The 72,089-nt window shown below is 35.6% G+C and overlaps 3 long non-coding RNA genes across 9 annotated transcripts; 1 reads left to right on the forward strand and 2 right to left on the reverse strand.

The window, feature by feature from the left end:
- Positions 1-17,544: 17,544 nt before the first annotated feature.
- LOC145118488 (uncharacterized) lies at positions 17,545-20,289 on the forward strand. 7 transcript variants are annotated; one of them, XR_013713315.1, is made up of 4 exons: positions 17,545-17,745; positions 17,864-18,135; positions 18,377-19,593; positions 19,712-20,289. It is a non-coding gene; the product is annotated as an uncharacterized LOC145118488 (long non-coding RNA). The 7 variants fall into 7 exon arrangements; XR_013713317.1 differs by having other exon boundaries at positions 17,547-17,745; positions 18,377-19,315; positions 19,494-20,289; XR_013713320.1 differs by having other exon boundaries at positions 17,547-17,745; positions 18,377-19,315.
- Positions 20,290-33,512: 13,223 nt separating this feature from the next.
- On the reverse strand, positions 33,513-34,852 carry LOC145118907 (uncharacterized). The gene is made up of 2 exons (XR_013713542.1): positions 33,987-34,852; positions 33,513-33,877 (listed from the first exon to the last, which is right to left on the reverse strand). It is a non-coding gene; the product is annotated as an uncharacterized LOC145118907 (long non-coding RNA).
- Positions 34,853-54,814: 19,962 nt separating this feature from the next.
- Positions 54,815-55,691, reverse strand: LOC145119069 (uncharacterized). The gene is made up of 3 exons (XR_013713646.1): positions 55,572-55,691; positions 55,211-55,429; positions 54,815-55,126 (listed from the first exon to the last, which is right to left on the reverse strand). It is a non-coding gene; the product is annotated as an uncharacterized LOC145119069 (long non-coding RNA).
- Positions 55,692-72,089: the final 16,398 nt, after the last annotated feature.

The following is a 72,089-nucleotide window of genomic DNA, read 5'->3' on the forward strand; positions in this document are numbered from 1 at the left end:
ACACAAATTTGTTGGTTACTATTCCTTCTTTTTAGTTCCACCTTAGTTGGTATCTTTAACTGGAAACTTCACATATTCCCTTATATTATCGTAACCCTAATTGTGTACTACATTTTTAATCAGTCAAGTGAAACTCCAAGCTATAAATTTTTCTTGTGGAAATATGATGAAATGGAGGAGGGGTATTACAAAGACCAACTTGGTAAGATGAGATATGAGATTGTGAAGGCTTAGAAGAAAGTGGTTCAACTGGAGCAAGCTAAGGATGAACTGTAGGAGTAGAGGGAAGCTGAGAAGGAAGTTCGTGAGATAGAGTTCATGGAGCTGCATAAGAAAAATGCAATCATGAAGACTAACCTGGGATATGATAATTGTTTTATTCTTATTTTGTTCACTGCAATCAGTGGAATGTGGTTAAAGTGTGCCTTATCATCATATCCTAGTATTGATGGTAGATATACAAATTCCAACCACTCTTTTGGATAGTGTATGGATATATGATCATTGCATTAGAAAGTTTTTTTGGTTATTAGATATATGGGTACATGATCAGGGTAGGTTAATGTATGGTTGTTTGATCAGGGTGGGTACATGAATGGTATGGTAGATATATGTTTTGGAAATATGGGAACATTTGTAATTGATGACAGTGTTGTTAGCAACTTTTGTATCTAAGTTATATGAATGAATGATCCCATGAATGAATGGCAATGTTTATTCACTTTTGTAATGGTTGACAATCTTGATTCCTTTTTTTTTGTACTTTTGTCTACTTAATGATATGCATGTTGTAAAAGTATGTAACATTGTCGGGCATATGGACGACATTGTGTCCTATTTATGCAATTAAAAATTGCCACTATGTTCATTTTATAAGTTGAAAATACCAATATATGCATGGAACCATATAAGTCCTTCTCATGCGTGCAACACAACAAATAACTAACAATAACAACCAAATTAATAACAAACAACCATGTTCACATTAGTAGCAGATTAGCATTTAACATAAAGTACATAGATTTAAAAAAATACCAAGTACATAGTTTCATACTAAATACCAAGTACACAATAATAAAGAAAGTGCATTTTCACTTAATCTAAAACAAGTTCTTTAGATTTTGAATTGCGAGGTGCATCTTCATCACCAACTCTCTTGGCCATCTTCATCTTCATAATCCTTTATGATTTTTCCTTCTGATGTTATTCAAAATGGTTGCAATGGTCTTAGCCTCACCTACTGTTGCACATACACCTCACCAATATTGACATTGTCATTTAGTTGTCCAACCACTTCACCACCTCCTTGTAGACCAACAACTCCATTTCCTGATGCATCAAACTCCATAGGAGTGAGTTCCATTTTATTATGTTCTTGTCCATCATCTTTACCTCTTCATCACCACCCTCATTCACTTCATCACCATCCTCATTCACTTTATCTTGACCTTCTTCTTCTTGTCCATCATCTTGACCTCCTTCTTCATGTCCACCAACATGATCGTGATCACCTTCATTGATATTGACTTATATTATACAATATTAGCAAAAGAAAAAACACAATGTAAATTAACAATCTAATGAATTATTAACCATTATTGTTTTTTCTTCTGACATTAATTTTAGGGGGCCTTCCAACAGTACAATCTCTTTTTGTTGTGTCATTCAACCTTACAAATGCTACATTTTTGCTTCTTTCCATCCTTGAATACTTTATCACTGTCATTGTTTTGTGTTTGTGCACTCTTCTTTTGTTTGTTCCTTGACTGGTTTTCTATTGCATCCCTTTTCATTTTAGTTGTAGGCATCCCAAGCATAATTCTATGAACAGGAGGTAAAGGTGGTGTGTACATAGTTGTTGGCCACAAGTTACTCCCATTCATAGTTGCTAACCTAAGCTTGTATGCCTTCATGTACATAACGCTACTAAATATTTTGTCCACATGTGACTCCACATCCATATTAAGAAAACTAATGCATGCAACAAAATGTACACAACCAATTCCATTAAGTTGCCATAAACTGCATGAGCAAGTTTTCCTCACAAGATCTACCTCATAAGCATCTCTAGTTCCTCTTACTTCAAACCTATTTAACCCACTAGGTAATACTTGGTACTGTCTTTGGTGTTTCTTAACCTCATTCAGTAACTCTGTAATTGTTGGACAAATTTGATTGCCCCATCCTTGCCCCTTCGCTTTCATGTTGAACACCTTCTCCATCATATACAACCTCAACTCCTCCAACAACATAGTGATAATTGGCTTCTTCCTAGCATCCACTATTACAATGGTGAAGCTCTCTAATATTCCATTCTCTATGGCATCATAACATCTTCCTGGTTGGAAAATGGCTCTTGGCCATGTTTTGGGGTCTTTGTCCATCAGATATTTATGAGCACTTGGGTTTATAACTTCAATTTCTTTCATGGCAACTTTAAAATCTTCCTTAGTTGATGCTTTAAAATCCTTCCAGAATATAGTTTCATATTGGGCACCACTATACAATTTTTTTCAAGTTTTAGCTAATATTCTTAGCATATTGTTTGTGCTCTACATATGGAATGAGTTCTTTGACAGTCTCATTTAGACCCTGTTAAAAAAATGGAAATTGTATTAAATGAGTATGCAAATATAATGGGAAATAGAGTACAAAGAAGTAAATTACCTTATGTTGATAAAATATTAGATTGTATCCATATCCTAAATTAAGTCCCAGGTCATCAATGAGTAGATCCAAAAACCACTTCCAATTTTCCTTATTCTCCATACAAACTACTAACCATATAATGGGATGAATCCCATTATTTACATCCCTTCCAACATCACATAACAACTCCCCTTTACAGATACCTTTAAGGAAACAACCATCTAGTCCTATTATCTTCATTCACCCATCCTTCCATCCTTTCTTCAATCCATAAAAGCAAACATAGAACTTACTAAAGTAGTTCTTCCCATCTTGTATACAATTCACATCAAGATTAACAATGGAAATTGGATTTGATCTCCTAATCTCTTATGCATATGAACACAACTTTACATAGTGGTCAACAAGGGTACCATCTATTATTTGCAATGCATATATCTTCGCTCTCATGCTTTGATCAATACTCACATGAATTCCAAACTTCTTTGACACTAATAATCTTATCTTTCTAACACTCATCTTTTGTCTAAGTAAGAACTCTCTAGTATAATGACTCTTTATCCTAGCATAAGTGACCATTAAGCCTAACTTGTAGTTCCTTGCACAGGCGTCATCTGGCTTTAAATACTTGATTTGGAAACTTTCTTCATCACTCATCCAAGATGCCCACAACCTGAATGTGGAATCACCCTTACAACACTTAACCAACAATCTTTTTTATCATTTTTCTCAAAGAAAAGTTGGTACCCATTGGCAGCAACATAGTTGCATAACATAGATTTTAATTGAGCTGGATCTTGGAATCTCATGGCAAGTATTGTGTATTGTATTTTCAATGGTATCAACTCATTAAAAATTGAATGTTCTTGATTCATGGCAACTGCTTCCACCTTATCATCTTCATCATCTATGTTGTTATCATTTGCCTCCTCTTCAACACGTAATTTACTCAAAAACTCATCACCATAATGACTATATCCTCATTAAAGTCCACCTCCACATATATAAGGTTATCAATTTCCTCTACATTATCCCACCATCAATGCATGAATTGTCACCATATTCTTATACTATCCCATAAACAAGCCAATACTCTATTCCTTCACCAACATGGTCCACATAGAGGGAAATTATACCGCCAATTCAATAAGCATAAAAAATGAAACCAACATAATCTCCATAATTAGAAATATCAATTATCCAAGACAATAAGGGCTTTCCTGGCTCACAATAGTATAACTTCTTTATACTTTTTTGCATGAACTGTTCGATAAAGGTGACACACTCAGAGTATGTCATTCCAGAAAAATCAAACCATGAATTATTCTTGATGAGCCATGGTATCCCACTAATTAGAACCTGCTCGTCGCCTATAAGAGACTTTATGGTGGGTTTGCTCCTAACTTTTCCACCAGCTGCTTCTAGCTTTGCCAGTTGCCTTGCTATCTCTTGGTTTGTTTTCGCCAAATCTACTTAACGCGTCTTGATTGTTGCTAAGTCATTTATATTTGCTGTATGCCTGCTTCAGCCTTCATTTATTCTTATGTCATTGTGACGCCTAAGATACGGAAAACAACATCGTTTAACTGCTGAGAGCTAGAAGCCTGCTTGCTACTGGTCATCTTGACCTCATGTTAAGGCGGGAGACTTACTTGTCGGTTTGCCTTGTTAGAGGCGACATTTGCATCAAACCTGCTTAACACCTTATTGCCTCTTCTTTTACTGCCATGGCTGGTTGAATGCGGCCGAGTCACCCTCTCCGACTTCCTCTTCACGTGATGGTGACTCCATCTTTATACTATACTTAAGGTCCGTATAGTTTCATATGTTTATATAAGCTAGGTTTTTATTGTTTAGTTTTCATTTCAATTTTGAAATATAGGTTATGTGGTTTGCCATCAAAGCCAACTTAAGGTAATTTGTTAATGATATTTTGCAGGGGAGTGGGAAAACCTCTCTAATTTGTGAGCTTTGTGTTTACTTTGTCCCTCCCTCTCTCTCTAAGACGTAAACCCATCCTCCTCGCATTCAATCACCCAACGACATGGGTGAAACTCAAACTTCTACAAAGAAAGATAGAGAGAAATTGAAGACGGTTGCAAGACCTTCTTCTGAATATCGAGGGTGTCCATGTCAATGGCCTACCTGCTTACCGACCATACTTATAGAGTTGTTTTCTTTCGGTCATCCTGTCACACCCCCAAACCGGAACAGCGGAAATGTTCGGGGGCAGAGGACGTCATGCTTAGTATCACAACACATGCATCATAGTAATCAAAGTAACAACAACCATTACATTAATATTAAAGGTTTACATTGTATTCGATTCACAAAAGATTGACTACAAAAGTAAATAAGAAAACAAGGACGTGAAGCTACTATACTCCATCTTCTAAATCCCAGTGCGCGTACCTGTCTACTAGTTTCCTGAGAATACAAGTTGTTTCGAAAGAGTTGATCAGCATTTAAGCTGGTGAGTTCATAAGTATTTTTGTTATAAAAAGTATACTCTTAGTTCTTTAGAAAAGTTCGCCTGTTCCTCCAGAAAATCCTATATTTTCTGATTTGATGCATGATAAGTAAAAACGACTCTTACAATTCCTTCTATGAGTACTTAATGAATACCAGTTATATACAATCCAGATCAAACAGACAATCGATTGTGTGAATCCGCCTTAAACCTACAACCAAACAAGGAACAGGAAATGAAGCGGAAGTCACGCATCCCATTGTTTGTAAGATGCTCATTGTATATAACCCTGACGTATTCACTATGTGCTTACGGAGTTAACTGTAATAGTTCTTTGAGTTATGATGAAAATATTTCTTAAGAAAATCTTATATTTTCTTTAGTAAAATGGTAACCACAATGGTTCCTTTATGTTATACTAGTTTAATAATAAGTATTAAACCTTTCATAAATAAGTTTCTAGTTTCACTTACTCTGTTATGAAACATTGTTTTCAGAAAGTTCTATCGAAAATTGTTTACCTTAAAAGAACGATGTTTACCATAGAAAATCCTATATTTTCTATAAAACCGACTGGTAGTCTATGTTGTTCCATGATCGAAAAGCACAAGTATAAATACTATACTTACTATAATGTTATCTAGTTTTGTTGATAAGTTAAACTGGTTGAAGACTGGTTTGTTCTGGAAATCTGATACAGCGATACTATCCTCCGATGATCACTTAATACATACGAGTTGTATATAACCAAAATCGAACAGACAGTTGAATGGGTGAATCTGCCCTAAGCCCACAACCAATTAAGGAACATGAAGTAAGGCGGAAGTCATACATTCCACTGTCTACCGGACTTCAGTTTTATCTAACCCTATTGTATTTATTAAGTAATCCCATAGTTAATATCCCTTGAGATTGTTTATGAAAAGTATATTACTACGTAAATATATCGTTGATATCTACTTGTGAGTTTTATGACCATACTAACTGATACGACATGAATCGGACGCCAATATACTTTATGACTTTGTCACCCGTAGACCTGTCGGTCCTACTGTAGCTAACAGCAAGGTGCGGGATTGTCAGTACCGTATAGATCTATACACAAACTCACGTTCTCCCTCAAGGAGACTCTGGCTCATAAGGGTAGTCTTCCACTAGTACATATGTAAGTACCCAAAGACATGTCTCACAAACTAGATTAACGACTTTACAAGTAATAATGAGAAAACCCTTTTTATAAATAACAGATAAGTTTATAAAAATATTCTTTTGTTCATAAACTATACTTACTATAGTTTATAAGCTTATTTTACATGCTTTAATAAGTTTCATGTTCTAAATACAATTCAACGGTAAGAAAGACATAATAAGCAATTTATATTTTAAACCACGATATTTCTTGTGTTTTACTTATATCCTCCCCGCTAAAACAATTAAAAAGTTTGGAAAGATATGGGGGTATGAACTCACCTTATGTGGGTGATTCAATTGAAGACTGGAATAAGGATGTTATACTCACGAACGAATTCCCGGAGCACAAATGAGTCCTAAATAGCATGTAATGATACATATAGGCATGAAATTAGTGAATCTAACTACAAATGTGATTAGGAAATAACCTAGAATGCGAGAATAACTCACCAAAGGATGTGTTAGAAGCAAATTAGGAGGCTGAAAGGGAGTTCCCGGCCCTATGGAGTGATCACGGCCCAAGAACACTTGAGTGTTCACGGCCCAAACATGAAGGGTTCACGACCCTGATGAAGGTTCACGGCCCTTGAAGATGTGAAGAACACTTAACGGTCTTGTTGTTTGGCAAGTGTTTTAAGGCCTTTCGTGGTATACCAAAGAGATGTAAAAGAAAAGGAGTGTTTAAGGGAAGAAAACGGTGTTCTTGAGTATGATACTTGAGAGAGAAAGGGGGTGGTTCACGGCTAGAAGTGGAGAAATGAAGTGAAAATCAGTCTAAACATATATATATATATATATATATATATATATATATATATATATATATATATATATATATATATAGGGAGGATTTCACGGCCAAGGAAGGGTTCACGGCCGTGAACATGGTTTGCGGCCGTGAACCTCACTTGATGAGGTTCATGGCCTGAATGCAATACTCTTAGTTCGTTTCCTTAGTGGTTCACTTCCTAACACACAACCCTGACTTATACTAGGCTTAGAAACCTATAAATTTTGACCTTTGGTTGATGTGTTTGACTTTACAGGATGAAAATTTCGGGTTGTGACATCATCCCCCTCGATAGAGGGAATTTCGTCTCAAAATTCGAATTTCCAAGTGGTTGGTTAAGGATAAGGAAAAGAGGTGGGTACTTTGGTTCTATTTAATCCTTGCGTTCTTTCAGTGAATTCAGATCCTCGCTGAGAGTTTCAGCGGATCTTCACTGTTGGATCTGCTGTTCTGATCTGTGGAGGGTGTGTGTGGGTTTGACTTGCTTGTCTAAGTTCATCCAACTGGTAGGTCGTCCATTCATAGTCCTGAGCAGATTTGTCCTGAAGTTCATGGTAGGACTCATACTTGGTTCATCTATCGTCGCCTTGTGTCCACAAGTCGTATATAATTAAGATTGATAAGACGATCGGATGGGTGGCTCTGCATCAGGTCCACAACCAGACAAGGAGCAGGAGATAGGGCGGAAACACACATCCTAAGTCCGTAGAATCTTAATTATATACCACCTTCGCGTATGCACTTAACATTGATAGGCTAACTGTATTCGTCCCCAGCCTCTGTGCTTGAACTTGGCTTGTTGTGCGAGTGATATTTCCAAAAGGTATGCTGGGAATACTTAGGGAAAGTTACGGAAGGATATCAGACTTCTTCACATGAGTACTTTAGAGGTTTGAAGCAAGAGACAATTCTGAGGTTCGTATCCAGTTTGTCGTTGTGAGTGACGAGAGTTTTGTTATTTGGTCGGTTTAAGGCGAAGGGTCTCCTTGGTGACACATAGGTTTGGTATAGCGTGGACTCAGTTAGACTAGGCAGAATGACATAGTCGAAACACATGTTAAGTTAGTTCGGAATGAGTGTTTTGTTAGAACATTAGTGCATCTATGTGTATATATTTCTAGTGCTTTCTGCTTTAACCTTGTTATTACTACTAAGAATGTTTTGGTACTGCATTAAGTGTGTACTAACTGAAAGATTGTTGTGGTGAATGATACTTGATATTATGATCCTTCTTTGTACCTCTATGATCGCTTGGCACATACAAGTTATGTATAATTAAGATGAATAAGACGGTCGACTGAGTGACTCTGCCTTAAATCCACAACCAGACAAGGAACAGGAAATAAGGTGTAACCACTCACTCTAAATCTGTAAAATCTTAGTTATGCATAACCTTGATGTACGTACTAATCCATCACAGCTCACCTATACGGATCTTTAGTTCTCATATGAATGATGTGACTTGTTCGGACGAGTAAGTTATTTATAATTACTTTTTAATTTTCCCGAATTTTAATATTAATATAAATTAAATCTTTAAAGTAATTTTATTTAGAAGACGTACCAAAAATCTCAAAAGGGGGTTTCTCGTTGCTCCTTGATGTCATGTCATTAAATTCCTCATTCTCCTCCGTCATTTCTCTCTTTCGGACAGTCTCTCTTGAAATGTCTAATTTCACCACATGCATGACATACTTGAATTATACTAGCATCGGTGGTTGAAGTGATGTGTTGATTCGGAGTCCTACAGAAGCGATCTTCTTCTTCATTTCTCGTCTTTGGATAATCTCTTTTGAAATGTCCAGATTTTCCGCACCTATAACAGACCTAACTTAAGCCAACCCCGAGGACTTGGGTGGTTGGTGGTGCCGGTATCCTATAGAAACGAGTGGTGTGTCCTTGTCTGTTGCAGTTCTTACAATACATTTTGTGGCATTTTCCTTGGTGATGGAAATTGCATTTCTTGCAATCCGGTAGGTTTCCAGCATATTGACGTACTGGCATTGGTACTGCAGTGGCAGATGTTGTGGCTGTAGGGGCTGCCACAGGTTGTTGTCTCTTGGCAAGCCTTTGAGATAACTTGCGCTCCTTTTTGTTCCAGAACTTTCGTTTATTATTCTTAGGTTTGTGAGCTGGAGTATTATTATGGCTAGGCTCTTGTCGGTTGCCTTGTGTGTTACTACGGTTTGAATTGTCGAAACTGTTTCCATTCTTGTTTGGGTTGTTAGCATTGAATTACGTCATGACAGCTGTCACGTCGGCTGTTACTGCGGCCTGAAATGTAGCGGAGTCTATCTGTAGAATTGGTGTCTCGTCAGTTGGTTGGTTACCTCCTTGTGAAGACATGGTTCTGTGGCATGACGAGAAAAGATCTTGTGAGTAACGATGGTCATTGGTAGTTGTATTTCACCAATTTATATGAACTTATAAATTCCATGCCTTGATGGACTATCCTGAATGTTTCTGACAACATTCCTGAAGTGTACTATATGGATGTGGGATTTGCATGAGTGTTATTTAAGCTAAGTTATACCGGTTTCTGAGAGTATCATGATCCGACTTCTATAGTGTTCTGATAACCAACCATAAAGGAAGTCTATATGAAATAGACTTTTGAATTTGTAGCGACTACTCTTGAATGAATTTCTGTGACCTGGTTTACTGATACTAGTTGCAAGAAAAGAGGCGATAAGCCTAACACATAGTGCGAGTAGTGTAATCACTAACTCACTAGGTTATTTTTAGTATATTAGTTATTTGTGTGACGCATAGAACGTTTGATTTCTTCGGCCGATCCCTTCTCGGAATCCTCCTCATGAATCTGTCCTTGTTCCTCCTTGACTCCTCTACTGACTGCTATGATGGAGTGGTTACATTTATCTAGGTTCGTCGTGCGAGAATGGGAGTATCTAAAGAATCTATGAGATTAAGTGAAACATTATGGGGTGATCCTTATCGGGTCCTCCTATAATTGCGTAGTGGACACAAGTTGTATATAATTTAAGATTAAATAGACCTTCGAATAAGTGATCTTACTCTAAAACCACAACCAAACAAGGAACAGAAAGTAGAGCATAGATCACCAATTCTAAGTCTATAAAATCTCAATTATATAAAACTTTGGGAGTATACACTCCACAATTATAGACCTACCAGTAAGGGTCTTTTAAATTTTCACATAAGTTATTTATAGTGCCTAAAATGCTCCTATAGTATGATCTTGGTAATGTTTTAAACTTGTTGTTATCTTATAGTATTATAAAATACTTCTATAGTATTTTAACTTTATGTTCGGCTCTAGAAATCCTTTGTGTATAGGGTTAGGTTAGTTTTAAATCTGTTGCAACACCTCATCACTCCCAAACACATGTTGGTCATATCTCAAATAAATATAGTTGATCAGACTATATTGATCGCAGATATGATTACATAACTGTCCAGATTTTTCTGTAGTGTCCAACCTTTAAATACTTTTGTTTTGTTCTTCTTGTGATACTTGTTCTACTATATATATATATATATATATATATATATATATATATATATATATACTTTTATAAAAATATTATTATATTTTAAATGTATACTTTTAGTCAGAGCACTTCGACCCCATTGTATTTATAGTTGTATATGTTAGGAACCGGACCGGGTACACGCAGCGGAAACACACTATCACACACACACAAACTCACGAAAATAAAGCAAGAAGAACACAAGGATTTTACGTGGTTCGGATTCGGTGCAAATCCTACATCCACGGGCTGCAACTAGAGAATTTTATTAAAACTCACAAGATTACAATTGGCTTGACACTCTACACTTGATGTTCTCTCAAGTTTTTGCACACAAAATATGCAAAACATACATGCATATATATAGGTATATTTGTGAGCTGCAATATGCACAGGATTGCCGCAAAGATTGACTTTGAAAATTTTGCCATTCACATTAGCCGTCCAACAAATATTAAATAATTGTCCACCGACCATTTGAATATTTAATTCAAACGTTTGCCGACAACAATTGAATAATTCAATTGTTAAATGTAATGTTACATTTATGGCCCTTGAACTCTTAGGAACTTGTCAATTTGTTCAAGACTCCATAAATCTTAACAATCTCCCACTTGGAGGCTTGAACAACATGGTCCGTCTCTGTCATCCAACTCCAGTAATCTTAAAACAACCAAGTCCTTCAAGCTTCCAGTTCCAAAGAACAAGCTAAAACTTAGTCTGATTTCTCTAATTGCAGCCGCCCCTCATCTTCAAGTATTAGAAGGGCCAGTTGAAGCTCCCACTAGCTCCAACTCAGTCGTGGCTAATCCCACCACCGACTCATCCTCTGTCTCAACCGGTTTGGACACTCCACCAGATCCAGAGATACACCGAGGACCACTAACACTCTCCAATCTTTGCAAACTTCCAACAGGAGAGAATTTTTCAGTCTTAGTCTTCAAAACCCAACGGCTCTTTGTAACTTTACCCGAAACACCCCACGTGCTCCCACTGTCACAGAATCCCCTGAATGGTTTAGAATTTCCGACTCGTTCAGCTAACATCCCCTTGGCTCCAGAATTCATGTTTGCAAAATGAACTCTCTTAGCAGTAGATTTAGAGAACCAGATTTTTTTTTGCTTAATCGGGATGGTCATACTTCCCTCAGCAGGTACCTCAACCATATACAATGACCTACGCTTCATACCTTGAGCAATCACCGAATTACCATTGACCACCATCCATTTACCACCACCAAACCTTACTTCCAGTCCTTGTTTATCCAGCTGACCAACAGAAATCAATTTTTTCTTCAGCTCCGGAATAACCCTGACATTCTTCAGGCTCCATGTAGTTCCCAATGAAGTAACTAGATCAATATCTCCTATGCCCGTTACCTGGAGCATCTCGTCATTTGCTAACCGTACCTTTCCAAAATCTCTTTTTTTTAGATTCACCATCGTTTCCCCGTTGTCCATGGCGTGAAACGAAGCCCCTGAATCCATGACCCAAGAGTCTACAGAACTTTCCATACTGAGTATCAATGCATCATCCTCAGACACACTCTCAGCACCGGCAATGTTCAATTCTTTCTTTGGACATTGACTCTTAACATGTCCCACCTCCTGGCAGTTCCAGCACTTCACATTCTTCTTAGTTCTAGATGAACTTTTTCCCCGACTCCCACTGCTCCTGCTATTCCCTCTACCTCTTCCGACATTTAATAAATCAGAAGAAGAAGATCCACCTTGATTCTTGCGTCTGATATCTTCGCCAATAACCAAATCTCTAACCCCTTCAAAAGTCATACCACTGGTCCCCACGGAACTCGTAACAGCAGTAACTGTTCCGGACCAGCTATCAGGTAGAGAAGCTAGTAGCAGTGATGCTTGAGTCTCGTTATCAAATTTAATTCCCACAGATGATAATCTGGACAGAATTGAATTTAGATTATTAATGTGAACCGTAACTGAGCCTTCCTCATTCATCCTTGTAGTGAACAACTCCTTCATCAAGAACACCTTGTTAGCCGCCGATGGTTTCTCATACATATTTGACAGAGCCTCCATCATACCACGCGCCGTGGTTTCATTCATGATGTTGAAAGCAACGCTCTTCGTCAATAACAATGTAATAACCGCCTTGGCTTTCTTGTCCTTTGAGTTCCACGCATCTTCAAAAGCTTTTTCCATTTTCTCCGGTTTGTCTCCGAGTACCATGTCCAAGTCTTTCTGACATAGCAATGCTTCTAATTGCATTTTCCACCAGTTAAAATCAGAACCGTTGAACTTTTCGATTACAACCTTGTCTTCAGCCATTACGACAAACAAGATACAAATCAGGTACACTCGTGCGTGAAAAAAAATGATTGTACCCTCCAAACCTCGCTAATCTGGCTCTGATACCAGTTGTTAGGAACCGGACCGGGTACACGCAGCGGAAACACACTATCACACACACACAAACTCACGAAAATAAAGCAAGAAGAACACAAGGATTTTACGTGGTTCGGATTCGGTGCAAATCCTACATCCACGGGCTGCAACTAGAGAATTTTATTAAAACTCACAAGATTACAATTGGCTTGACACTCTACACTTGATGTTCTCTCAAGTTTTTGCACACAAAATATGCAAAACATACATGCATATATATAGGTATATTTGTGAGCCGCAATATGCACAGGATTGCCGCAAAGATTGACTTTGAAAATTTTGCCATTCACATTAGCCGTCCAACAAATATTAAATAATTGTCCACCGACCATTTGAATATTTAATTCAAACGTTTGCCGACAACAATTGAATAATTCAATTGTTAAATGTAATGTTACATTTATGGCCCTTGAACTCTTAGGAACTTGTCAATTTGTTCAAGACTCCATAAATCTTAACAGTATATATTTTATAGGTTGATATACTTAGTTCACTATAAACAATGCTCTGATACCAATCTGTGAAACCCCCAAACCGGAACGACGAAAACGTTCGGGGGCGGAGGACGTCATGCTTAGTATCACAACACATGCATCATAGTAATCAAAGTAACAACAACCATTACATTAATATTAAAGTTTTACATTGTATTCGATTCACAAAAGATTGACTACAAAAGTAAATAACAAAACAAGGACGTGAAGCTACTGTACTCCATCTTCTGAATCCTAGTGCGCGTACCTGTCTACTAGTTTCCTGAGAATACAAGTTGCCTTGAAAGTGTTGATCAACATTTAAGCTGGTGAGTTCATAAGTATTTTTGTTATAAAAAGTATACTCTTAGTTCTTTAGAAAAGTTCGCCTGTTCCTCTAGAAAATCCTATATATTCTGATGTGATGCATGATAAGTAAAAACAACTCTTACAATTCCTTCTATGAGTACTTAATGAATACCAGTTATATACAATCCAGATCAAACAGACAATCGACTGTGTGAATCCGCCTTAAACCTACAACCAAACAAGGAACAGGAAATGAAGCGGAAGTCACGCATCCCATTGTTTGTAAGATGCTCATTGTATATAACCCTGACGTATTCACTATGTGCTTACGGAGTTAACTGTAATAGTTCTTTGAGTTATGATGAAAATATTTCTTAAGAAAATCTTATATTTTCTTTAGTAAAATGGTAACCACAATGGTTCCTTTATGTTATACTAGTTTAATAATAAGTATTAAACCTTTCATAAATAAGTTTCTAGTTTCACTTACTCTGTTATGAAACATTGTTTTCAGAAAGTTCTATCGAAAACTGTTTACCTGAAAAGAACGATGTTTACCATAGAAAATCCTATATTTTCTATAAAACCGACTGGTAGTCTATGTTGTTCCATGATCGAAAAGCACAAGTATAAATACTATACTTACTATAATGTTATCTAGTTTTGTTGATAAGTTAAACTGGTTGAAGACTGGTTTGTTCTGGAAATCTGATACAGCGATACTATCCTCCGATGATCACTTAATACATACGAGTTGTATATAACCAAAATCGAACAGACAGTTGAATGGGTGAATCTGCCCTAAGCCCACAACCAATTAAGGAACATGAAGTAAGGCGGAAGTCATACATTCCACTGTCTACCGGACTTCAGTTTTATCTAACCCTATTGTATTTATTAAGTAATCCCATAGTTAATATCCCTTGAGATTGTTTATGAAAAGTATATTACTACGTAAATATATCGTTGATATCTACTTGTGAGTTTTATGACCATACTAACTGATACGACATGAATCGGACGCCAATATACTTTATGACTTTGTCACCCGTAGACCTGTCGGTCCTACTGTAGCTAACAGCAAGGTGCGGGATTGTCAGTACCGTATAGATCTATACACAAACTCACGTTCTCCCTCAAGGAGACTCTGGCTCATAAGGGTAGTCTTCCACTAGTACATATGTAAGTACCCAAAGACATGTCTCACAAACTAGATTAACGACTTTACAAGTAATAATGAGAAAACCCTTTTTATAAATAACAGATAAGTTTATAAAAAGATTCTTTTGTTCCATAAACTGTACTTACTATAGTTTATAAGCTTATTTTCCATGTTTTAATAAGTTTCATGTTCTAAATACAATTCAACGGTAAGAAAGACATAATAAGCACTTTATATTTTAAATCGCGATATTTCTTGTGTTTTACTCATCCTGACCTCATGCTGAGGCAGGAGACTTCACGGTGGGTTTTCCTTGGCAGCATGGGTGAAGAGGAAGTTGGAGAGGTTTAGTTGGTCGCATTCAACCAAACATGACGGTAAAAGAAGAGGCAATAAGTGGTAAGCAGTTTTGATGAAAATGCCTCCTCTAATAAGGAAAACCGATAAGGAAGTCTCCCGCCTCAACATGAGGTGCTGGTAGCAAGCAGGTTGCCGGCTCTCAACTGTTAAACGACATCGTTTTCCGTATCGTAGGCGTCATGATGAGGTAAGGATAAATGAAGGTTGAGGCAGGCAGGCAACAAATATGATTGACTCAACCACAATCAAGAGGTGGCAAACAGCTTTGGGGAAAACAAACCAAGAGACGACAAGGCAACATGTAAAGCTAGAAGCAGCTGGTGGAAAAGCTAGGAGCAAACCCACCATGAAGTCTCTTATAGGCGGAGAGCAGGTTCTAATTGGTTAATGGAAAGCTGCTAAATGACATGTATAGGCTTATCATTCAAAAGAAACTCTTGCATATAGGTAAATGATATATATATATATATATATATATATATATATATTGTTACCTCCTACCTAAAATTTCCCTCTTATTTGATCTGGATTATATATATATATATATATATATATATATATATACACACACACACACACATAACAAAGCATATCTATATATGTAAGACATTTACAATATGTTTTCTCGCATGTTTAATAAATTATTCAGACTCTTATCGCGACTAGGCACACCCACTCGAATGTTATAAGAGATGTTCAAAGAAGTTTATTTTGATTCCTAATGAGACCGATTTTTAAAAGCTCATTGCTTACTTGCTTACTGAACGCACCACCTCTTTATGTTTTGAATAGAGTTATCGATAGGGTTTGATAAGATGATGTTCAATTTAAAAGTATTAATTTAAAGGATTAAAACAAAATCTCGTTTTATATAATTAAAACATGAGTCATATGCTACACATGAGAAACTAATGTGAATTTTTAATGCACTAGTTTTACATTTATAATTCTTAGTCTATCGGATCTAAAGCAACATCCTACATGCAATGAACCTGATCGAGTATTGTATAGTTTTGATAAGCAAGTGTGTCGAACTCAAGGGATATGTGTATTAATTAATATTATATTGGTTGATTATAGGTTATATTAAATAAACGAAAATGATAAAAGGGGGGTTTGATTATAAGTAATTATTCAATAACTAAACAACAGTTTAAAGTAATTGGCAATGATTCACTTCAGGTACTTTGGTTTAAACTCGATTACATGAAAATCATGGTTGATTATTAAAGTCCAATGGTTATTTATTTATTATTTACCGATTCCTATTGTAGTTAGGTATCTTGGTGGGATAAACTAATTTGTATAATCATAAATACAATTAAACTAAACAATTATAATTATATTCAGATTATGAGAGATTTGATATGAGAATTAATTTCAATAATTATCAAAGTCAATAATAAGCTTGAGTTGGATAACAAAAGCTTCTCCAACACATTAAAGTTCCGAATCTACTACCTAACCCTAGGTTTTGTCAAACACTAGTCATAATCACTAATGGTCATAAAAAATTATGATTCAAACTAATAAAACTAGATTGATATGCTAGTTCTACTAACTTAGTAATAGATAATAAAAATTAGATCTTTAACACATAAAGTATTTGATCAAATAGACATAATTTCTTAATAACTCAAAATATCCAAATAAAAATTAACCAATAGTTTATGAATTCATATAATCTAAAGACAAAGAAAAAGGGTTTTTAATCCCTAAATCAGAAAACTAATAAATAAAGACAAACAATTTGGAATATTAAACATGATTTAAACAACAAATCGAATGAGTCTCTTTACGAATCAGCTTCTAATCATTTAGATCTTCGCTCCTTCCAACTTAACTGTCTTCCAGCCGCCTTATACACCCTCAAACCCGTAGGTTTTTAGTTTCTTGGAGCCCTAAAGCAAATATAGAATTAATTTAGTTCTTATAACAAGCTCGTAGACTCAATAAAAAGGAAAAGAAAAAAGAAATAAAAATTACGACTTTGACTACAAACGTTTTGACAAACTTTGGCTTTTTTATATTTGCTTATTTATATATATATTAATTTAGAACTACGTGAAGAACAATACATTGCTCCCATTGGCTGATTTTTTTTTCTGTTTATTTTTTTTCTTTGTTTATTTATCTATTTTTAATCTCTATAATGGATTACATGTGTCACAGCTACGTCTAATGCTACTGCCTACTCAGCTTCTTATTCTTCCACGTTTCTTTCTCAGTTCCTCACCGCCTTCCCTTTTATCTCTTTCTTTCTCTTTCATTCTGGATGGTTCCCACCGGTATAATACTCCCCGGTTTTTGCCCCGTTTTGGAGCTTGCCATTTCTTTCTCCCATCTGGATAATCACCGCCTCACCTATCAGTCCTCGCATTCTGTATGTCACCGGGCGGATGGATTTGTAAGGTACGACGAAGTGATCGACAAAGAAGTGAATCAAGTTCACTCTGCGGTAGTCGTTCCTCCACCTTTTATTTGCTTCTCTCACCCCGCCTAATGCTTCTTCTTCTCAATCGGTTAACAGGAAAACCATCGCTACCAAAGAAAGCCCTAAACTCATCGACAGTGGAAGGAATGGCGACGTCTTACTGTTTCTCATTTTATTTTCCCGTCAGGAGAGATTGGAGGAAGAACGGTGGATCCAAATTGACGTCGGTTGCCGATTCCTTTTGTAGAGAACACCCAATTTTTCTCATTTTCTTCATTTCTTTTCCTCTCTCAAATCAAACCGACGAATCGCGACGCCGATTGAGCAAACAGCTCATTCTCATAAACCCTAGCAGCAACGCATCTACGGTTCGATCTATCTCTATCACTTTGATTCAAGTCCAAGACCTCTTTCACGTTTCAGTTTTGAGGTTTCATCTATGTTTCCGTGAATTAAACCCAAAACCTTTTTAAAGAATCTTTATTCTGTTTCAGATTGAGGAAGAATAAGAAAAAATCTGATTTCTTGGAAGTAAAGACGAATACCATTTATAGAATTTTTCTCATTATATGCTTTTCTATTGTTTTTTTTCTCACTCTTTCATTTTAGGTCTTTTTGAAGAAATTTATTTGGGTTTAATGGATCTGGTGGAATAGTCATATACTCATATGTATAGATATTCTTGAATGAGCTTGACGAAAGCTTACTTTCTTATAGCCTCAAGTAAGTTGAAGTTTTCTTTTATCAGCTCATGTTTACTCATAGTTAACTGCATTTTCTGTGGTCCATTATTATGTTGACCAGTGATTGGACTTGAATTTATGTCTTAAATTTGAAACACTCTAATTGAAGGATTGTTGAGAATCAAAAGGTTTTCATATGAGTGTGGAGCACTAATAGAATAGAAACGAATCTTAATGTTTTTATTAAAACTGTGATTCTGTCAATTAGGCTTTATTTTTTGAAACAAGATTAGTGTTTCTGTTATGATTTGCTACTTCTGTATTAGACATTTAACAGGTAATACATTTATGTCATGCAAGCTTCTTTATTGTTGTTATTTTTTTCTCCATTGAAAATGATTTCTCTTTCTAATTTTTTTTCCAGGTGTGTTCATTAAATAACAACATATCGTTAGTCTCAGATGATTACTTACATGTATTGTAAGTTGCAACCTAATGTTGAAACCTTGAGCCTTTGGTACCTATTCACTGGGCAGCAGTAAAAAAAACATCTTTTATAGCATTCTATTTTTTAGAAATTAGGTTCAGTTGCATAAAATTTATATAGGTTGATGATTGTTATTACTTTGATGTGGGTTTTGTCAATAAAAGCCATGCTTCTTCTGTTGGAACTTTAAGTCATGTTTGTAGGTTCCTGCTGTACTTGTGCTATGTTGAACATGCTTTAGTTGTTTTTATGAATTTTTCTACTTTCGTTTTTATTGTTTTCTAATTTTGTTTTGAGCAGAGTGGGTTACACATGTATCCTGCATTGGCTACGTCACTAAGAAAGATAAACTGTCAAATTTTGGCAGTCCCGACAGTAGTAAGCTCTCTGTTTTCAAAATCTATATTTATAATTATGTTTTAATCTTATTGCTTTTTAGAATAAAAACTGATTAAACCGTTTTTTTAGTGTTGTAAATTTGTGGATTATTCGATTTTATTAAGCTGAATGGCTAAATTTTGAGTATTTGATTCTAAGCTGGTAGTTTATGTGCCAGTCTTTGCCCTTTGGCTTGGGAAATCAAATGGACAAATTTGCCCCTGTATTTTGGTTTTTAGTTTTTTTTTTCCACAGACTACAAATCAAAATCTTTTGAGGTAAATTCTATGTTTTGTTTTTTAGTGATTATTTCTTACTTTTCCAATAAGCGGGAATTTGATCAATGGGTTTTCCTATATTATTTTTCTAATGGATTTGTATGTTGTTGAATCGCAGATACATATAAAAAGAGATTCAATGGATTTTTCATAAGAAGATTGGGTAAAGCCTTTACAACAAACGTAACAGGATGATGATATCCGGGGAGTTTCATTGGATTATTGTTTGTATTAACTTTATAATTCCGTCCAATTTTATCATTCTAATTAACTTTTACAAGATTCATGTGTTATAAATTTTTAGGAATGGTCTTTATACATGTTTTACTTCTTACATTTGCAGCAACAAAACAATGGCTTTTTGTGATCCAGGGATTACAAGATGCCTGATAATGATGTTGAGTAACTCCATTCCATTCGTTTCGTTTCAATTCCATTCCATTCTTTACTTTCCTTTTGTGAAACCAATTGACATTCATTTTTGTACCTTCTACAATTACCAACATTTAACATTACTTTTTTCTATAGGAACATAGGAAAAATTAGAGCCGCTATATGTAAATCATTGTATAGTTTGTTGCTATTTCCTCTTTTTTAATAAGAGGCTAAAAAAATACCTTCCAACACCCGCAACGCGGGATTCTTCCCTAGTTTTAACTAATTATAAGATTTTCATTATTTGAAAATATTTATAGACTCAACACTTGAACTTTTATTATTATTGGCAATTTTGCTTTATTGACTTTTTACTTCATTTTTTAAACAATTCTTTTTGTTTTGTACCTATTTTTAAAAACGTTATATATATTTTTTTTCTTATTTGATGATTGACCTTTTTTTCATATTTCAACAAATAATAATAATAATAATAATAATAATAATAAACTAACGCTTAGAAACTTATTATTTTTTTAAAAAAGATGATCGAAATTTATCTAGTATGTTTTTTTCTTTATTCGACCTCATACCCTACAATTATTTCATAAAATACTCTCATTGTATGCATAAAACAATTAAATCACAACAGGAAGGAAAATGAACAAATTCCCCTTGCAATGACAAGTTCGAATGTGATTGTAGTGGATTGCTTCAAAATCATTGCTTTTGGATTTACTGGAAACTAAAAACTGAATTTTTATCTCATTTTTGCTCTTTAAAGGATTCGTGCGAAACCTTTGATTGGCGAAAACATCGTACAACAGTAAATTTTATACTTCCGGGAATAAGTATCTTTGCGTCGTGAATTAGTACTTCTTGCGTCGTGATTTTCAAAAATAGGGAACTTTAATCGCGAGTAAATATATGTTCGCGACGTGAGTTATCTATACTCGCATCATGAGTTTCGAAAAGTAAACTCTTTCGCAAATAAAAATCTATTCGAGTCGTGTTGGCAAAGCATTCTTCTTATCTCTCATATATGCTCGTCCATCTTCTCAGTAATAGCTTTGACACCTCGGTTCCTCTTATGTGTGGGTTTTTAAATATCACATGTGCGTGATGCTATATCTCTCGTAACATATCTCTATATGACTAAATCAAACACGCTCCTATGTGGTGAACTTACTGCCCGGTTTTCTAAAGACAAAATTTCTGCAAAGATCTAAAAACATTAGAAAGCATGATCGTGGAAAAAAAAACTAAAAACAAACCACACAAAAATATACAAACCATAATATATAAGTTTTTAAGAACACCAAAATAAAAATATTAAATTAATAAGTCTATTAAACCAAAAGATAGACACAAAAGGATAAACATAATCACTATTCGTCACGCTGCTACGTCCTAGATGGACTTGCTTCATCTCTAGACTGTGGGAAGGGTGGGAAATCGAACCAGTGGACTTTAAAAAACTCTTTCATAGCACTACCCATCCATTCTATCTGACCTCTCATCTCATGTAGCTCACTTCTCTTCTCGCATATCTTTCCCCTTAAATCATTTAACTCGGCTCGCAACTCGGCAACCTACTGTGATACATATCTCAGATCTATCTCGGTCTCAGGTTCATACTGTGCTAATCATGGCCTCTGTCGTCTCTGTCTTCTCTATGGTACCCCTCTACATCGGGTACTAGCTCATTAACTGGTGCGGGAACTGGCTGTATAAGGTCATCAACTCGTATATATCCTCCATGTCTCATCCAACCCTCTCTCTATCACACTCATTCTCTCAAGATATATCTCATCCAAAGCCCTTGGGAGATACTACTGCATACAACTAGTCTCAACCCCAATAGAATGTGCTAATCTAGAAATAAAGTAGCCACCGTAAATCCAACTATCTTTCCCAGCTTTGACTACTCCTTTCGCTAAAAACGCTGCCATAATGTAAGGAAGGTTCACGTGTAACTCCTGTGATATCAAGCACCACATATAAAAGAAATCTCCTCCAGGCACCTTCTTCGGCACACTCCTATGACAAACTGTAATTGCGATAAATCTGGGCACTAACGGGATAATAGGAGATCGGAACATACTGTCCCTAACCTCTCTAGCTGAATAAACTCCCTGTGATAGCTACCAAATATCTAATGATCTATAATCATTTGGATGAGTAATGATGCAAATCTATAAGAATGCCTGAAAGTGTGGGTTTTCAACCTCCTCTCAAGTGTATATACCCAGTCGGATTGCAAGATCAATAATACTGCACGACCTCGCCTCACCCCCAAGACGAAATCGGAAACTAGTGGAACCGATCCAATCTCGTAAAGTGGTATGAAACTCTATAGTAGAATAGAATTTAATGCATAACTCTCTTCATATGATCTCATGAGCTGCTACTATCCTCTCCCAACCATGGCAAATGAAAAGTGGTACACCGACCTCGTCTCAATATATATACACATAAGATATAGTGCTAGTCTCTCAGCCAAACCTAATCTCTCTGCCATCTCTGTTTGTAAGATATGTGGAACATTGATCTTTTTTTAAATAGCTTTATTGCCCTTGCAAATCATCTGCAAACTAGAAATAATGGTGTGTGGGCCAGTTATCAGGTAATTGTATAGGCTGCTGAGTTTCAACTCTTGGTGCCATGATCCTGGTTGTTTGGATATTTAAAATTCGTATCGTGATGTCTGAATAATAGTGTCGTGAACTTAGGACTGAGCACTTTCCGGATCGTTTTAATCCAGATATTCGCGTCGTGAAATACAAAATGTAGCCATATGAAAACTAGGCTTTCGGGTTTTTTTGTTTACTTATTTTCTTTTGATTTAAATGGGACAGCTAGTTAATTTCCTATAAAATGACCACAACCTTTTCGACAAGTGACATGTTATCAACGAAAATATAAATAAAACTATATATTATAAAATAACTAAAAATACTAAATACAAATAACAAATAATCAAATAAGCTAATATCAATTGAAAACTGTTCCCGACAACGGCGCCAAAAACTTGATATGAATTTTTAATGCAATAGTATTACATTATATCTAGTTTATCATATCTAAACCAACATCTTACAGACAATGAACGTGATCGAATATAATATAGTTTTGATAAACAATAGTGTCGAATTCAAGGTGAACGAATATGAATTAATATTAGAATGTTTGATTATAGGTTATATTGAATTAACAAAAATGATAAAATGGGTTTTTGATTATAAGTACTTATTCAATAACTAAACAACCAGATTAACTGACTGAAAACGATTCACTCCGGGTACTTTGGTTTAAACTCAATTACATCAAAATCATGGTTAATTACTAAAGTTCAATGGTTATTTATTCGTTATTTACCGATTCCTATTGTAATTACCTATCTTGGTGGGATAAACTAATTTTTATAATCATAAAAATAATTAATCTAAACAATTATAGTTATATTCAGATTATGAGAGATTTGATCGGACAATTAACTTCAATAATCATCAAATAATAAGCATGAGTTGGAAAACAAATGCCTCTCTTACAAATTAAAGTTCCGAGTCTACTACCTAACCCTAGGTTTTGTCAAACACTAGTCATAATCATTAATGGTCATAAACAATTATGATTCAAGCTAATAAAACTAGATTGATCGGCTAATTCTACTAACTCAGTAACAAATAATAAAAATAAGATCTTTAACAAATAAGGTATTTGATCAAACAAACATAATTTATTAATAACTCAAAATATCCCCATAACAATTAACAAATAGTTCATGAATTCATCTGATCTAAACACAAAGTAAAAGAGTTTTTAATCCCTAAATCAGAAAACTAATACATAAAGACAAACAATTTGGAATATTAAACATGATTTGAACAGTAAACCAATTGATTCCTTTGACGAATCGACTTCTAATTCTTCAGATCTTCGCTCCTTGCAGCTTAACGACTTTCCGACCGCCTTCTAGACTCTCAAACCCACATGTTTTTGGTTTCTTTTCGCCCAAGGTTGTGTAAAAACCAAAATTATTGCTTTAGGGTGAATTTTCGTGTCTATTTATAGCATTTTAGGTCGGTGTATTTTAGCGTCACGACTTCTTTACTTTAGCGGTGTGATAATTTAAATCAGTCATTATCCTTATCTAGACTCAACAAATTCACGACGTTATATCTCGATATTCATGGCGTGATTTGTGATGTTCAACACTCTTCTATAATTTTTTCGATTTAGCTCCATTTTCCAGTCCTTTTTCCTTTCTTTTGTTCCAACAATGTATAAATCTTACAATATCTCAATATGAAGCATTTCAACTATGTTTTTCTCTTAATATTATTAATTTAGCTTTAAATATTAAGATAATTATCGTAAAACACATGACTAATTTAAGCAATATCAAAAATACACATTTTCTTTATAATCTGTTCATGAAGCATGTGTGGTTTGCTAACACATTAATTCGAGACTATAATTGAGAATGATGTGCCACTCGCGAATCTCAAGCGTAACTTGAGCCGGTGATCATACAGTTTTTGCATGGTTGATTCGAAATCTAATAAATGATCCACGACATCCCTTGCATAGACCAAGATGAGCATAATCGAGATTAGTATGTCATTGACCTAATCAGTGAATCTCAAAGATCTAGGAATTTTATAGTGATTGAAATTTGTGAATAGTGTTGCCTACCTAAATAGCTTCGTGATATGATTACAACATCCATGTTCACATCATGGAGTGAAATATGGATCCTAGCCTTATTTAAATAATTTTGGTGAATTGGGTAATTATAATCTAAGGATTAATAAAACAAACTAGAACGAAAATTAACATTAAATGATGTCTATAGTTTTATATACTAAAATTTACTATTGTAAAACCTCTGAAAGGATAAGCTGAAAGGACTGATCAATCTTGTCCAAATTTGTAGTTTAAGAATATTTCTCATAAATGACAAGAAAGATCATGCCTTAGACAAAGATCTTCTTGAGGTTACTCTGTCCACTGCCTTTTAATATGTAAGAAATAGATACCAAATGTATGTTATACATTGATATATTGAAGTGAAATGGAATTTCAATAAGTTAGGAGTTGAATGTGGTTATCATAATCAACTAGATAATGTGTACATATAATCAGATCATTCTGATTTGAGGTGAACAACTTTGAAATACCCATGAAGGAGTTGCATGGCATGTTAAAGGCCTTCTAGGACTAACATGACCAATCATACAAAACTCCAGCTTCAAATGCTTATATATTTGCTATTATGAATAGAAGTGTAGTGAAGAAGAATGTTAGTTTGCCTATGGGTAAATGGTCGTTAGAGTTGGTATACCTAATCCAACCCCAAACACTAAAGACAATAGGAAGGCTTATTCTGAGACATGTTCTAATAGACTATTCATTTACATAACAATAAAAGGACCAAGCAAGCATACATGCCCAATATACATGAGGGAAGTAAAAGACTAAAACATTGAGAAGATAATCTATTTTACTATGGATAAACACTGACATTTTCAAGAATGTGCAGTGACTAAATAGAAGTAAGAATACTAAAACATAAAGAAGATTATTTAATCATAAATATTAAGCCCTTTCTGCTATTCATAGGATCAAAAGACAACTCGTTCTCCCTAAATGTTTAGTCTATAGTCTTATGAGTTGAATCGTTTATACAATGTTTCATGAGATTGTTCTGACTAATTTAAGTAGTAGAATGTTTTAACATGTTTAAAAGAAAGTCATTAAATTTATGAAACCAATATACTAACAATTGATCAAAGCTGATTCAAATATTTAAATGAGATGTAGGTATTTGTGGAATCATCTTCTTGGATATGTAAATGAGAATTACATTACCAAATATCCATTTGGATATGATTTTGGAATACATTTGTCGACAAGTCTTATGATAAATGCAAGTCTTATTTTTCAAGATGGATGACAAAAGCACTATGTTATAGTGCAAATATCTGTTGGAATTACTTTAACTAATTAATGTGTAATTGATAGTCTACAAACCTGAGATAACTTGAAAACCATTCCATCTGATAATAGAACCAAAAACTTATGACATAAAACATATAGACATAAAATATACAAATCTACTTTTACATTTATAATTCATAACAAACCAAACTGATTATCTTCACCAGGCAGTGGATATGATCAATGACAACATAACTTAGGTAAGTAAGGGTGTCTAACACATGGGGAACAAAAGTGTACTATAAACATCAATATTTTCTTATGACCCAATCTTAAAAGAAAACATAATAAAGGGATTATAAATGTCACTGAAAACCATTAAATAAAATTAAGAAAACTAATCATAACTATCAACCATGACTAACTGTATGGAAAACATAATCCAAAGGTACTCATACTTATACTTAATCCATCCTAGTTCAATTAATTAATATCCTTTAAATGATATTGGTAATTTATCCACTGATTCCTAAATTGATAATATCAAATAGTTGAGTCACTAATGCTATGATTCTATACTGTCTACCAGCAAGGATAGCCCCCCTAGACTCAATATATTTGTTCATATTATGAAAGTCTCAATTGTTATGATCAGTCCCAGAGTTAGTGGCAACTTCTTAATTTTTCTGAGTAATCAAATCAATCACGAATATTAACTTATCTTTATTATCTTTAACCTGGGGATGTCTCCAATAGTTAGATATGTCTACACCTCAACTGGTCAAGTTTCGACCCCCTAGTTGTTAACTAAATAATTGATTCAAGATACATAATTCGAACATAATCTTAGATCATGCACTCGGTTACATAAACATAACAAAATCAACATTAATTCACATTGTTCTTCAATTGAGGATACATAATAAATTCAATAATTTCTCAATACCAAATATATATTAATCAAACAAGCTAGGGTTTGATAAATAACAAATAATCATAAATGGTTTAATGCCAAATCTTAAAAAGAACATATAGGAGATCAAAAAGTTGACTAATTATAGACAAAAAAAGTAAACAAATTGTAACCACTTGATTTCTTCTCTCGGTCTTCAGATTTTTGCATATATATATCAGCCCGCTCACTGATATAGCCTTCCATACCCTATAAATAGCCTCATCTCAAAATTTCCTTGTATTATGTTATGTTGTGATACATTGTTGTGGATGGATTTGGGGTTCTATTTATAGTTTTTCAGAACTAACTTAAATCGCGATCAGATTTGAAATCTTTGTGAGAAATAATAAATCCAGAAAGATTTCCTGCCATGCTTAACTCCAACTATCTTGCTTGTTCAATACTTCATGAAATTATGTCCAAAATGACCCTTTTCAGCTACCATTTCAGCAACATGCCTTTTTAGTTGCAAAATATAAATATAATGGAATTAAGCACCTTTTTCTCCTATTTTAATTATAAAAATTCCCATAAAATGTCCCTTAAAATATGTATAATTTTGGACATATCAAATACTCCACACTTAGCTTTTTCTTATCTCCAAGCAAAATATAGAATAACTTATGTCAAATTTATATTTTTCATTACATAAGATAACCGTGTTCTAAACCCATCAGTTTTATTTTGCTTCAATGTGCATTTTTGTATAAAACTTAATAACTTTCCCATTTTTATATACTCACAATCTTCATAAATGCTCTCCACTTAGTATGAACAATATGAACTTTTGCATCCTTTCGAATATACCCTTATTAAAAATTCCTTAACCTCAAGGTATTTTTATCAAGTTCCCATACTTTAGATACTATCCCACAATGGTGTTTCTATATAAGATACCACTTGCAACATTCATTGGTACATAATTTTCTCCTTGAGACAACTTTATTTCATATAGTACCAAATTTACTAGCTTTAGCTCGTGACTTTCTATGAGAGATTTTTGGAAACATGTTATTGCTCCCACCATAGGCCACTAAAAGAAGTCCATGACTTTCGATACAATCCATGTAACGGGAATTCTACCCGATGATCGTTTACCAAATGGATCATGGACACCAGCCATTAAATTTCTTTGAGGGTTTACTATCTCAAATTATAAAGGTCGCATATTGACTTCTCCTCTTGAGCTCAACTAGATTTTTTTATCCGTATTTCACATCTTTCGTATTTGGAACATTTCTTTCCTTCCTTTTTATCCTAATTGGAAACTTTACATCAACGCTTATTAGTTAAAATATATTTTTAGGTGGGGGTACATTTCACCAAACAATGCAAAATACATAGTATCCCTCATACCATATAATTTTACATTTTTGTTTCATGATTTTATTAAAACTAGAAAGCCACATGTATACTATAACATATCCAATAAATAAAACCTTAGAATTTATTTCTCGTTATCTTACATAATTTTATTAACTTAATATAATTAATTTTTTTAGTTTGACTTAAATTTCACCTATATAGCTTTTTGACATTTTTAATCATTTATTTCACACGTAACCTCCTACCCCACACTTAAATCATACAATTCCCTTGTTGTATACTTAATAAATTAAAGAACAAATAAGGGAGAAAAAAAGGAACAAACTCCCTTGGGATAGTAGTTACGAGATCGATATTTACCTTGAGGACATCATATCGTTGATGAAAACTTCATCTTTAATTTTGGAACTTCTTTGATTTGCTAGAATTTGTATTATTTTTCGGAAGGTGCGAAAAGTTGAGTAATTCGGACGTCTTCTTTGGTTGAACTGTGGTGTCTCATATGTTTACATGAGAAGTGACACCTTCTTCATTTAATTATCGTGGAATGCAGTAAGCTGCACATTTTTCCTTTGTGAAAAGATGGTAGACTTGACTCGAGTTGTCAAAAAGCGAGTTGTGTCTTCTTCTTTGAGCTTTATCTTCCTCTCCAATTAGTGGCAAGCACATTTATTGCATGAATAATAAGGATTCAACTCGTTTTCACACTAAACATTTGTTCCTTCTCCTTCGTTTAAGCTTCGTTCTTCATCATAGCTCCTCCTTATGTATTATTACTCTTTGAGGGGTATTATCGACATGATGAACCATAGATTTGTACGTGAAAGTCATGCGTTCCAACATCAGTGAAGAATTGCGATAAAATAGCAGTAGTCTGGAGAGATTTAATGTTCGCGGCGCGTAGTAAATAGTCGCGACATGATTTGTACATTGCCTTTAATTTTTCTTCAAAAAAAATTTCGGATCAACTTGTGTTTTTTAGGCAATCGTCTTCCTTTCTTTGTAAGGTATGTCTTCTGCTCCTTGGAAGATAACCCCACACTTATGTGATGTCAACTCCTTCATTTTTCCTAAAAAACCAATTTGCCATAAGATTCGTGCTTTTCTGAGTTTTTCCTAATGTGTCCAAATCATCGAACTTCACATTAGCTTGCGAAGGCTAATATGTCTGCAAAAATCTAAACATGCAAGAGAATTATAGTGCAAACTATATTTAAACAAACATCAAACAATACAAATAAATTAAAAAAAACACCAAAATAATAAACAAGTTCAAATAGCAAATAAATTAAAAAGATTACAAAAGTAGATAACAATATCACTCATCATCGGCGGCGTCCCGCTAATGCGCCCTAGATTCTTGCAGATATTTCTAAAATTGGCGGTCATTAGAATCGTCTAAATCTCTCATTTGTTATTCCCTTTGATGGTTTTTTTTTCGGGTTATAATATGTAAAAATAACTACCAAAACAGAACAACATTTTCCAGTATTCAGTCGCAAAAAATTTAAAAAAGTCTGACCCTACACGTCGCATAAAAGAAGCGATTTTGGGGTTTCATTCTGCTATGATTTAGACTTTGATTTTACTAATGGTTACACTCAATTGGGCCAATTGAACCTATTGATTATTCAACAGAAACCTTTTTCAAAAAGTGACTCATTAACAAAACAAACATATAAATTAAAATAACAAAAGATAAGAAAAATAAAAATTAAAATAAATAAACAAATTAAAATAAATTCAACTATACTCATTATAGCCGGGATGAGGAACCAAATATTTATATTCGAATAGTAGACGCTCCACCATCAATATTAGTTAGTGTTATGTTCCGACGTCACTTATATGATTTGTTGATTCAATTTTTCGCATGTAAGAAGTGGTTTGTTAACAACAAACATTCGGGACCCATCAGACTATTTCTTTTGATTTATTATACCATTAATTAGAAAGCAGACCAAAAGTGACCAAGTTAGTCAAGATTAGCAAGAATCCGCTCTTCCGCTTAACCACCACAAAACAATACCTCGTTGTATTACACTTCGTGGATCGAGTCGGACAAGTCACCAAATTGGTAGAGTAAGTGGGTCAAGAAATGCCCAATAGATTGCAATTGCCAAACCCATGAAAAAAGTGAAATAGAAAAAAATTCATTGCTCGTGTTTGAAATTCGCGGCGCGAAGGAGTGGTCGCGTCGTCACCTGTGATTAAAAAAGTTAATTTGAGTCACGATAAATGTATTCGCGGCACGCTTTTTTGTCTAAAAAAAATTCTTCACTTTTTCGATTGGATCTCTTCGGTTACCACCCCACATTTGAATTACTTCCAATTTCTGCACATCACAACAACTAAATACCATTTACGATAATGCAAATCTCCATCAACGAAAAGTAAATTTTACGAATGAAACAAAAAATAACTTTTTTTCGAAAAGGATCTATTGATCGATAATTAGATATAACAATATTAGGTTAAATCTATATCCAAACAGTGGCACAAAAAATTATGGCATAAAAGATATATACTTGAAAATAAAATATACTTTTACATTTATAATTCCTATAACCTGATCAATCTAACATAATTACCTTGTAAAATACCCAAAATTCGTGTCCAATGCCAATGATTCATTTCTAGTTTGTAGGATTCCTCTTTATGCCCTTTTATAATACATATACTTAATTAAAGTCATAAGTATAGCGAAAACTTGGCAAAGAAGCAAGGAGGAAACAAGTAATTATAAGGAGCATAAAAGGATACAAACAATTACAAGGAAATTCCAGAATGTATTTTCTCCTAATAATAAAACATTTCCTTCTATGCATGTTAGTTAAAGACCAAATAGAGGGAAAAATTTGACATTTTTTTATTTCAAAGATATAAACACAAAAAATAACTCTTCTTACCAAGTTCCACAAAAATTGGTGGCACTACATCATAAAGTTTGGAAACCTGTAAAAATGATTAAAAAAACGAAAAAAAAAGGTCAGATAGAACATGGTCTAGTTGATAAGACATAAAAAACCGATTAAAATATATGAGTTTATTAGATGTTGACAAGTTTAAATATAGGATCATTAGGCAAGCATTCAAGGCAAATTCTCGTTGGCACATATATATTGGATCTGTTTTTTTTGCAAAATAGCATGCCTAATCCAAGAACAACCTGTATCCGACTTAATGACTCAATGAATAAAACCATAAGAGTGCGAACAACCATTGATCTAATGTAATACCTCATAAGCCTTTTTTACTAGTACAAAAATGACCTACGGCCACACTTTTCGAAAAACGGTCTGTCACACTTTTTATTAAGAGTGAGGCCAAAGATCACTAAAAAAAATTAGATACTGTTTTTGGATACATTTAAATTAGTTTTTGTGGCCATTGTATAGATAATCACCACATTTAATTATAACAAATGTGACCGTTATTAGTCATAGTCGAATAACGTGACCTTATGTCACGATCAGCCACGTATACTGATTAACCTTGTGATATTTTTTTACAAGAGACAATAGATAAATATATGGTCACATGAGACAATTGTATATTTTTCTATATCATGATGCAATTTTAGACACATAAAATCCAATGTAGCTAACATGTCGTATATATTGCCACATTAAATATTTGTATGTCCATAGGGTGTTGTTTACTAGTGATTTAGTAAATGCAAGAAAACACGTTACTTTTAGTGGTTTATGGTCATGTGTCTTTTATTATTTGTGTCAAAATATGATGAATTGGCTTTGAAAAAAAAATATTGTTAGTATAAGTAGAATTTGGTTATGGTTACAATTATTACGTGTGTCTGTAGGTAAATCTAGTTATAGAAGTAAAATAATGTCTGATCAGTATAATTATAGTATGCTCATTGAATGTGTGACTATGATTATATAATGGTCATTCTTTTTATACTAATGTGTGTCTAAAGTTAAAGAATAGTCTTCATAAAATGAAAATATGTTGGTGTAAGTATTTACCGGTGACTTATTAATATATTTTGTGCTTTATTTTTTATTTTTGGGAAAGAGGGAGATCCTTTGGAAATTTTTATAAAACAAAAAGAAAAGGATACAAAAGAAAGGGAGACCCTCATAAACAATTCTACTATCGTCACCTAAATCCTTAACCATAACCGAATCTTTAGAATAGTAATTCAACAACTCAAAACTATTTTTAGAAATGATAGGCACAGGAACTAAATTTGAAGGAGGTTAGTGTCTAGATGTAATAGGTTGTAATTTTCTATTAATTTATACCTATTATTAAGAATCAAATCAATAGAAATAAATAACACCAAAATTCCCTTTGTTGACTAGTCAACAATTTGACTTATATAGAGTCATTGAGTCCCACCCAAACTACATAACATATTATTAGACTTTGGGACAGTTTTTGCAAAAAAAAATGTCATTTTTTTTTTTCGTTTGAAGGCCGTTGGAATTACCTACATCAATAAGTTTTGGTCATATCTCAGTTTGACTTTTGGGATATATTTTGTTCATATAATAGTTGGAGTGATGTCAACATGTACAAAACAAATCGTTAAAGTTTCATCTGAATGACTCCTTTAAGTCGATCAAAATACCCTATAAAAGGGGACATAAATCATTAATAGGGTTCGTACCAATTTTTGCATCAGAACCCAAAAAAAAAAAAAGACCATATTGCCCTTTTGGAGTAAAACTGTCCCACTTTTCTTATATTCATTTTACACTTGAAATTCCAAACCAAAACAGTTTTCCATAGAAAATACGAACAATATCATTCATGATTCAACTTTATAGGGCACCTTTACAAAACGAATGGTTAAAGTTGCATCTGATCAGGGCTTCGACCAAAGTATGTAATGTAATCTTTAGGTAAGAAAAAAAAAGCAAAACCATTATCTTTCATTTCTAGCCATTACTTTAGGTTTGTGTGGTAAGAAAAATACAACAAAAGGTATTTCATGAACGAATAAAAATCTTAATCTACGATGCAAACATTAGTCGATTGGTTTCTTAATTTGATAGTGCTTGAATCCGAACCGAAATCAGAAACACTAGTATTTAAAAATATAGAATGAGTTTCAGACTCAATTGGAACTGCTTTCGGCTTATAAACTTCTATTATTTTCTTCTTCAAAATTTAAATAGATTAACTATTAAAAATTATTACAAGTATATGAAGATTTTGGTTTTCAATTAAAAACTAATTAAGTTTTTTGTGCTACATTTACCATCAGAACAATATCTATACAATAAATTAACCAACAAAACTTACTATAAATATATTTAAATAATAGATGGTTGAATTAAGTGTTATAGTCTTAGTAAAAATAAATGGTAATTTCATTAAGTACCTCACAAAAGTACAAAGCCACACACACACATATGAACACATCAATACAGACGATAGCCACTACACCGTCTCACATAGTCATTTACAAAAACATATAGCACCAGTCATAAACTTATACAAAAAAGTATTTTATCTAAGAACAAAATACCTCCTATCTCCATGGATTAAATTATAACTGATCTTTATAATTGTTAGTGATGAATTCTAATAAGCGAATGGCAATACATGAATTAAATTTTATCGCACCTTCTTTTCCTCTGTCCCCTATTGTTGTTGTATCCATCTTGATATCCAGGATTCTTCAACAGTTCCTGACCTTTTTCCATTTGAAGTCTTCATAACATATACCCGTTGGAAAAAAAAATCATGTTAATGACTATAAAAAGTACTTTTGAGCTAAAGAGTACAACATAAATTGATTAAAATGGTCAAAGAGTCCTACTTCTTGTTTAAGTAGCATTTTTTCTTCCATCAGTTTAGCTCCCTGTGTAAATGTTTAAAGAGAAACCACATCATATCAGAGTTAGGTAATACGATAAATATGATTAAAGATCTCTATACTTTTATAACTACTCGATTGTTACAGTTAACGAGATAGTGATCTGCTCCAAATTTGAATCTTGGGTGGTATGGGCTACATACAGTTACAAACCAAGTAAAAACCACAAAATCAAAAGGAAAACAAATGAATTTCAAAAAATTCGAATTGGAAGCAAAATCAAAAAGAAATATTTAAATTCAACGATCACGATTCAAACAACCAGGAATCAAGTTTTCAGTTCAAAGCACAATCAATAATAAAAAAGGATTGCAACAATTATATAGATAGAGAGCATTAGGGTGGTGATGAACAACAAGAACAGGGGAATAGAGTCGGTTCCTAAATCAATTTCCTGCACAATCGACTTGATGATCTTCGCAAAAAACGTTTTGTATAACCCTATCCGAGCCAGGTGTAGGATCAATTGGGAGAGAAGCATGAAATGGTTCGAACTTTGAAGGATTGCAGAAGAACAACTGAATCTGACTTCCAAAATCCCATAGAAGATATCCAATATCCAAAATCGAATGAATGAAATTGTTGAGATGGTGGGTGTAGGGCCTAAAACGCCTATTGCTTGGGAGTTTATAATTTCTCAGCTTTTTTTTTTTTTTATAAATTCTCTCTGATGGTCCGACTCTTATCGTGAGAACCAAGGATATCGAAAAGGATAAGAGGTGGAGTATGTTAATAGTTGAGATCAATGATGGTTTTCAAAAGAAACAAATTAGGGTTTTGATAGGCGGCCAAAATTAGAAATTGGGATAGCATAGCAGGCAAACTTGGCACCCTTATTTTCTTTTGTTTCGTTCTTTTTATTTTTAATTGTATAGTTTGTCAAAAGAGATTAGAGTTATGTATGTGTTCACTTTTACACCCCGATTCTAAATTAACCCTAAATGGATTTTTTGTTTCTAATTAGCCATTATGTATGTGTTGACTTTTGCCTCAAGCCCTGTTAGCTGGTTTCGCCGGTTTCAGCTGGTTACCCCTTTACAAATAGGGTTTCAACAGTTAGAAACCCTTCTTCCACCTCCTACTTCTTCCTTCTCCGACTTCTTCTTCCACGCAATAACTTCTTCATGGCTAGTTCATCTACAGGGTCAATGACTTCAGGATTGCAAAATGTTAATGTCAAATTCAGGAACATAAAAAACCCCATGGTTTTGTATCGTTGTGGTGTTGAGGCTAGCTTCTCAATTTCCTGGATGGACAAGAATCTTGGAAGGAAATTTAGGGGATGCACCAACTTCAAGGTATGTTCTTTACTCTTTGATCCATTATAAAGTTTTGTTATGGGACTAAGGGCAAAGCCATCATAAAAATATGCAGGATCCTTTCAGGTATTGTAAGTTCTTCATGTGGCTGGACCCACCTTTGGCTAGTGAAGATTACAAAAACCGGATGTACCAAATGCATTTAGCTCTGGTTGGTATGGCTGATGGCAATGCTCAGTTGGAACAGGTGATTGTGGATCAAAATAGGAGGTTGATGTTGATGATGAAGCTTCTGTTCATCATGGTCATGCTATTTGAAGTGATGTTGGTAACATGGATTGTATTGCTGGTGAAAGTGTAGGAAGTTAGGAAGTTAAGTTTAGTCTTTTGTGAAGTTGTTGGTTAGGTGAAAGTTGTATTAGATGCTTATTTTGGGAATTGGGTATTACAGTCCTATGGGACAGTTGTAATAGCATTTGAAAAACATTTTGAAGGTTGTAATATGGGTACCCTTGTAATATATAGTCCTACGGGACAATTAATATGAAAAGCATTAACCAAAAATTGACAATGTACTATCCATTACAAACTGACATTGAACTTACTACAAACCACAATCTTTATAAACATAATAGTTAAATACATACATGGAGGGTAACAATCAGAACCAAACTTCCAATTTTATAACAATGTTTATGAGCCAAAAGATGATTTCCCAAAATGACAATGTACTTACTACAAATTACAGTCAAAAGATAACATGTTGTCAACAAATTGGAAGCTTGTTACCAAAAGATGCTTTCACAAAAAAGGGTTATCAAAAGATTTATGCCCAATTAACCCCCCCCCCCCCCATCCATAACAACATCAGTCCAATGTAATTGCTTTCCCAGTTGTTGAACCACCTCCATCTGGATCATGCACTGCTTTTTTCAGCTTGATCTTGATAATTCTTTCTGAGGGCTTCCTTTTTCTTACCAACGGATCCTGTGTTTCTTGAATGGTCGCTTCATCAACTATACTCTCAACCAACATTTCCTTCCTCTGTTTTTTGTCAACTGTGAATAAGAAATTAACATATTATCACATAATGTTCAAGAAAATTATGTTAATAACTAAATTTATAACTACACACCTTATTAAAAGCTTCAGCAATTTCCCCATGATCATATCTAGATGCCTGCAAATCTTTAATAGTTTCAAAATCTTCCTGGTCAAGCTTTTCATGGCAGGTAATTACAACTTCATCAACAACTGCCACAGTTTGACTTAAACTACCATGTACAACCCCTATTCCCCCTACATATTTGATCTTACCTCCCCTCCTTGCCATCATCTTCATTCTCTTCAAGTGAGAAATTGATTGATCAACATCTATCATCTTACCTACTTCTTTTGATGTGCCCTCAACAACTTTCATCTTTCCCTCACTTTCTTCTTTTGATGTGCCCTCAACATCTTTCTTATTTCCCCCACCTGCTTTCCTTGGTGTCTTTGCAATGTTCACAGTTGAATTCCATCCCCCATCTTCCTTTAGTCTTCTACTTTTCCTTTTAGAGTCATGGTCACTTAGACCTTCTCCATTCTTACAAGACAGCTTATTATGACCAAGTTCCCTACATTTCCCTCACCAAGTTCCCTGCCTTTTCCTTTTGAGTTGGGAACTTAGAATCCTGAGCTTCTGAGGGATGTCTTCTTCTCTGTGTTTTTGGCCTTCCAGGCATTCTCCTAAGAAGGGGTGGTAAGGGCTTCAAATATTCAGTATGGGGCTACATATTACTTCCATTAACAGGTAAGATGTTTTCCCTGTATGTCTCTATCAACTTGTCTTTATGGAACCAGAAGGAAATCAAATCAACTGGATCTTTATGTATGAAATTGATTGTAGCTTGAGCATGGACACATGGTAACCCTGATATCTCCCATAATCTGCATGAACAAGAATGAGCATCTAAATCCACCTTGTAAGCTGAATATCCATGTCTTATCTCAAATATTGCCCCTCCACTTGGTATTACTATCCAGAACCTAAAACAGTTAGTGTAAGTAATTAGTAATGCACATGTATAGACTTCAGATCAAAATTAAAATAAAATAAGCATACCTCATATGCTTTCCAAACTCCTAAATCTTCTTTAAGGTGTTTGTGTCATAGCCACCTTTCCATTGAGAAACTATAGCATCTTGATGATAAAACCTATTCATCAAATAAATCCTGATTTCCTCACGCATTGTTAGAAGTGGTTTTTTTCTCATTTGAATGATCATCGAATTAAAACACTCTGATATGCCATTCTCTACAACCTCACAAGCATATCCATGAGAGAAAAATGCCCTACACCAAGAATGTGGTTTGTTTGACATCAGCCATTCATAGCCACTGGGAGTTATGTGTTTGATTTTCTCCATTGTTGCTATAAAGTCCCCCTCCACAGTACTTATGGTAGCTTCTCAAAACAGGTTGTTAAGCTCTAAATCAATGTATTTCTTCCTGAAGTTTGCATAGATGTGTCTGACACATTGTCTATGTTCAACATATGGAAGTAGTTCTGTAACATACACGTTAATAACCTTGTTCTATTATTGTGTTTTGTAACGCTTATTAGCTTAAAATGAATAATATTATATGTTTTTGAGTGTTGAGTTCTAACAAGATAGTTTTTACGAGATTTGAAGTAAAACTATGTTTAGAATCACTCGAAATGTATTGGAAGTCTTATGAGATTCCAATCAAAAGTCAATATTGAAATTAACGAAAATATAAAGTTGGAAATAAATAAAAATAATGTAATTGAAAGTTGTATATTATCTCATTAGAAACATTTAGGCGAAAACCTCATCGAAATCCGAGTTATAACGAAGAAGTTATGACCAATCGAAGATCCGCGACAAAACCGGCAAAACACTATTTAGCGTAAAAAATTAGTTTTCGATAAACTACTTTTTAGCTTTAGTAATCTAAATGAAAGTCGTAGTATTTGTTAAACCGAGAACTTTCATAAAGAGAACGTCCAAATCTGACTTCGTATGAAGAAGTTATGATTTTTCTAAGTTTCAGTATAGCAGTATACAGCTAAAAACTCGAAATAAAGATTGAGTGATTTGTTAGCCGACACAACCTAAACGAGAATCGAAGGTCACGTCAATAGTAGTACAACGGTAAAAAGACAGACGAAAACGGACGTCAGATAAAGAAGTTATGAATTTTTAATGGATTTTCCTATCCCGGACTGTTAAAAATAATAATATTAAAAATAAAGTCAAAATTAGCCAACGGGTCGAAACAAAAGTTGTAGAGTGTAATCTCGCCTACGCATGCATATAAAGAATGTCGAAAACGAAGCTCGTATGCAAAAGTTATGAATTTTTGAAGATTTGGGCACAAAATCCGAGAAGCTTCGCATACTAGGCTCGGACTCGGCCACGTACAAGCCTCGCATGCGTGACGCGTGTCCGAATCGTGGCGCGTCCGAAGCTCCGAAGTGAGCCACCTCGCCTGCGCATCCGACGCGTGCCTTGCCCTGGCTGCTAACGCGTGCCTCGCCCTCGCTGCTGACACCTGCCTCCCCCTCGCCCTCGCATGTCCGACGCGTGTTCCCTCTTCCCCCCTTCGACCGAAGCCTCGCACCATATATAAGGGAGGTGCGAACCCTCCCGGTTGTGGTTGGTATTTTTCATACTTTTACACCCTAATTTTTATTTTAAGCTACCTTTAACCCCCGAAGCCCCAGGATCATACCTAACACCTGAAAAATATCCCGAAGTGCCCGAAGACCCCGAGAAATTTATCTTTTCGGTTTGAAGCTCAAATCTCGCAAGGCCCAATTTTCAATAAAGCTCCCGGTTTTCATCGAAGAAAGTTAATTATAGAAACGAAGTGTTGCCCAAATTACTATTTTAACCTCCAATTATTTCATGGTGAGTTCAATATAGGGACAATTGTATGTTATGTGTTATATGTTCAATGTGCTTTCCTGTGTTATTCTGGTTTTATACCTTTGGCTATGTAGAGCATGTCTCGTATTATTTTGGTAACAGAGCTATACCTTTGACCACGAAGTAAATGACTAAGCATCACTTGGGTATTGGTATGTAGCCTTTGACTATGAAGTGAATGATTAAGCATCACTTTTGCATTGGCAGAAATTGTTTATTTTTCCATGCCACGAAGTAAATGACTAAGCATCACTTGGGCTGAAAAGCCTGTAAAGTGCTAGCAAAATTTTTATTCAGAAATTGTTTATTTTTCCATGCCACATAGGCAAAAGTCTTATTGATGTATATCATGTTGAACTTGTTGTATCTCATTGATTGTAAATCTTTGAATTAGATCATTTGTTGATATGGAAAGCTTGTCACATGATTCACATATGCCTTTGTTGTTCTTTGTTCCTCTTTGCTTTTGTCATATTGGTATATATATGGCATAACGTTATATTGTATCTATTTTTGAACTCACTAAGCGTCACCGCTTATCCCTCTCAGTGTTTAACTATTACAGGTAATAAGGATCCAGTATAGACACATACTGTTGAAAGATTTAGAATAGTTTATAATATTACTTTTGTATTTAGTGATCGTGTATGTATAAAATTATAATTTCCTGGGTAGTTATGTAATATACTAAAACTTAGTCGGTTTGTATCCAGTCTTTTGTAATTAAACTATCAATGTAAAATATTGTTTATGAATATGCGTGTTGCATGTTTTGGAGTAATATGATGTAGTTTTAGAGAGGGGTTCTCACAATCATGGTATCAGAGTAGTAGTTTAAGTGAACTAAATACCACGGATTGGTATTTAGACTTAAACCGTCGGAAGTTCAATATATGAATGGATTCATTAGGAGTATATGGATACAAACCATAGGAAAGAATTAAGTGGACTATTGGATAATGATAAATCTTAATATTTTAAAGTACTAAGCTACTTTAGAATTTTTAGAGCATTAGTTTAAGCAAACTAGTAATTGTAAGGATTTCTAGGCTTAAACTTGAATTGCTAAGTAATGATGGTACAATGTGTGCCTAGTATATTTTACGTTGAATACCTCACTTGCTATTGTGTGCACTAGCATGCTTTAAGGGAGATTCCATTTTTTCTAATATGTGCTAAAAGATAAATAAAATATGCGAAAGCGCGAGCACGAATTAGAGATATGTGGTGCCACTCTTTCTATTTCGAAGCATCCACATGTCAATCGAACTGTTTCTGTTTCCTCTATTCCATCGGCTCAATCAGCTCGATCTGATTCTAGCAGACAAGTACAATCTCATAATCAATTTCGTGGTCGCGGTTGGTCTCAATCTTTTTCTCTTCAGTCACCATCGTGTCGAAAATGTGGAAAGGATCACCAGGGTCAATGAAGAACAGAAAAAGACCAGTGATTTGCTATGGATGCGGAGAAAAGGGTCACGTGAAGCCCGTTTGCCCGAGGAAGAATGTTACATGCTATGCTTGCGGTGCTACTGGCCATAGAAAGCGTTTATGTCCTACTCTTTTTAGCCAGATAATGGGAAGTCAAGCTTTCGTTCAACAACCGATGAGTACTTCAACTAAAAAGGAGGAGGTGCCAAAAGCTAAAGGCCGTGCATACCAGATTATCGCAGAGGAGGCACACGAGGACCCGAATGTTGTGACCGGTACATTTCTCGTCAATTCTAGACCTACTCACATCTTATTTGATTTTGGTGCCTCGGATTCTTTTGTGTCTCATGAATTTGCGCATTTTTTTCAAATGACTTGTTATGCACTCGCCCAATCGTTTCATGTAAATACCGCGGGAAGTGTATCAATACTTGTTGATAAAATCTATAGAGATTGTGTCATAGAAATAGAAGGATAAAAATTTTCTTATTAACCTGATTCCAATCTCCTTGCCCAACTTTGATATCATTCTCGACATAAAACTTTTTGAGGTGATAAGGAGACTTACGATAGTTGACATCGAAAACTTCATAAATAAACGGTTGAGGGATATCGTAAAATAAAATCTATCAAGTGATACCGTGAATAGTGTATTAATACCTATAGAGTGGTGTTGTACATTAAATTATGTTTCATGAAATAATAACACCTTTGGAGGAATGTTGTGTGTTCAAAGTACATTCAGACGAGATGAATGTTTTGGTGAAATCCATGAAGTTGTTCCACCGCTGACCAGATTGAAGTAGTGATTGCTTACAAAGTTAGAAGAGCTGAAAATGGTGATAAATACTTCGACAATATCAAAATTGATGATTATGCATGATTTAAAAGAACTCAATGAAGATTAAAGGAAAGGCTAACAAAGTTTTCAGACTCAATAGGCCAAGACCTTGCCTAACATTGTGATGTAGTATGCAGTTCGAGTAGTATGGTAAGAGCTGATATGTAACCCTATACAAGATTCTTAGACTTAGTATTTAATAATACTGAGTGACAATTGACTTCTATCACATCCTTATAAAAGTTGCATAGTGTGTTAAGTCGACTTTAACATACTTGGTTAGGATGGTGAAATGAGTCATTTAGTTAGGCTGAATGACTTACTAGTCAGAGTAAGGTAGAGTATATAGTTGAAGAAGATATACACTCATAGTGTTGCATGAGAAGAGATGTTGCTGTTAGGAATGACAAAGAACCAAGTCGAAGCTAGTAGAACATGCTGAGATACAGTTAAAATGAAGACTTCCTAGGATAGATTCCTATGAAGTAGACTTAAAAGATACACCCATGAGAGGGAAATTTTCCCATATAAAGGAATGACGATGTCATGAAAGGATAATGAAATGAATAAATGTGGATGGTGACTTGCATGAGTTAGAAGATGATACAGATAGTTAGAGACTGTTTGTCTCCACACTACTAGAGTAAATTATGGTATTGTATATCTTGTAAAGTAGACACTACCAGAGAAATAATTTATATGAAGAATTTGGTAGTGAAATTCCTATCGACCTAGGAAAAAATATATATATTAGGATATGCTAGATCGAGCTTATGCACAAAAGAATTATAGAAGGTGAATTTAAGAAATCCAAGATATGTTTGATAGAAACGTGAAATGCCTAGTTGAGTCTAGGAGAAATTGTTGTATGTACTTGTTTGAACACACTCAGGTGTGATAATTTGCCTTGTGAAAACTTTTCTATGGTGACTTGGGAACTGCGAGACAATACTTGGGACGAGTATGAGTTGGTGTGAATAGTAGTAGATGCCTATACAACTGGAAGCACAGGACTCACACTTGGATCATGGAAAATCACAAGGTTACCAAGAAGCTAGAAATTGATTCCGTTTTTGTTCGAGTATGTCATTACCTTTGTTTCGGTGATGACTAAGTAGATGATTTTTGTTCAGAACTTAATGGTCATAAAGAATCGAGTCCGATTAATATAAATCTGCGAAGTGAGTTGATTGGTTCAGAGAACCATGTTTTGTGTAGCGACGAAACTTCAGTCGGAAGATTGAAGAAGGAGATGGTCGAGGTAGTCAATAAAAGTATAACAGCCTTCATTAAAGGATTAAGCAACTATTAATTAGAAATACTACCTACTATAAAAAGGTTATATCACATTAAAATATGAAGGAAGATTTATTCCGTGATAGTATTAGACTAATAGAAACAAGGGTATGGATCATTGTGTGACTTTTGCATTATAAAATCAAAAGTCATTAGAATATAACCATTCGAGATGTTGTTATAGAAAAAGCGAAGACCTTATCTTGGGTTGAGTCTATAAACCAAATTTAAGAAGAAGCAAGAGTCTTCAATGAGAAGAGAGTGCAAGTTTGAGCATCACCATCAATTAAGAAGTCCAAGAGTTTGTTTAACAAGTCAAATCGGAGCACCAAAAGCCATACGGAATTCCAGAAACTCCAATGGAGAAATACGCACAAGTATACTTGGATGAAACTGTTGCAAGACATGGTGTGCCGCTAAAGATTATTTCCGATCGTGATAGTAGCTTCACTTCTCATTCTCGGACGAGTACGCAACGTGAATTGGGATCTCGTGTTACTCTTAGCACAGCTTATCATCCCCAGACAGATGGTCTGAAGAAGAGAACAATCCAAACATTAGAAAATATACTGAAGGTATATGAAGCACTATATGGGCGTAAATGTCATACTCCATTATGTTGGCATGATGTAGGACAGAAAGTCCTTAGTGGCCCTGAAATGATTCAAGACACCACTGACAAGATTCAAATTGTACGAGAAAGAATGAAAGCGGCCCAGGATCGACAGAAGTCCTATGCAGAGAAGAGGAGGCGACCCATAAAATTCCAGTTGGGTGATTTCGTAATGCTGAAGGTATCCCCATGGAAAGGAATTCTGTGATTTGGGAAGAAAGGAAAAGTAAGTCCTAGATTTGTTGGTCCTTTCAAAATCATCCAGAGAATTGGTAAACAGACGTATCGCTTGGAATTGCCTGAAGATTTGGCAGGTATTCATGATGTGTTTCATGTGAGTTATCTGCATAAATGTTTAATCATATATGATGAAACGGTTTCGTTATCCGAGGTGAAACTGGATAATAAGTTAACATATGTAGAAGAGCCTGAAGAGATCGTAAACGAAAGAACGACTAATCTACGTAATAAAGAAGTGGAGTTGGTGCTTGTCAAGTGGAAACACCATAGAGGGGCCAAATTATACTTGAGAAAATAAGAACGAGATAAGAACGAAATATCCCCATTTGTTTTAATCGTTGTGATTTCGGGGACGAAATCCTCAAAAGGAGGAGGTATTTGTAACATACACGTTAATAACCTTGTTTGATTATCGTGTTTTGTAAAGCTTATTAGCTTAAAATGAATAATATTATATGTTTTTGAGCGTTGAGTTCTAACAAGATAGTTTTGACGAGATTTGAAGTAAAACTATGTTTAGAATCACTCGAAATGTATTGGAAGTCTTATAAGATTCCAATCAAAAGTCAATATTGAAATTAACGAAAATATAAAGTTGGAAATAAATAAAAATAATGTAATTGAAATTTGTAGATTATCTCATTAGAAACATTTAGGCGAAAACCTCATCGAAATCCGAGTTATAACGAAGAAGTTATGACCAATCGAAGATCCGCGACAAAACCGACAAAACACTATTTAGCGTAAAAAGTGAGTTTTCGATAAACTACTTTTTAGCTTTACTGATCTAAATGAAAGTCGTAGTATTCCTTAAACCGAGAATTATCATAAAAAGAATGTCCAAATCTGACTTCGTATGAGGAAGTTATGATTTTTCTAAGTTTTAGTACAGCAGTATACAACTAAAAACTCGAAATAAAGATCGAGTGATTTTTTAGCCGACACAACCTAAACGAGAATCGAAGGTCTCGTCAATAGTAGTACAACGGTAAAAAGACAGACAAAAACGGACGTCGAATGAAGAAGTTATGAATTTTTAACGAATTTTTCTGTCCCGGGCTATTAAAAATAATAATATTAAAAATAAGGTCAAAATTAGCCAACGGAGTCCAAACGAAAGTTGTAGAGTACAATCTCGCCTACGCGCGCATATAAAGAACGTCGAAAATAGAGCTCGTATGCGAAAGTTATGAATTTTTGAAGATTTGGGTACAATATCCGAGACGCTTCGCATACTAGGCTCGGACTCGGCCACGTACAAGCCTCGCATGCGTGATGCGTGTCCGACTCGTGGCGCGTCCGAAGCGAGCCACCTCGCCTGCGCATCCGACACATGCCTCGCCCTCGTTGCTGACACGTGCCTCGCCCTCGTTGCTGACACGTGCCTCGCCCTCGGCCTCGCATGTGCGACGCGTGTTCCCTCTTCCCCCCTTCGGCCGAAGCCTCGCACCATATATAAGGGAAGTGCGAACCCTCCCGGTTTTGGTTTGTATTTTTCATACTTTTACACCCTAAATTTTATTTTAAGCTACTTTTAACCCCCAAAGCCCGGGGATCATACCTAACACCTGAAAAACATCCCGAAGTGCCCGAAGACCCTGAGAAATTTATCTTTTCGGTTTGAAACTCAACCCTCGCAAGGCCCAATTTTCAATAAAGCTCCCGGTTTTCATCGAAGAAAGTTAATTATAGAAACGAGGTGTTGCCCAAATTACTATTTTAACCTCCAGTTATTTCACAGTGAGTTCAATATAAGGACAATTGTATGTTATGTGTTATATGTTCAATATGCTTTCCTGTGTTATTCTGGTTTTATACCTTTGGCTATGTAGAGCATGTCTCGTATTATTTTGGTAACAGAGCTATACCTTTGACCACGAAGTGAATGAGTAAGCATCACTTGGTATTGGTATCTAGCCTTTGACCATGAAGTGAATGATTAGACATCACTATTGCATTGGCAGAAGGCTAGGTAGGGCTAAAATGCCTTTAAAGTGTTAGCAAAATTTTTATTCAGAAATCGTTTATTTTTCCATGCCACATAGGAAAAAGTCTTATTGATGTATATCAAGTTGAAATTGTTGTATCTCACTGATTGTAAATCTTTGAATCAGATCATTTGTTGATATGGAAAGCTTGTCACATGATTCACATACATATGCCTTTGTTGTTCTTTGTTCCTCTTTGCTTATGTCATATTGGTATATATATGGCATAACGTTATATTATATCTATTTTTGAACTCACTAAGCGTCACCGCTTATCCCTCTCAGTGTTTAGCTATTGCAGGTAATAAGGATCCAATGTAGACACATACTGTTGGAAGATTTAGAATAGTTAATAATATTACTTTTGTATTTAGTGATCGTGTATGTATAAAATTATAATTTCCTCGGTAGTTATGTAATATACTAAAACTTAGTCAGTTTATATCCAGTCGTTTGTAATTAAACTATCAATGTAAAATATTGTTTATGAATATGTATGTAGCATCTTTTGGAGTAATGTGATGTAGTTTTAGAGAGGGGTTCTCACAAGTTCTGTAACAGCTTGTAGTAGACCTTGACACTTAATAAACAAAATTATTATAAATGTATAATAATTATACAAAATTTACAATATAATTTACCTTGTGATGATCGGAAATAACTACAAGACCCCTACCACAATCAAGGTCAAGATCAGCAACTAACAACTCAATAAACCAGGTGCAATTATCTTTGTTCTCTACATCAATCACTGCCCATGCTATTGGATATACATGATTGTTTGCATCTCTTCCAATAGCAGTCAAAAGGTTTCCCTTGATCTTACCCTTTAGGAAACAACCATTCAAACCTATCACACGTATGCAACCCCTATTCCAACCATCCTTGAAAGCCTTTAAGCACACATAAAACCTTTTGAAATAGTTCATGCCACTTGCATTAGAATCTACTCCCACCTTACAAGTGCTCCCTGGGTTAGACCTGAGGATTTTTGCAGCATAGTCCCATACCTTTGCATAATGTTCTTCTAACTTACCTTCTATCATCTCTCTTGCCTTTTTCCTAGCCCTTTGACATTGCCCCATAGATACATCTACTGAAAACATCCTAAGTACATATTCCTTCATCTCAGTTAATGTCATCTTTGGCTTTATAATAATATCCTTCAGGTAATGTTTGGCTAACTAGTTGCAACTAACCAAAGTTCCAAAATTATAATTTCTAGCACATAGATGTATGTCACAATCTGAAATGTTCGTTCATTATACTTCCACGCAGCATAAACGCTAAAGGGACATGGGTCTTTTTTATATATTTTCCCACACCTATCAATCACTCTATGCCTATCACTCTTCATAAACCACAACTGATACCCATTAGCTATTGCATAGTTAGTTAATGCAAACCTGAGTTAAGAAGGGACTCGTAACACTCTCCCACTACAGGCTTCAATTGTTTCAAATGGATGTCTGGATCATGAACCCTGTACTCTACACTCACTTTACCATCATTTTGAAAATCAATATGATCATGTTCTGGATTGTCACACCCCCAAACCGGAACGGCGGAAATGTTCGGGGGTGGAGGACGTCATGTACAGTATCACAATAGTTGTATAATAGTAATCAAAGCAAACACAACCATTACATTGATAAAATATAGTATTTACATATGTTCATGACATAGTTTGTATGACAACAAAAGTATAAAAGACGTGACTCTAAAAGCTCCGTCTTCTCAAAATCCTGCGGCTATACCTGTCTACTGGTTCCCTGAGAATACAAGTGATTTTGAAAGTGTATCAACATTTAAGTTGGTGAGTTCATAGGTATGTTTTAGTGTCGGAAAACTTGTCTTTGAACTTTAAAAATTCTAGTGTGTTTCTCAAGAAAATCCAATATTTTCTATAGTGATAGTAGTGTAATCATGTGTGTTCCTTGTATATGTATACTGTATTAGTGTACTTTATGTTCGAAAACAATGTACTCTATCTGATATTGTATGAAAACCTTTGTATGCATATCTGGATACCACCAGTAATAGCGAAAGTAGTGTACTGTATTAGTATCTGCATGAAAAGCATGTATGAATGTCTGGTTATTATCAACTGTAGAGTAAAGTATTGTTCTGTATGTAAACCATGGTTACCACCAGTAATGTATAGTAGTTTTATTACTTAAAATAAAACCATGTGTTTGTATCCCCTAGAATCCTCTAGTTGTAGTGTATAGTAGTTCTATTAATTAAAATAAAACTATTTGAAGAAATGAAATCCCGTAAATGAATGGTTAGTTTATATTGTTGTGAGTTTCATATAACCATTCTAATATGCCCTAGTGGCCTCTACGGCGTTCTTCAGGCGTCGGTAATATGACATTTGTCACCCCCAAGCATGCCTGCTTAACTGTAGATAGCAGTTTGGGTGTGGGATTGTCAGTCCCATATAGATCTATACACAAACCTCACGCTCTCCATCCGGGAGACTCTGGTTATATTTTATAGGACTTGAACCTGTACCCTTGTGGGTACCCGAAGTAGTGCCTCACAACCCTATATTAACGAGTTTACGCATAGTATTGTAGTGTTCTCTTGTACTTTGTAAATGTATGCACAACCTTATAGTAATGAACTTTGTAATGTAAAATAATTATACTTAAATAATTATTTAGTAATGCATCCCTTATACCCGGGAAAAGTAGCATTGTCTCCCATAAACCAAATCTATCGTAGTTTTTATGTTCATTTATGTATAAAGCTCTTAAGTTAGTGAAATCATGTAATGTATCCCAAACTATACCTATTATAGTTTGTATGTATGTTGTGTATTGTACTGGAAATTTTGCAATTATAGTTGTATGTTGTAAACTACCCTTATGCTCAGCATGTTACAAAAGGGATAAAAATATCTCAATATTTTTGTAAAATGTAGTGATTCCTCGATTTGTATCAATTGCAAAAGTTTTAAATCTGAATAAAATCATTTGTATAAAAACAAAAAATCCTTGTGCTTTACTTGTATTCCCCCTGAGAACATTAAAAACAGTAAAAATGTAGGGGTATGAACTCACAGTTGTTGGTGCACGTGTCGGATAGCGAGACCGGGAAGATGACCCTCGAGTTGTTGTATGCGAAATTAACGAAATCCTAATGATGATTAAACACATAATTGTATTTATATTAGCGAAACCATTAATTTAAAGTGTTAGAAAACACTTGTCTTTGTGTTAGGAATATTTACCGTAAATGGATCGAGTGTCAAGGGGTTTTCGGTTCTAAGGGGGTTGACGGCCGAAAACTGGTTTGCGGCTGAAAACTAGTTTGCGGCCGAAAACAGGTGTTTGATCTGTTGGTGTTTTCGGCTCCTTGAAGATATGAAGGCCGTTCATGGGGAAAATATTAAGATTTGAAGATTCCCACTTGAATGTATGAGTGTTCTTGGGAGATTCTTGGGAGCTTTTTGAGAGAGTTTTAGGGTGAAATGAGTGAGAAATGATCAAGTTTCCGGGGAAAAACCTTTATAGCGGTTGGGTTTTCGGCCGGAATGGGGGTTCTCGGCCGAAATTCGTTTTCGGCCCGAGGGTTTTCGGCCAAAAAACGCATGGCTGGACAAGTTTGCTGATTTTCGAGGGGAAAACTTGATTTTTCGAGTGTTTTTGGTTCCGAAAAAATTATATATAAACTATGTTTATATATTTAAGATTTTTTTCTAACCCTCACGAGCTTAACGGAATAACCAAAATTCGAAATTTTATTTAACGGAATTGACTCTTATTGACTAGAAAGTATCGGGTTGTCACATGGATCCTTAACACCAGCTTCCTGATCATCTCCCATTCCATTAAGAGTCCTCCTCAACATATTTCATCACATAATATGTTAAGGAATGGGTCATCAGACAGGGTTGAGTTTGGTTTAAAGATCTCTCGTGCAAAATCCAGGAAAAAGAAATCTATGAGATCATCATCAGAGTCCTCGTCCCTTACATAAACCTTTTCAGGCCCTTTCACCTTTTTAGTTCCAGATGATGAAGCCATCTGTTCAAGATGAAAAATTAAACTTGTAAGTGACACTATGGAACTCGATTATGGAAGATAAGAACACACATACACGTCAATTTCTTATTGGCACCCCACGTACCTTTCTACTTCAGTGTCTTTCAACTTCAAAATAGAAGCTTTTTGCATGCAACAATGGTGTAAGAAACCCTTTTCAAACCCTTCTTCTTCCTAATACCAACTACATGAAACCCTTTTTTGATGCAAGGCGTTCCTGTGAAAGGTGATGTTTGGTGGTGTATGAATGATTTTTCAAAGATCGAGTAGTATAGGAGAGTGGTGACCGGCTGCGTACCTTAACATGTTGTTAACCGGTTGATAATACGATTTTGAAACGTGGTCACAATTATTTAAGGCTAATTAGAAACAAAAAATCCATTTAGGGCTAATTTAGAATCGGGGTGTAAAACTTATGGCTTTTATGGTATTAAGCCTTCTTTTTTAAAATAAAATAAACATGATATACAATCTTTTTTTTATAGCATTACATATATTTTTATGATTTTTTTGTAAGCTAATTTTTCGTAGCATATTTTTTACTAATTAAATTCCCAAGATATATTTTTTCAATAAAAATATCATGAATACTAAATAGTATGTAGACAAATTTGTTATAACATTTGTTTAATTTTATGTAAAATATAAAAATTTTAATTTATTTGCATTGCTAGACAAAATGGGGTGTAAAGATGGGAGGAGGAGGGAGGGGTGAACCAAAATAGATGCAAAAATAAGTTAAAATTTTCATAAATGTTGGTGTATGGAACTTAGCTTTTCCGTTATACACATGGTTGTAGGTATGGTCGTATGGGTAAGGGTGGGTTGAACTTTATATAGGGTTGTTGGTGGGGTAGGATTGTAGAGTGGGGTGAGGTATGTGGATATATTGATTAGGGATAGGGTAGGTGGTGTATAGTGTTGTGGGGATTTGTAGATGGGGGTGATGTGTAAGGTGGTTGGTTATGGTAGTAGGGATGGGGTGAGTTGTTTGGTGTAGGGATGACACTTAACATTTAGGGTGGGTGTTGGATGTGTTGGTGCATGTGTAAGTAGGAATGTATGGGTGGGAATTGGTAGATGGTGTATGGGTGTGTGTGTACATGCATGCATAGGTGGGTGAAAGTTGATATATGAAGTGTTGGTGGGTTTTGATTATAAGGTGTGGGTGGGGGTAGGATTTTAGGGTGGGGTGTGGTGAGAGTGAGGGGTAAGGGTATGATGCGATTTATGGGGTAGGGATGACACTTAATATTTAGGGGTGGGTGCTAAGTGTGTGGGTGCATGTGTAATCGTGTTGGTATTGGTATATGGTGTAGGTGGGGGGTATACATGTATGCATATGTGGATTTAGTAGGGTGGGTGGATATATGGATTGAGATAAGGTAGGGTGTATTTAGGCATACACCATAAACCTTCATCGTGAAGCCTTAATCCTTAAGCTTTAAGCCTCCAGCCTTAAGATTTAAGGTTTAACCCTCGAAACTTAAGCTATAAGCCCTAAGATTTAAGCCTTGAGCCTTAAACTATAATCCCTAAGACCTAACCAATAGCTCATGCACCATTTACTTAAGGCTTATATCTTATGCTTGAGGGGTTAGCTCTTATGGGTTATGGTTTAAAGTATAAGGCTTAAGGATAATGTTTTATAAATTAAGGTTGTGGGCCTTAAGGGTTATAAATTTTGGATTAGGGCTTTGCAAAACGGTTACTTATAGTTTTATGTTTCAGGGATTATGACTTAAGGTTTAAGGTTTATGACTTGTGGAGTGGCTCTTAGGGATTAGGTCTTAGGGATTATGTCATACGACTTAGGGCGTATGTCACATATGTCTTAAGGCTTAATGTTTAATGCTTATCCCCTACGAGTTAAGTCTTAGGTCGTATGGATTAATCCTTAGGGCTTAAGGTTGAAGGATTATGGCTGATAGATTATGGGTTTTGGTGTGTGGCTTATGGATTATATATTATGTCTTAGTGCTTAAGGCTTATGGACCAAGGCATATGACATATGGTTTAAGGCTTAAGACTTAATGCTTAATGTTATGGATTAAGGCTTATGGATCAGGATGTGGGGTGTATGACATATGTCATATGACATATGACATACGTCATATGGTATATGACTTGTGTCTTGTGGCTCAATTATGGATTAGGGCTTATGACTTTTGGCTTACGATTTAGGGTTTTTGGTGTATAATTTTGGGCTTAAAAGCCATAGTTTAGAGCTCAGGACTTAGGGTTATAACTTATGATTTTATGAAGTATGGCTTAAAGGTTAGGACTTAGTGTTTTAATCATTTTAAGAAAACAAAAAGTATTATTTACTTCTTAGGAGTATCATTGAATTTTTAGCCCGAATAGTGGCTAGAAATAAATCTTTCTTGTTCACCAGAATGAAATTATTTAAAAAAAAAAAATTAACATTGATATATGAATTTCTTATATTAATTTAATATATTTATAATATGTTTTAATTAGAAAAAGGAAACCAATTCTCTATAAAAAAGGTTTATTTTCGATTCAGATTACCCCAAAGTTTTAAGAAATTCAATATTCTTCACCGAAATTAAATATCTTAAAAAATGGTTTATTTTCCATATCAAGGCCCCGTTTGATATGGAATTGCCCCGTTTTCCCTTAACACGATGCCCTTCACATTCCTCAACGACTCTTCCCCTTGAATGAGTGCTTGTGATTCACAGATGTCCTCCTCCTCACGCTCCACCATTGACGTCGCATGTTGTCCTCCACCCTCCTCGACTCCAACACAGATCATATGTGACTTGTGCTATGTTCGATCAAAAGCAAGAAAGGAAGAAAAGGGAGACCATCATCATCTCCCCTTTGTGTGTGTACGTGATGCGATTTGAAAATTAGAAAGATAAACAAGGAGAATGTGAGGAGAGAGAGAGAGAGAGACAAACGAGAGAGAGGGAGAAGCAACAGAAAATGTTGCTGCCATTATTTGTTGATATTTGCAGAGGAAATGGGAGCATTGGTTTGTTTCTATAGATTTTTTTCTTCCTCAACGATTTTAAGTATTGGATTCTTCGATTCGAATTTATCTTCCAGTTTTTTGCTTGATTTCTTGAACTTTTGTCATGGTTTTAATGGAAATTTAGTTACTTTACTACTAGAAAAATAGCCTTTTACGACGCGCAATGCGTGTCGTAAAATGCTCAGACGACACGCAAATGCGTGTCAAGAAAGGCCCTGTTATAACGAAAGACGACACGCTTTTGCGCGTCGTCTATTTACGACGCGCATTTACGACGCGCTCTTACGACACGCAATGCGTGTCAAGGAATGCCCTGTCATAAAGAAGACAACACGCATTTGCGTGTCGTAACCTTACGACGCACATTTACGACTCACATTGCTTATGATTAAAGCCCCTGTCAAGAAAGGCCATGTCATAAATGAAGATGACACACATTTTTGCGTATCGTAATTTTAAATATTAAAAAAAATATTATTTATAGATTCACTAATTTTCAAATTAAATTTGCATTTAATGTCTCATAATAGAAAATAAAATACCATATACAAAAAATACAATCCATTACATAAAATTTAATGTCATACAAATAATCGATCCATGGAAAGATAAAACAAATCAATAGAAGTTGGTTTCTCCCTATACATCATTATCACATACTAAATAACAAACTTTATTTCATATTCATACATATATTACATTATTCATTAAAAAAACATATACCTCATCTTCACCTAAAATGTTATTACATGATGCCAGTTGGCGACTTCATTGATGGATCACCAAGAGGAAGACCAACAACTGCACTAAAATGTTCCATGATGTGCCCATGCTCATATCCTGTAACTTTAAACATTTAATAAAGTAAAATACCTCCTAAAAATAAAATTGCACAAGAAACAACACATCATAATGAGAAATTCTCCACCAAACTTTGTTGGTGTGGACTAATAAAAGTTATAGCATGTCCAAGCAAGCTGCAAATAATAAACATCAAGATTATTAGCAACTAAAAAAGCAACAAAAATAACACAACAAAATAACAGACCAGAGAATCGGGTTCATAAATTCAATCACCTCATGAACTCACAATTCTAGTGAAAAACTCACCATAAAGTTCCTACGATATGAAGTGAAACGAACTCCTATATAACACAATTTATTAATTTATAACTAAAAATAATCACCTGCAACATCAAAACCTTATAAAAGCAAGAAATTGGAAGGAATGAAATCTGTCACACGTTTGGTCTGCGCAAAAGGGAATGGAATTCACCATGAAAAAGAAAGAACAAATTATCTTTTTTCACTTATAAATTTTAATGAGGTAATTTTGGTTTTTCAATGAAAACGGAAGAACGGAAGAATGGTATCATGTATCATATTAAATTCTGAAAGCATACATAATCTCACAACACAAGACTAACATAAAATGAAGCATAAAGAGCAATATACTACAAGACTAATAAATGGAGACGCTAAGAATTAGTAACAAAAGCCACCTTTTTTATAGCCTTATATTGCTCATTTAACAAGTAATGGCATTGTTCGGTGCTTATTTTCTCTTCAATAGCTTTTGCTATGGATTCCTAAAAGTAAATTAAAAAAAATGGTATCAAGAAATAAAGACCTTCTTAAAACAAATATATAAATAAAATTGCTACCAGGACTTACTTGAATCCTATGTATCTCCGTTTCTTTCTTTAATAACTCAAGACTAAGTCTCAACTGTTTGTAAACCTAGATTGAATATAATGGAAAAATGAGAACCAAGTATTTGAGAAACTTTCTTGGGCAAAAAAAAGCAGAAAACCTTTATGGAACATTAAATGTGACTTACATCTAGCTCTTCAAGCACTTGTTGGCATTGTACTTTGTTTGAACCAGATATTGCAGCACCAAAGTAAGCTAATCTTGGATAATTAAAATCACCCATATGCTGCAGAAAATAAACAATTCCACCAAAAATGAAAACAAAGAAAGAAAAAAGTTAATTCAAACATTATAGCAAATATTTAAAAGTATTAATAATAATAATAATAATAATAATAATAATAATAATAATATAAATATTAAAAAAAAAACTTATAACATTTCAAAATGGTTACCCTTGTATGGCCACTATATTCCCAATTGTCATCCACAATCCATTTCCCATTCATTTATCTGTAACAAAATTAAAAAAATAAAAATAAAAAAGTAACTGCCCATATTCACGATATTCTTACTTATTGAAATCGACAACAGTTCTTCTATAGAAACATCCTTCTTGGTCTCCTTTCATGTGTTATGTTGGAATTTAAATTCTAGATATTTTGTCACCTATCTTTCTGTCATAACATAATCAATGTACTCATATTCTAGTAGCAATTTTGAAATTTTAATTCTAGATATTCTGCAAAAACTCATTTTTGTCTCTCAGTACCCTGCAAAAAAAAAAGGAATAAGTTATTCTGTCAAAAAGGAACATCAAGAATTAAAGAGACGAAGTGAAAGTCAATTAGTCAAACCTTTTGAAGTTTTTGCAAAACAGAATCTTCAAATGCCTCACCAACAACCTCTTCTTCATTTACATGTTGTTGACCATCAGAATACTTCACAGGCTCACAATTAGTTACTGTTGGTTGAAGTCGTATAACCAATAAACGATTTGAACAAGTGCATACCAATTCAGAAGGGAGATTTTTTCTTATGTACTCATCTGAATCTTCCTCCCACTCCATAATATCCTACTCCAAAAGAAGAAATTATTTCAATGTAAACATTACTTACTTGCAGTTAAGATTTTGATGCAAATGCATTTTCAATTAACAACCATCATAATACTTATAATAATAACAAACAACAATAATAAAGCAATAACTATCAAACCTTTTCATTCATTACTATTGCTGGAAAAATTGCAGACTCCAGCAAAGATGAAAAGTGGTGAAACAAGTCTCCACCCCTGTTTCCAGATGATTATAATTCATTTGTAAGAAGGAATAAAATGAAAACAAATATTAACTGGCTGATGCACTGAATGAAAGCTCACTGGGGCTATTTCTAGAAGTCGAGATATAACATCAAAAGCTAAAGACATAACCCTCTCTCCCAAATTATCCCGCTTCTGTATAAAACACATATTAAATCAACCCAGTACTATATTAAAGGCTAAAGATAAAGTTAGAAGTAAAAATAGCAATAAAAAGTCAACCAACAGTTTAATAAAGGCTATGATTTAAAATAACATTTTGATAAAGTTAGAAGTAAAAAATGTTGCTTCGTTGATAAACTGGAAAGGAAAAAAGCATTAACCAATATTTTTTCATTCCATCTCTTCAAGGAATGACAGTTACCATTGTACCCTTTATAAAATATACAGGCTCGTTTTCAATCTACCAAAATAACCCTTCCAAATCATTTTAATCCACTTGGCAGCCAAACACGCGAGGGCTGGTTCGGATTCGGCGTCACGACGAGCTTCTGCTGTGATTTCGTTCCAGACCCGCTCGCATTCGTTTTCTCCGCCGTTGACGGTGGTTTATGTTAAACAAACTTTGATCATTGTTTCTTTTTCAAAGAAATTTTTATTGATTATGGAACTAATTCTAAGCAAACTGGAATCTACAAAAATTAATGATGCACCTTGTAACAGATGCGGTCTCACTTCGTAAGAGAACATAACTATTGATTAAGGATTCATCATTTTCTTGAATAACAGTTACTATGAAATTCACAGCATCAAATCTAGGGTCAGGTCTCAAGTCTCCCCTAAATTCAACTTGAACCTGTCAAAAAGTGTTGCATTAGTCTCATATATCAACAAGAACACTAATATGAAAGAGAAATCAAGAGAACCTCAATGCTAAACATAGTCAACTGTTGTCCTGCACCAATACTTGCAGGATCCCTAAAGCCTGATTGACTCAAAGGAGTCAGGTTTTTCCCTTCCGGACATGATATCTGAGAGATATCTTGTTGTGATTGTGAAGTATTTTTCCCATTACACATGTCAGCAGAAAACTCTTGTGAATCCATTAAAAAGACTTTAGTCTTTGGTGATGAAGATTCTTCTGTTAATGCATTTGTAGTCTCTCTAACAACATCTAACATTAAAAGAGACAAAATAAGTACATTTTGATTGATCTACACCATGTTTCCAATATGAAAGTTGCCCCTTCTTCTCATGTTCAATTGCGGCCCTTCAAGAAGGAAATATCATTTGATTACATCATCCATATGCAATGTAACATGTTTATAGGGACATGAATGATGAAGTCGCCTTGCATGTTGTAATTCTTGTCTAATCCCATCAATTTCTGACTTCAGTCCTGGGACTTGCTGCAAGTCAACAGTAGCTCTAGCAAGATCTTGAGTCATACCCTGAACTTGACTAGTAAGTTTTTGGCGTGTAGAAGTCAACTCCTTAATATCAGCATGTAATTGCATAAGCTCAGCACGCATAGCTTCTACTCCATGAATCTGAAGGAAAAATCATATGAATTTTTTTATAGTCATATATGTAAATGAATTTGATAATCAGGTTTGCGTAGCAATAAACAAATAGTCAATCGGATGAAATAGATCTGTGTTAATGAACATATTTGAAGTCTATGTGACATTTATCGAACATAAATCCACTTTTTCTCAAATTTATTTAAGCCTTAAATTAATGATTTAAGGCTTCGTTTTGATTTTTTTTTTCTTAAAAATTCTCATCTCAATCTACAACTATGAGACCTAATCCTTCCATTGCGATTTAACTAAAATTCAATTAACTTAGTAAACCACATCCATTAATTAAACGCAAAACAAATAGACCAGACCATCTGAAGCTGAAATTGGATAACACTAGCGAGATTAAACAGGGCTAGAATGTGAGAAATTAGAAGATCTGAACAACGCAAAATGAAAGAAGGGATAAGAGATTACCAGTAGAAATGAGAAATTAGAAGATCCGAACAGCATAAATCTTTAAATTTGATCGTTTATAACAAAAAAATTGAAATATCACAGGTGAAATTAGATGTAAAACACATACCTCGATGATGTGGTTTTACCCAAGAATTCAGTGGTTCTGAGCATGGTGATGTACATTGAGTCGATTTCATGAGGGCTTTGGGATAGGATGAGGGTTGTTGGTGTTGGTAACCCTCCCTAACCTACACCTACACCTAAATGTGGTGGTGTACCACTACCATTCGACTCTCCTCTATTGTTCCCCTGGATTCTAACTGCCAACAACATTCAACAGAAAAGGGAGAACAGAGAAAGGAGAAGAAAAATCGAGAAAAAAAGAGAGCGAGAATAAAGATAGTAAAAAATGAGTAGATGAGATGGTCCGACAACTTACCTGATGGAAGAGACCGAGGGAGGAACAATGAAGACATCTTGGGACAGTGATGGAAGCGAGGAGCATGGTCGTCCAGGTTTTAGGGGAGAAATCAAACTAGTTTCTTCCTTAATTTTGGAGGACGGACCTGAAGAGATCGAGAAAAAAAATCCCTAGTTGGATGATTTTATGACGAGGAGGATGGTCACGGGGAGGTGATCCTATGCTCACCGGAGAAGAACTAAGCCTGAAGTGAGATCGTCGATTGTTGCAGAGGCCTGGGAGAACCGATCGAGAATCGGAGAGCGTTTTGAATTTTCTTGAAAAAACCCTAGGTAGAATGGTTCTTGAAAAAGCCCTAGGAATGAGTGAATGAAGGGAGATACACAGGAGAGATTGAAGAAGCGGGCACTTCAAAATTTTAGAAATTCAGAGGATTTCATTTTTTCCCTTTAAAAACGCGCGTTTGATTTCTAGAGGACACACATTTAAAACAAGTGCCCTCCGTGTTTGTATTGTTTTTGTTGGACATTAATTTTAAGGCAGGCAAAAATGCGTGTCCTCTATCCTTCAAATTTTGGAAGGCTGACATTATTTTTAAGGGCACACAAAAATGCGTATCGTAAATCAGCGAGTGTCATTGTTTGCGCGTCATTAAAGGGTATTTTTCTTGTAGTGTTAATTTGTGTTCGCTTTTGGTGTTTTTTTGGAAAAATGCCAATGCTTAGGAAGAGAATGAGGTTTTTTTTTACTTTGTGTTGATTTTAGTAAGTGATTTTTGAAAGGAAGAGAGAAGAATTAGGTCATATTATTCCCTTTATACTTAATTGTGTGTCTCTATACGATAGACAATAGTCACAATAAAAGATTGTTTTTATGAATAATTATTAGCAAATCGCCACTTATGAAATTAATTTCATGTGGTCATTTAGTGAACATTGTCATGTTCATCATAATTGCATGTCTGCAAAAGATACCCGATAACCTCAATAAACTTTGAATTGTGTGATAATTTACTAGCAAAACGTCACACTAAAACAACATTGATGTCGCTAATTGGTGATATATAGTCACTATAATTACTAAGAAAGGGTGTCTACTGATGGTTTAACACCACAATATTGAATAAAATGATTGATTAAAATAACAAAATTCCTTACCCAATAGCCACACTTTTATGATACGACCACATTTTTTCATTTCATACAGACACTAAATTTTGAAGTGACTGTAAGACGTATACAATGGCATCACCTTCAATCATACTTTCAGTGGAAAAACAAAATGTCATTATACGCATATGGTCACACTTTTATGGTGTGTCCGTTGATCATTTTTGTATCAATAAATCAACCTCTTTATCCAAAAAGCATTCTAGTCAATTACTAGGTTTGAGGGCAACCTAAAAGGAATTTGATAATAGTTCAAGTACATACCAATTTAGTTATTGACTTAGATACCTAATCCAATATAAAGAACGACCCAGAATTCAGCCTATAAATAGAAGGTAAGGGCACATCATTTCTCACATCCAACTTCTTTCACTCTGAATTTTTATGAGATTATAAGCTCGATTTTTTCTAGTTATTAGGAGTATTTAACAAGACCATGTGGCATTAGAGAGCCCAATAACTAGAAGCTTTCGGGTCGGAGTTCTGCCAGCAAACTATCAAAGTTTTCGCTAGAAATTTGTGTAAGTTAAGCTGCACTTACTATGCTTTAAGTGTAACTTATATTTATATTCATAGTAGTTATTATGAATGTATAAATAAGATTTATCAGTAATTCCAGTCATAATATTGATTGATCTACTTATGGGATTGATGTCAAGGCTAGATTTAGTAAGGTGTTTAATGTGGGTTTTCCAAACAGTATACATTTATACCAAACAGACCCTACCTCTGATATGATGTTACCTAGTTGTTCATTATTTGATAGATCTCGATGTATTCATTGGCTTTGTTGAGGAATCCATGAATTAGTATAAATAAAAATGATTGCTGAAACACAGTAATATTTGTACTTAGGTTTTTTTAAAAGAGATAAGATGAATCATTAGCCCAGGAGCTAGCTTCCCGAGGATCTTCCACCTCAACCAAGTGAGTTATCTCAGTATACTATGTATTACAATATATATTCATGTATGATATAAGAGCTAGTATTATAGACTCTAGGTGCTTAATGTTAGTGTATTTGAAGCTAATAGAGTAGAAAGTATAGTCTCTATGTGCATCTACTAGTAGAGCCGAAAGTGTAGACTTTATGTTCACAAATGTTGTTGTATTTAAGTTATTCATTACTAGATAACTTAGGGGTTGACGGCAAAATGGCGATAGTTCAGGAGCCTATAGACCCATGTTAACGATGAAATACCAAGTACGTCGTAAGTTTAGATACATATATAATTGGTCAATCGGCGAAAGGTCGAGAACCAATTGGTGGATCGGTGAAAGATCTTGAGCCATTATTTGTATGCATGTATATGTATTATCACTACTAGAAAATAGCCTTTAATGACGCGCAAACAATGACACACGGTAATTTACGATACACAAAAGCGTGTTCCCTAAAAATAATGTCATCTCTTCTAAAATTTGAAGGATAGAGGACACGCTTTTGTGCGTGCCCTAAAATTAATGTCCAACAAAAAAAATTAAAAACACGAAGGGCACTTATTTAAAAATTGGTGTCGTCTAGAAATGTCGCTTTATATTTTTTTTTAATGAAAGGCACGTTATCTTCTTTTGCAGCTGGGGGTAAATGAAAATCCCAAAATTTTGAAAGCCCGCCATTGTTATCCTCTACCTTATTTCCATCGCTCTTTTCTATCTCTCTCTCTCTCTCTCTCTCTATCTCTCTCTCTATCTCTCTCACTCTAATGCCCAAAAAACCCTAATATCATCAGCAATCCTCTTTTCTCCCACAACAAAATCACAATATAACCAAATCTCTGATCCCGTCCTTTGAACAGATCAAACCCGCAGGGGTTCTCGATTTCTCTATGTTGATGTCTGGTGACACGAACAAAAAAAGGAGTCTAGCGCCTCTACCTTTCAATTTCATTTGTCGGTTGCTTCAAATCGACTCTTGCTTTCTCTCTCACAGGGGTTTCTTTGTGTGTTCCCTTCACCTCCGTTGATGTCGTTTTCCAAGGCCAGTCTGGATAATCAACATCATCGGTAAGTGGAAGTTATGAAGGAATCTCTGTCGGATACAAAAGGTGTTCGAGAGAAAGGGAGGATGCTGGAGACAGAAAGGGTCGACTGCATCATTCCGATGAGCAGTTAGTATGATTTGAATTGAACCTCCATATTCCAATCGACCTCCACCATCGATTTGATTATAACGTCACATCCATCATCTATGACTTAGCCTCTCTGGATCACTTAACAGGTACCTTTATATTTTTATTTTCAAAGTTGATAAAAATTGACATGTATGATTTTAGACTCTGAGAATCCTCAATTCTATTTGCTTTGGAATTTACATAGAGTTGGCATTTTTCACTGGTTCGATGTGCAATACAGGTTCGGAAACATTCGGTTGTACGTTGTTAATCCTTATTTTTTTAGATTAAAAAGTTTGAAACTTTGTTCAAAACATCCATTGGCAAACAAACTCTATAGGTATTACGCTTTTTTTTGTTGGTGATATAATATAAATTCTAATAAAACAACTACTTTTTGTTTTATATTATTCATGAATCTTAAAAAACATAAGAATGATTGGCAATGAAATATGAACTCATTCGTGACAACCCGAAAATTTCTACCTTGTAAGTCAATCCAATCAACCAAAAGTCAGACTCGTTTCTATTGCCTTTTTTCCTTGTTAAGGGTCATTCTAATGAGTTCTAAGCCTAGTACACTTAAGGATTAAGTGTTTTGAAGTATTAGCTCGAGATCAGAAGGTTGCACCTGAACCAGAAAATCCAACACATGAGGTTCACGACTGTAAACCATGTTCACGGCCGTGAACACTCTTCTAGCCGTGAACCATCCTCTATATATGAGAGATTTCTTCATTTTATCCTCATTTATCCAATTTCCAGCCGCAAACACTCCATTCTCTCTCAAGTATCATCCAAGAAAAGCTCCCTTTTCACTCCAAAACGTAAGCATCTCATCCCTATTCTTGTTCATGCTTAGAAAACCCTTTGTTCTAGCCTTGATTCATCATTGTTCATCATTGTTCATCATCATCTTCAAGATCACCAAGGGTGTACGGCCGTAAACCCTTCATGAGGGCCGTAAACCCTTCATGGGATCTTGGACCGTAAACCCTCCCAAGGCCATCAACTCATAGAGTTTGGCTGTGAACTCGTTGTGATCAATAACATGTGATTCTAACACACCATTGAGATTTTTTCCTAGTCCCTAAGGTTTTTTCCTTGCATGTTAGTTGTTTTAAACACTAATTACATGCCTATATATGCCATTTTCTGTCATTTAGGACTCGTTTGTGCCTCGTGAATTCATTCGTGGAACTTCTCATCCTTACACGAATCTTCAATTGAATCACCCACATAAGGTGAGTTCATACCCCTATAATCAATATTTTAAATGTTTTTAAATGCTTTTAAGGGGAAGAATACAAGTTGAACACAATGATATTGTGTAAATGTTTATCTGTGATAACCATCACATTAAAGGATTTCTTATGCTTTTATAAGTAATCAAATCAATTCAAAAACTCTTTTAAGTTATGTTACTTTGTTGTTTATAAATTCTTTTTTTAAAGTACAAGCATAACTCAGTAGATAATCGAGTCTTTTCTACAAATCAGGGACAGCACAAAACAAACATACTAGTAAACTATAATAGGTATGGTTTATGGGTCCAGAATATACGATAACTAGAACAGAAGGAACATATGATAACTAGAACAGAAGGAACATACGATAACTATAACAGAAGGAATATACGATAACTAGAACAAAAGGAACATACGATAACAAGAACAAGATAACAATAACGTGAAACCACTACTTCACGGCTTAGCAATATACTTGCTATGTCGCGTTTTGTAACCAGAGTCTCCTGGAGGGAGAATGGGCATTGTGTGTATAGATCTATATGGGACTGACAATCCCACATCCCAACTGTTAGCTACAGTCCGACAGACAAGCCAAGGGGTGACAAATGTCACATCAGTTTCGACGCCAGCAGGTCGTCGTGTTAAACACTTGTCAATCAGTGTCACAACTAGCATTTTAGCTAGGAAATTCTATACTCATGAAAACATTCATCCAGTGTAATGACTTGTACTCTAAATGAATATCATGCTCTATGTTCACTCAATACATCTCTTATAGTCAATTATGTGTTGAAAACCCTAGGGATTTCAGTTCAAGTTTGATATGAACTAGGATTCTCTTATTGGGCCTAACGATCCCAATAAACCTTCAACTTGACTTCCTTGGGCCTAGGAACCCTAATTGGGCCCCAATTGGACCACATTTTTAAAACTTTAATATATTGGGCCATGTAGGCCTAGAATAGTGCATCTTATCCCTTAATGGGCCTTATGGGCCATAAACTCTCCTTTTCTTTCAAAATGGGCCATGAGCTATCTAATGAGCCCAATGGGCCGAAAATTTTATGTTTAGGTTCCAAAAATCCTAGCTAGATATTAATGGGCTCACACTATTCCATCCCTACTCCTCTTGGCCCATTAATCTCGGCCCAACATCAATTAATAAAAAAAATGAAAAATGAAATGGAAAGGGGAGGGTTGACTTTGGAGGTGCCACCTCCACATTGTCCACCATGTATCCATGTTAGATCCCCCATACTTCCATGCAAGTCACCTCACTACCTCTCTACCCTCTCTTCTTCTACTTCAGCCAAGATCCAAACACGCACACACACACTCTTTCAAACACTTCCTCAATCACTCTCAAGCATCCTTCTTCTTCTTCCAAAAATCTCGAAATTTTACTTGTGTTCAAGAGCATTCTCACAAGAATATCATCATTTCTTGGTAAGTTTTACATATCCAAGCTATATAACTCCTTTCTCATGTTAGATCACTTCTCCTAAACATTTTGCTGATCATACTCATAGAAAACCTCCATAAGCTCGAGATCTACAACAAAGGTGTGTTAGGACCCAAAAATCTCTTCATCTTTTCTTCAAAACCGAACCAACAAACCCAAGGTGAGTTCATACCCCCTATTTTCGATTTTTACTTGGTTTTGGGGGAGAATACAAGTTGCTTTATGTAGATCTATGTGTATATGCATGAATATGTGTGTTTTTCATGACTTATTTGGTGATTATGTGTTGCTTATCTCATAAATCTAAAAATATGTTAAGAATATGAAGTTTACCACTTGGATCTTCATAAATATCTTGATAAAAGTATGTGTTATCACATATAATACATGTAAACTAGTAGATCTGGGAGTTATACACTTAAAATAGTAAAAATGAGTGTTGTGTTCCAAGATCTATAAACTAAACTAAAAAATCAGCCCTTCACAGAAACGTTTTGGTCCAATCTTGAACTCTTCCGACAACCTAAATGATAATATTATTCAAAACTGTTTTACATGCGAAACGTTCAGGTTTCTACCTTTAAAATGACTACTCTCACGTTTTCATACGATTTTTCTACAATTGTTGGCGAATTTTACAAAACTGCCTATCAGATTTGAAATAATTTCGGACCAGCCTGTGAAGGTGAGCAATTTCACACTTGTTACAAGTCATTAAAAATTATGAGAAAAATTGTGAACAAAGTAGACAAAATTTCCAAACTTCCAGAATTTACGGATCCAAATTTCGACGTACAATGATTTTCTACAAATTTTCCAACAACTAAGTCAGAGAAGCCCAAAACCAGAAAAATGTGTGTTTTCACAAAAATCAAGCCAAAAATGATATTTTTGACAAAAATGGGTTTAAAATGTTATTTTTTATCACAAACTAGTCATCAACACAAGTTTTGAACAAAATGGAGACTAAAGTGTTATTCTTACAAAAATTGGGCCTTAATTGTAATTTTTTTGGCTTATTGGGCCAAGAACGTCATTTTTACAAGAAGTGGGCCTTTTATGCTATTTTAGTGAATACTTGAACCAAAACCAACAATAACTAACAAACGGATTAATTTTGAATCATTTATAGGTTATTGGGCCTTAGTGACCCATTTATATGTTTGATAGGTTTTGTATACTATTTGCGTGCTATTTGGGCCTATAAATATCTTACATGTGAAATGGACCGTAGTTGTCCTTTTACATATATTTTGGGACCATGTTATATGAATCTCATTCCTATTAGGCCTTTAAATGACTCACATGTTTAGCGATGCCCTAGTGGCTCACTTACATTGTTCGTTGGGCCTGGAAATGAGTTTTATACGTTTTATCTTCGCGTAAATTCGATTAAGGATCTAGTGAGTTTTTGTCGGTTGACACCTATTAAGTGTTCGATCGTAGCCTGTAGTTATAATCAGAGTCTCTTTGAGGGAGAGCGGGGTTTTGTGTATAGATCTATACGGGGATGACACCCCACACCTGAGCTGTTCGCTACAGTTAGACTACATCAGTCTAGGGTGACTATAACCTTATTCTATTTTTCAGTCGGCGTTCACAAACGCCAAGACAGGTGAAATTGTCATTATTTAGTATGGTTATAACGGCTCACTTAGAGGAATTAACGTTATGAAGTTTACGGAAGACCACTCTTTTTTTTTGGATTACTCGGAAACATACTCTCACTGGTACCCCACATCGGTGTTGGTACGACAACATTATCTATTTTCTGTTATGATTGGATCACTCGGTAACTTACTCACACTGGTACCCCACATCGGTGTTGGTACGACAACATTATCTATTTTCTGTTATGATTGGATCACTCGGTAACTTACTCACACTGGTACCCCACCTCGGTGTTGGTACGGCAACATTAACTAATTTTTTTTACGGGCAACATCGGGTTGTCCGGGGACATTCTATATACATTCTCTTCAATCACTTTTGACATTCTATTAAACAATAACACACATGCATTAATACAAGATCGTACATAAACATACCAAACTATTTTAAGAAAATACAGGATTTTCTTGTGATTACAAAGTTATACAAATCATTTTATCAAATATACTTATGAACTCACCAACATTATATATGTTGACCGTTTTCAAAATAACTTGTATTCTCAGGGACTCGTTAAGCAGAAGAATCAACAAAATTAGGGGATTCTGTTTTGTGTACTGTCAAACATCATACATTGAATGTTTTAGTCATGTTATGTAACACCCGGTTTATTTACTAAATAAATAAACAAATTAATGATCGAATTGTATCCCTAAAATAAATAATTATATATCAAAGGATGGTCTTGAAGAGCTAAGTGTCATAATTTTAGAAGTCGGGGGTTACAAATATAAGTTTTGGATTGGTCTCGTAAATAATTATGAAGGCATGGGCTATTGGGTAATTATTGGGACTTCATTTGAAGAGATTTTGGAGGTTAGGAGCTGAATGGTATCATATGGAGTTGAATTGCAATGAATTCAGAAGGCAGGGGCTGTTTTGTAATTAATGGACTTAAGTTGAGGGAAATTTAGATGGCAGGGGTTAGAAAGGTAATATATGGGCGTATTTTGGAAGAAAATGGGAAAGGAGTGGTGGTTATTGCCATTATGGCAAACATTTAGGTGAGGCGGGTATTTAAGGGTAGAAACCCTAACCCTAATCGACCATTCTCATTAGCCGCAACTCCTCTCCAACCTTATACCTCCCTCCAGCCGCCACCATCTCCAACCTTATACCTCCCTCCAGCCGCCACCATTCACCTCTTCAATCTCCGGCCACCCATGTTCCTCCGACCACCGTAACCACAACCATGAAGAGTGCTGTTGCCGCTGCTACCTTCCTGTGGTGGTCGAAGTCAGAGACCAACGAAGTTGTGGCGTCCGCTGCCACCCTCCTCCGTCCCTTTCATCGCTGCTGCTGCCATTCCCAGCCGACATCTCCTCGCCACCACCATTCGGGAGAAAGCTGTGACCGCCGTGAGAAACCGGGAGGCCCACTGAAGACCGGAGAAACCGGAGAAAACCTTGCGCCGCCGTCTGCTGCCATGTTCCTTCGCCTCCGGCCACCGTGGAGATGGTTGTGGGTGTATTCGTGGAGGTGTGTTGTGTTGCTGTGTGTTGGAAGAAAAAGGGACCACTGCCACCACCGCGAGGTGGTGGCTGCCGCCGTGCACCACCGTGAGTGGATATATTTTCGTGTGTATGTGGTTGTAATTAGATTAGGGTTTGTGCGTGTGTTAATCGGTTGGCTTTGTAACTGTAACAGATTGGATTAATGAAAAGAAAACTAAACCACCACCTTAGGGTGGTGGCTGCCGCCTCCTGCCGCCACCGGCCGCCGTGTCGGGTGGCGGTGTGTTTGCCTTGTGAGTTGATTCGTTTGGGAGGGGTGCTTGAAACCCTAATGGGCCTTGTAAGCTCAAATGGACCCAATAAAGCTTAATGGACTCTAATGGGCTAGTAATTGGGTTGGAAACCCTAATTAGGGTTTGGAAAACCCTAATGCCATCGAAACCCTAATTTTGGGAATTAATCGAGACACACGGGAATTATTTAATAATTTGGAATATTAAATAATAATCATTGGCAAAAAAAAAATTAATATAGGCAGTATTGGACTTAATGGATTAAGTCCCTAATGGGTTAAGTGAGAAACACTTAACCGTAATCATCATTTTATGTGAAACCCTAATTTCACTTGGGTTTATTGTTAGGCCTTGATGATTGGATTATTATTGGGCCATCCAAAGTCAAACAATTGGACTAGAACAATTAATGGGCTTTGAGGTAAGGCCTATATGAGGAGTTAGGCCCAATTTGGAAAATTGGGCCATAGATGGGCCATAGTTTGGGCCTTAATGATTATATGTGATGTTGGGCCTTAGAATAAAGTCATGTAAGGGGTTTGGGCCCAATTTGGAAAATTAGGCCATATGTTGGACTTTGAGTCTTATTCGAGTTTGGGCCTATGGATTGGGCCTTGGGCTTGAATGAGCCAAGCTTGGGGTAATGTAGTAATTATCCAAAGAATGTACTATTGGTTATGTGTTGGGACCCAATTATTAATTGGGTGATGTTTTGGTGTTGACAATTCGGGAATCTGTCATCCAGCAGCTGGGGTTGAGTCTGCGGGACTTCAGCAGTGTGGGATTGTGTCTATGGGACTTCAGCGGTGTGAGGTGAGTTACCTTCCAGTAGGGGTGGGTCTAAGGCACCAATGTCGGCCCACTAGTAGGTGATTATGTTTGAGATGATTGTCTTTGTGATAATTATCCGGTTGCCATTATTTGATATGCTTATTGTGCTGGGATGCTATGAGATATGTGTTAGTAGTAGTAGTAGGGGTGCAATAGTCCCCAGTTACCGGTTGAAAGATACCGAAGACGGTTACCGGTTGAAAGATACCGAAGGGGTGGGCAGAACCCATGTATGCCTAGCAGTATGGTTATGATATGTTATTATGTGACATGTATGGTTATGATATGCCATTATGTGAGCAATATGTTTATGATATGATATTATGTGACCAGTATGGTTATGATATGCCATTATGTGATTCAGTATGTTTATGTTATGTTATCATGGAACCAATATGTTTATGACTTGTTGATAGGGGGTAAAATAGTCCCCGATTACCGGTTGAAAGATACCGATGGCGGATATCGGTTGAAGGATACCGATGACAGTTATCGGTTGAAAGATACTGATGTCGGATACCGGTTGAAAGATACCGATGGCAGTTACCGGTTGAAAGATACCGATGGCAGTTACCGGTTGAAAGATATTGATAGCAGTTACAGGGTGAAAGATACCGAAGGGGTATACATAACCCATGTAACGCTTATCTGTTTGTTTATGATATGTTGGTATGTGATCATTATGTTATGATGTTAGTATGTGATCAGTATGTTATGATGTTAGTATGTGATCAGTATTTTTATGATATATTATTATGTGATGGTGGTATGGGTGAAATAGTCCCCGATTACCGGTTGAAAGATACCGATGGCAGATACTGGTTGAAAGATACCGATGGCAGTTACCGGTTGAAAGATACCGATGATATTATGTGGTATGTGGTATGATGGGGGAACTCACTAAGCTTCGTGCTTACGGTTTACAGTTTTGGTTTCAGGTACTTTGTTTCAAAGGAAAGTAGCCGACTTAGTCGCAGCGCATCACACTATGTTTTCCGCATACGAGATCCTTGGGATTATACTCTGATATGGTTTCAAAATATTATATTCTGATTATTCACAATTTGGTTTTATGTAATAACCTAATTAAAAATGAAATTTTTGGCCTTGAATTTTGGGACGTTACAAGTTGGTATCAGAGCCTTGGTTTGAGAGATTCGGGCACACTCTCGGGTGTGTCTGAACTTAAACTAAGGACTTGGTATGAAAATTTTCAAAAGTAAGATCATTTTATAAAGAAGTTTGAAAAGAAATTGAAAAGAGAACAGAACTTCGAAAAGAACAAAGTGTGTGATGCGTGCAATCAGCCGAGCTCAAGTAAGTTTTCCCCAAGATACCCATACATGTTATGATATGTCACGATATGATATGATTATGAGAACTGCATGCTAGACTAGGGCTAAGGATCTAGGAAGATGCCTTATGTGCCTGCTGTATGTGTTTGCTGAATTACATGGTAGTACTGATCAGTCAGTGATAGGATAGCCTGATTAGGTTATGAATGATTGTATGAGCCTTTGGAGTTACATGCTAGTATAGATTCCTGATATGAGGATAAACTGATTTGATTGGAATATGTTGGTTAAATTTTCCATTGTCTGAATGCTGCTTGCTTTGTGCTCTAAGGAACTCTTAGTAATGTGAGCTAGCTACTAAGTGAATATGCTAAGTCGCGAATGGCTATATTCATGAGGTAGCTAGTTGACATTAGTGGGAAGTCCTTTAGCAGCTGAGGACTGGGTGAGTTTGGGAACCTAGGGAAGCCTAGGACATGATTCAGTGGGTTAGTACTGAGGCTTAGTGAGACTTGGAGGTACTAGTTGAGGAAGTGACTTGGAGGATCCGGGAGAATTGCTGAGGAAAGTATGGATAGGTGTGGAAGGTAATATTGGGCCTGTACTACTGAAAGCACAGGATGCATACTCGAATCGGTGAGAGTCTTGGAGAATCTGAGAAGCTTCGGGGAAGAGTTTGTGACCCGGTTGGGAACAGAGGATATTCTAGTTGTTGCAGCTTAGCTATTGGCAAGTGAGTTAGTGAGCGTGGCAGGGTGTCAGACCCTGAAGGATATGATTTCCAGGAAGTTGCAGATGCGAGATCGATTTGGAGCACCCTGGAAAGAGAGGGTTGTGCAAGGTGCGTATATTAGAGGGTCCCGGGAAGAGACCCATGACTTCTGATCATCGGGTGAAAGGCCAGCAGGGCCGGAGTCAGTGCAGTACGTACATGAAAGTGCACAAGGGAGTTTGTCACTCCAAGGGTTTAGGCTGCTACGGGTGTGGCAGGGTTGATCATGACAGTTGAGGGTGATCAATATTCCTCCATATGTTGTGGGTATGTCATATTCTACTGCTAATAAATGGATGATGGGAATATGTATCGCTTTGGAATTGTGAACGAGTCTGGGTAAGTCAGATCTCGGGTCGGTTTTCTGCTAGTGTTTGGGTTATCAAGGATCATATATGCCATCCAGCATGTCGAAAGGTCCTTGATGAACCCACAGAGGGACGTACCTTGCGGAGTGGGTTCCGCGTGTACCGTTATCATTCCGGATCTTTGTCGAGATCTGTGCTGGAGTATTGTTTGGAAGATTCCCGGTCAGGGTTAGAGCGATAGTTCTCCATTGGAGTTAGTGTTCAGTGGTACTGTGAGATTGGAAGTGGGAACGAGGACTCGCCAGCCAGAGTGAAGATTAAGGCCTCTAGTGTCAGCACGGGAGGTGGATGGAGGTGTCAGATTGGACCAGATTCCAAGAATACTCATCAAGATTTCCGAGTATGGGCGATCTTAAGGTTTAACCGGTGGTTAATCGCTAGCATTGGTAAGCACAGGTTGTCATCAATGGGATACTAGAAAGCGAGAAGGATTGGGAATCCTTCAATTCTTGCGTGTCGTGAAGACCTAGTTGAATCTAAGTGGGGGAGATACTTTTTATAAAGTTCTCCAAATGTGAGTTCTGGTTGCGCGGGGTGAAATCTCTTGGGCACCTTGTCAACCAGAAGCGTATACTAGTCTATCCGGCCAAGATAAAGGCCGTGATGCAGTGGGAGATTCCGAGGTCTCCATCTGAGATTCGGAGTTTCCTGGGTCTAGCAGGTTATTACCGGATATCTATGCGGGATTTCTCCAAGATTGCGGTTCCTTTGACCCGACTGACCAAGAAGTCGGTGGCCTTTTGCTGGGGGGCCTGAGTAGCAGGCAGCCTTCGAGACTCTCAGACAGTGGTTGTGTGAGGCACCGATTCTCACCCTGCCGGGGGTGTAGATGATTTCGTGGTTTACTGTGACACTTTGATCACAGGCATGGGTGCGATACTGATACAGTGAGGTCACGTGATAGCAGGTTCTGGGAACCAGGTTAGAGTTCCGGTTAGGACTCGAGTTCAGTTGTGTGTTGGGTCGAGTGCGTGTTCGACCAGTATGGAAAGTGTTGTAAGACTAAGGGGGTAGCCGTAGCATTCACTAGCAGTCAGATGGTATGGAAAGTGTTGTAAGACTACGGGGGTATCCGTTGCATTCAATAGTAGTCAGATGGTATGGAAAGTGTTGTAAGACTACGGGGGTAGCCGTAGCATTCACTAGTGGTCAGTTAGCATGGGAAGTGTTGTAAGACTGCGGGTGTAGCCGTAGCATTCACTAGGTTGGTAGATGGCATGAGCGTGTTGTTAGAACGCGGAAAGAACGGTAGTACCCACCAGTTCGGGCGTAGCAGTGAGGATATGGAAATCCACTGATTAGATTTCGGATTTACCCAAATGGATTAGACCTGCTTAAGCCAGTAATGAGAAGGTAGGGACGTCACTACAGTTATGAGATCAGAGAAGCAATG

This window comes from Lactuca virosa, chromosome 6 (assembly GCF_052849685.1).
Source record: "Lactuca virosa cultivar CGN04683 chromosome 6, Lactuca_virosa_CGN04683_v6, whole genome shotgun sequence".
Classification (NCBI taxonomy): Eukaryota; Viridiplantae; Streptophyta; class Magnoliopsida; order Asterales; family Asteraceae; genus Lactuca; species Lactuca virosa.